This window comes from Physella acuta, unplaced genomic scaffold, assembly GCF_028476545.2.
Source record: "Physella acuta isolate Inbredline_101_S28 unplaced genomic scaffold, ASM2847654v3 ptg000491l, whole genome shotgun sequence".
Classification (NCBI taxonomy): Eukaryota; Metazoa; Mollusca; class Gastropoda; family Physidae; genus Physella; species Physella acuta.
The window spans coordinates 96,179-168,267 of NW_026732010.1; the positions used below are offsets into that span (position 1 = coordinate 96,179).

Consider the following 72,089-nt stretch of genomic DNA (forward strand, 5'->3'; position numbering starts at 1 on the left):
TAATGTAGGACTACAACCCCGTAGTATTGTAATGTAGGACTACAACCCCGTAGTATTGTAATGTAGGACTACAACCCCGTAGTTTTGTAGGACTACAACCCCGTAGTTTTGTAATGTAGGACTACAACCCCGTAGTATTGTAGGACTACAACCCCGTAGTATTGTAATGTAGGACTACAACCCCGTAGTATTGTAATGTAGGACTACAACCCCGTAGTATTGTAGGACTACAACCCCGTAGTATTGTAATGTAGGACTACAACCCCGTAGTTTTGTAGGACTACAACCCCGTAGTATTGTAATGTAGGACTACAACCCCGTAGTATTGTAATGTAGGACTACAACCCCGTAGTTTTGTAGGACTACAACCCCGTAGTATTGTAATGTAGGACTACAACCCCGTAGTATTGTAATGTAGGACTACAACCCCGTAGTATTGTAGGACTACAACCCCGTAGTTTTGTAGGACTACAACCCCGTAGTATTGTAATGTAGGACTACAACCCCGTAGTATTGTAATGTAGGACTACAACCCCGTAGTATTGTAATGTAGGACTACAACCCCGTAGTATTGTAATGTAGGACTACAACCGCGTAGTATTGTAATGTAGGACTACAACCCCGTAGTATTGTAATGTAGGACTACAACCCCGTAGTATTGTAATGTAGGACTACAACCCCGTAGTTTTGTAGGACTACAACCCCGTAGTATTGTAATGTAGGACTACAACCCCGTAGTATTGTAATGTAGGACTACAACCCCGTAGTATTGTAATGTAGGACTACAACCCCGTAGTATTGTAATGTAGGACTACAACCCCGTAGTATTGTAATGTAGGACTACAACCCCGTAGTATTGTAATGTAGGACTACAACCCCGTAGTATTGTAATGTAGGACTACAACCCCGTAGTTTTGTAGGACTACAACCCCGTAGTTTTGTAATGTAGGACTACAACCCCGTAGTTTTGTAATGTAGGACTACAACCCCGTAGTATTGTAGGACTACAACCCCGTAGTTTTGTAATGTAGGACTACAACCCCGTAGTTATGTAGGACTACAACCCCGTAGTTTTGTAATGTAGGACTACAACCCCGTAGTTTTGTAATGTAGGACTACAACCCCGTAGTATTGTAATGTAGGACTACAACCCCGTAGTATTGTAATGTAGGACTACAACCCCGTAGTATTGTAATGTAGGACTACAACCCCGTAGTATTGTAATGTAGGACTACAACCCCGTAGTTTTGTAATGTAGGACTACAACCCCGTAGTTATGTAGGACTACAACCCCGTAGTTTTGTAATGTAGGACTACAACCCCGTAGTATTGTAATGTAGGACTACAACCCCGTAGTTTTGTAATGTAGGACTACAACCCCGTAGTATTGTAATGTAGGACTACAACCCCGTAGTATTGTAATGTAGGACTACAACCCCGTAGTATTGTAATGTAGGACTACAACCCCGTAGTATTGTAATGTAGGACTACAACCCCGTAGTTTTGTAGGACTACAACCCCGTAGTATTGTAATGTAGGACTACAACCCCGTAGTATTGTAATGTAGGACTACAACCCCGTAGTATTGTAGGACTACAACCCCGTAGTTTTGTAATGTAGGACTACAACCCCTTAGTATTGTAGGACTACAACCCCGTAGTTTTGTAATGTAGGACTACAACCCCGTAGTTATGTAGGACTACAACCCCGTAGTTTTGTAATGTAGGACTACAACCCCGTAGTTTTGTAATGTAGGACTACAACCCCGTAGTATTGTAATGTAGGACTACAACCCCGTAGTATTGTAATGTAGGACTACAACCCCGTAGTATTGTAATGTAGGACTACAACCCCGTAGTATTGTAATGTAGGACTACAACCCCGTAGTATTGTAATGTAGGACTACAACCCCGTAGTATTGTAGGACTACAACCCCGTAGTTTTGTAATGTAGGACTACAACCCCGTAGTTTTGTAATGTAGGACTACAACCCCGTAGTTATGTAGGACTACAACCCCGTAGTTTTGTAATGTAGGACTACAACCCCGTAGTATTGTAATGTAGGACTACAACCCCGTAGTATTGTAATGTAGGACTACAACCCCGTAGTTTTGTAATGTAGGACTACAACCCCGTAGTTTTGTAATGTAGGACTACAACCCCGTAGTTTTGTCAAATGTTACAGGCTTACAGCTACCTTTTTTTAAGTAACCAAACACAGTAGCGTCACGAGCTGGGGGGGGGGGGGGGTCCACATTAGGTGACACCATGACAAAACATTGTAAAATTGACTGTCAAAACTGTGTTACATCCAGCTCAAATAATAACAGATTAGTGAGAGAGGGGTGACACCCCACCGAAAATGCTAAATTATTGGGGACGATGGGGCAATGGGGTGACACCTTTAGTTAATGCGTAGAGTAACACCCGATATTGTGACGCCACTGACCTAACACAATTTTTTACAAATTTCTCGAGGTTTATTTAGATTTTTTTCAGGCTTTTAACTTTGCAAAATGATATATACGTTTCTTGATATCCATTTTAGCTGCTCCTGTATGTTCTATACTTATGATGGCCAAGTTACTGACCCAATGGGCATGTCTACAATTTGTTTCATAACAAATTAATAGCATCACAATGAACAAATAATGACATTTAAAATTCCATCCTAGATATAAAAATGTTCTTCCCCATCACCGTGGAATGTTAAAGAATACTAGACTACCCGTCATCCGTTGGATAACTGTGGGTTTCGGGGGTCATCCATAAAAAACATCACGTCTGTCACTCAGAGGCGTAGCGACCCTTCCCGGTGCCCGGGGACAAACTTTTCGATTTGAACCCCGCCTCCCCCCCCCCCCGGCAAGATTTCGATATGCACCCCCTCAAACTTTCGATGTGCACCACCCCCCCCCCCCCCCCTCAAGATTTCGATTTGCACCCACCCCCCCTCAAACTTCGATTTGCACCCCTTTCAACCTTTCAATTTATTTTTCCAACCCATTTTGGCGCCCCCTAAGGTCGGCGCCCGGGGACATATGTACCCACCGCCCCCACCCCCCTCGCTACGCTGATGCAGTGTCACTTATCGTCACAAAAAACAGACCCCCACAATCAAACATGTTTTTTATCTTTTAAAAACACCGAAAACAACGATTTCGGACTATCCCTTCATATACTGACGTCACTTTTTTACTCAACCATACTTCACTTGCCCAGTGTCCCGCCAAGTCTCAGACAACATGTTTTTATCGTTTAAGAAAACGATTCCAGCCGAGCATGTCTCTGACCACACTATCCCTTCATATGCTAAGGACAAACAAACAGGTGAACTCTACTTCACGTGCCCTGTGCCCCGCGAGGTCCTGATAGTCAATCTTATCATTCTTTTTTTTTTTCTTATCATTCACATGTAGGCCTTAGGAAAACTAATTAAAAACGTTGTACAGTAATAAATCTTTTTACTATTACTAAAGTCATTGTTTTAAACATTTATAATAATGTGGTTAATTTACCTATGAATATATCATTAAATTAATTAACGGCTTTAAATTAGTTTGTAATTAACAGTGTTTTTAAGAAGGAACAATATTTACCACCCAAAATACCATTTTACAGCTCTACACATAATGAAGATTCTTCCCAATAACAAATCAGAAAAACAAACAAACAAAAATATGAGTTATCAAACATCACTATTCAGCCAAAGTTAAGCCATTGTTCTAAAACTTTTTTTAAAAAGTGGTTAATCTACCTAGGAATAAATCAATAAATTAATTAACTTCTTTAAATAAATGTGTGATTAGCAGTCTGTCTGCAATAAAAAATTATTCTCTACCTACATACTATTTTACAGCCCCCCCCCCCCTCCCAGATAAAGCAGTTTCTTTACAGTAAGAAATCAGACAAACAAACAAAAAAAAATATTCAAACATGTAAACAAACTTGAGTTTTAGTAGTATATAGATAGATGTTTACTTAACTAGAGTATCCGTCCGCTTTGCTGCTATCTAGTCCCATATACCAGGGTACCGAAACAATTTTTTAAAGGTTTCATTAACGCATTACTAATTGTTGTATTTTTTGTCTTGTTTGTCTTTCCAATCAAATCTTGCGATCGAAATTTCTGGCACTTCCCAGTTAGCTAGCGCGCTGAAATTTTCAGGGAAGCTTTCTTTTGGATGACCATTGAATATTCAATTGTTATTATTACTAAATTGATCAATGGAAACATTTTATTGAGCATTTTAGACCGCTATATAATCTATATATATATAATTCTCCTCTGCTAGCGTTAGAAAAAAAACCAGCGACGCGTACCTCGCGCGCAGTGAAGCGAACGATCACATGTCGCCACAGGCTTAGGGGCAGAGAATTTAGCTTGAACCGAGTTTAAACTTACAGGAGGTAGGCCAGTTTGGGGGAGACGATATGGTCGAGTGGTTGGGCACACGATTGCTATCCCACTCGACACGGGTTCAAATCTATGTGTTCTAGTCAGTAACGTATTCAAACAACGTGTTTTTTACGAGTTGTCTTTTTACGAGTTGTCTTTTTACGAGTTGTCTTCGTTTACCCAAAAAAAGTGAAAAGATAAAATCGATAGCAAGATTTTAATGCAAACAAACAGACAAAGACTAAAAAGTAGAAAATAATAATCATTAAAAAAGTTTTAAAAAACCCACGTTTTCTGATTGAACTAAAAAGTAGAAAATAAATGCTATAGGCCCTACATCACAATAATGCAAGCGATCACTCTACTATAAGCGAGCAAAAACGTGGGGCGCCGTGATTTTCTTACAGTTTCTAATATTGTTGACTCTCTACAAGCTCCCTAATAAAAGTCAATAGTATTATCTAATCAATAGTAATATAACTTTTACTTCGGCGCCCCACGTTTTTGCTCGCTTATAGTACAGTGATCGCTTGCATTATTGTGATGTAGGGCCTATAGCATTTATTTTCTACTTTTTAGTTCAATCAGAAAACGTGGGTTTTTTAAAACTTTTTTAATGATTATTATTAGTCGTGTGACCTTGCTTGCTAAAAATGAGACAGTTAAAATGTAAAAAACAACGCCACTGCTATTTTTTTCGGATCTGTGTTGCTAGATCGCGGGTTTGTACACAATACCGCTCAGACGCCCTTGGGCGTGCTGTATGAAAGCATTGAGTGCATGTTCATCAACCTCCGTAATAGGGAGGTTGAATACCTTTCAGCGACCGCCTACAGACGTCGCAGATGTTACTGGTTACACTACCGTAGGTAGACGGATGCAACCCCTGGTTCGGTTTAAATCATCTAACGTAGTGGCCCGCCGTGTCCTTAGTGTAGGGTGCTCTTGTACTTGGTGTCATCCGTCTAAGGCGCCCCTGTGGCAGTTTCATCGTTGAATAAGTAGCGCCCATACAGGACGCGTAACCAACTGATCCCTTGCACTCAGGTAGCCGCTCACTCAGTGGCGTAGCGAGGTCGGGTGTCACCCCCCCCCCCCCCCCCCCCAGAGGCATAGAGACCCTTCCCAGGGACAAACTTTCAAATTTTCGATTTGCACCCCCCCCCCTCGAGTTTTTCTCTATATATTTTGCTATTTTTTGCCTTGGTGTCACCCCCCTAAATGGTGTCACCCGGTGCGGTCCGCACCCCCCGCCCCCCCCCCCCCCCCCTCGCTACGCCCCTGCGCTCACTATCTCGGGCGCCCAACCTTTACTACTGCTGATGCGCTGGAGGACAACCCTTATTCGATTTAGAAATCGATTTTAGTCCTCCGTATCCCCAGTGAATGCCGCTCATTAAAACGATTATGGGCGCCGTAGTGTTCATGGGGGAGCCCGGGGCGCACCGGGTTACACTACCGCCGGCTGATGCGACTGTGCGCCGGACACCCAATCAACGGAGCCCAGATTCTAAGATGGCCGCCGCCTTACTGTCCCGCCATCCGAAATAAAAATGTAATGCCAGAAACCTTTCCAAATGTGTTTCTTTCAGGTACCTTTCTGGAAAAAATGTCTGGGGAAAAAAACAATGCCATGCAGTTTTCTCAACTACTTCACAAAGTTTCTTGGCGATTGATTGAAAATCAGAAACTTATAGTTTTAGTAGCGCCATATTAATTAAAGATAAATTAGATCAACAAACACCATGTCATTTAAATAAAAATGTGTAGAAAAAAATCGACAAATGTTATTAGCTTGTTGTGAAAACACTGTCCGTGGTTATTTTTAGAAAATGGCTCAGTTGTTATTATAGATGCTTAGTAGGATAGTATATCAGGGAGAGCAGACAGGAGAGAGGTGTAGGCAATTTCCCATTCAGTTGAGGTTTATAGAGGTACATGTACAATCTCACAAAAAAGTTGTGGTTTATTTATAGGCTAATTCTCTCAATGGCTTGCCCGACAACGCTAGTAGTGATATTATTACGGATGGGCCCTATTCGACCCCCCCCCCCCCCCTCCATACTGAATGCAATTGTCTGTACAGTAAGAAAGGACTGGGGGGGGGGGGCTTTTAATTATTTCTAGAGTAGAACAGAATTTGTATTTCCATTTTCTTTTTAAAATCATCTAAATAAGACAAATATTAAATTTCCAATGAAAAAGTTTAAATTTTTTACTGAAGGAAAAGGGCCCCTATGCCTTGCTTACTCTAGCTTTACGATAGCTACGCCACTGGACCCTCCCCACCACCACCCAAACGCCTTCCACAATTGTCTCAAGTTTTAGTTCCACAAGTTCTTTTATTCTTAAGATGAATATATCTTAGTCGCCAAAGAAATTATAAGCTAACTAATTACGCCTGAACGTTTATGGCCTATTTTGATTTTTTTTTTTAAAGAAAAGTTGCGAGTTTACAATAGGGGGTAGAACGCACGACCACCAACTAGTGTGCGCTGGGAGGTGGGTCTAGTGTGAGCTGGGTCTAGTGTGAGCTGGGTCTAATGAGAGCTGGGAGGTGGGTCTAGTGAGAGCTGGGAGGTGGGTCTAGTGTGAGCTGGGTCTAGTGTGAGCTGGGTCTAATGAGAGCTGGGAGGTGGGTCTAGTGAGAGCTGGGAGGTGGGTCTAGTGAGAGCTGGGTCTAGTGAAAGCTGGGAGGTGGGTCTAGTGAGAGCTGGGAGGTGGGTCTAGTGAGAGCTGGGAGGTGTGGGTCTAGTGAGAGCTGGGAGGTGGGTCTAGTGAGAGCTGGGAGGTGGGTCTAGTGAGAGCTGGGTCTAGTGTGAGCTGGGTCTAATGAGAGCTGGGTCTAATGAGAGCTGGGTCTAGTGTGAGCTGGGTCTAATGAGAGCTGGGAGGTGGGTCTAGTGAGAGCTGGGAGGTGGGTCTAGTGAGAGCTGGGTCTAGTGTGAGCTGGGTCTAGTGAGAGCTGGGAGGTGGGTCTAGTGAGAGCTGGGTCTAGTGTGAGCTGGGTCTAGTGAGAGCTGGGAGGTGGGTCTAGTGAGAGCTGGGTCTAGTGTGAGCTGGGTCTAATGAGAGCTGGGAGGTGGGTCTAGTGTGAGCTGGGTCTAGTGAGAGCTGGGTCTAGTGTGAGCTGGGTCTAGTGAGAGCTGGGAGGTGGGTCTAGTGAGAGCTGGGAGGTGGGTCTAGTGAGAGCTGGGTCTAGTGAAAGCTGGGAGGTGGGTCTAGTGAGAGCTGGGAGGTGGGTCTAGTGAGAGCTGGGAGGTGGGTCTAGTGAGAGCTGGGAGGTGGGTCTAGTGAGAGCTGGGTCTAGTGTGAGCTGGGTCTAATGAGAGCTGGGAGGTGGGTCTAGTGTGAGCTGGGTCTAGTGAGAGCTGGGAGGTGGGTCTAGTGAGAGCTGGGAGGTGGGTCTAGTGTGAGCTGGGTCTAGTGTGAGCTGGGTCTAATGAGAGCTGGGAGGTGGGTCTAGTGTGAGCTGGGAGGTGGGTCTAGTGAGAGCTGGGTCTAGTGAGAGCTGGGAGGTGGGTCTAGTGAGAGCTGGGAGGTGGGTCTAGTGAGAGCTGGGAGGTGTGGGTCTAGTGAGAGCTGGGTCTAGTGTGAGCTGGGAGGTGGGTCTAGTGAGAGCTGGGAGGTGTGGGTCTAGTGAGAGCTGGGTCTAGTGTGAGCTGGGAGGTGGGTCTAGTGTGAGCTGGGAGGTGGGTCTAGTGAGAGCTGGGAGGTGGGTCTAGTGAGAGCTGGGTCTAGTGTGAGCTGGGAGGTGGGTCTAGTGAGAGCTGGGTCTAGTGAGAGCTGGGAGCTGGGTCTAGTGTGAGCTGGGTCTAGTGAGAGCTGGGAGGTGGGTCTAGTGAGAGCTGGGTCTAGTGTGAGCTGGGTCTAGTGAGAGCTGGGAGGTGGGTCTAGTGAGAGCTGGGTCTAGTGAGAGCTGGGAGGTGGGTCTAGTGAGAGCTGGGTCTAGTGTGAGCTGGGTCTAGTGAGAACTGGGAGGTGGGTCTAGTGAGAGCTGGGAGGTGGGTCTAGTGTGAGCTGGGAGGTGGGTCTAGTGAGAGCTGGGTCTAGTGTGAGCTGGGAGGTGGATCTAGTGAGAGCTGGGAGGTGGGTCTAGTGAGAGCTGGGTCTAGTGTGAGCTGGGTCTAGTGAGAGCTGGGAGGTGGGTCTAGTGAGAGCTGGGAGGTGGGTCTAGTGTGAGCTGGGAGGTGGGTCTAGTGAGAGCTGGGTCTAGTGTGAGCTGGGAGGTGGATCTAGTGAGAGCTGGGAGGTGGGTCTAGTGTGAGCTGGGAGGTGGGTCTAGTGAGAGCTGGGTCTAGTGTGAGCTGGGTCTAGTGTGAGCTGAATACAGGACTAAAATAAAATACTTAAAAAAAACTTTTTAAAAAACCACGTTTTTCTTGTGGACTAAAAAGTAGAAAATAACTATTTACATACATTTGATGACAAAAAACGTGGGTACGTTCACCATCAAATTTCCCGACCCATCTGCCCGACCCACGTTTTTTGTCATCAAATGTATGTAAATAGTTATTTTCTACTTTTTAGTCCACAAGAAAAACGTGGTTTTTTAAAAAGTTTTTTTTAAGTATTTTATTTTCTCCTTTTTAGTCCGTTGCTACACATGAAAAACGTGGTTTTTAAAAAAGTGTTGATAAATACACGGACTAAAAAAATCTTGAGCGACCAGGATTCGAACCTGGGTTGTCGCGGCCACAACGCGAAGTACTAACCACTATACGATCACGGCCAGCGCGCTCACATCGATTGGGACCGAAGTAACTGTGTCAACAAGCCTCCAGTCTTGTCGGTATCTTTAGAAATCATGTCCTCAATTTTATGGTCCTTTGGGCGTAATTAAATTAAGCTAATTACGGTCTCTAATTGCTAGTTTTTATGATTGCATCTGAAATTGTTAGGCAAAAGTAACCTGCATGCCAAATTTCAGATCTATAGAGCAATCAGAAGTGGGCTAATTTTCGATGTCAATTTTAACAACAAACACACGCGAAGCTGAGTTAATAAAAACGTGTTAACATGGTGGAATCAACAAATGTCAAGACTTGAATTTTATTTTGAAATTTACTGAGGTTACTGGCAATAACATCTTGTGACTGGGTATCAAGTCATCAATGCCCTGTGAGGGTGGATGTGATGTCATCAATGCCCTGTAAGGGTGGATGTGATGTCATCAATGCCCCTTAGAGGGTGGGTGTGATGTCATCAATGCCCCTTAGAGGGTGGATGTGATGTCATCAATGCCCCTTAGAGGGTGGGTGTGATGTCATCAATGCCCCTTAGAGGGTGGATGTGATGTCATTAATGCCCTGTGAGGGTGGATGTGATGTCATCAATGCCCTGTGAGGGTGGATGTGATGTCATCAATGCCCTGTGAGGGTGGATGTGATGTCATCAATGCCCCTTAGAGGGTGGGTGTGATGTCATAAATGCCCGTGCGGGTGGGCATGATGTCCAATGCCCTGTGAGATCGAGTATTAAGGCTGTATATCTTGCAGTATATCTTGTGGTAGTGTTTTGTCTGATGACATGTTGGCATTTGTCTAATGACATGTTGACATTTATCTGATGATATGTTGACATTTGTCTGATGACATGTTGACATTTGTCTAATGACATGTTGACATTTGTCTGATGACATGTTGGCATTTGTCTGATGACATGTTGACATTTGTCTGATGACATGTTGGCATTTGCTCAGCCTCTTCAGATTTTTATTTGGCCAACTGCTCTACTTGAAATGTAAAAGGCTAATTGGAAAATATGGCCTTGACTTATGACCTCAACAGGCCTTGACTTTCCACTACAGTTCACAAGATCATTTTAAAAAGAGTTCAATTCAAACATGTAGACCACTTATTGAAACAGAGGCCAGACAGAAAGGTTGTCGCCCATTGGTTAAAAAGCTGGCCAATCACAAAGACTGTTGGTGTTGCTGTAAGTATTCTGTTAAGAGCAGGGATGGAGGTCGGAACAGTTGGTTCCTGTTTTCAACTTGAGTTCTGCGAGAACCATTTTCATCAAAACCTGCAAAGTGGCAAAAGATAAACAATATCTGGGCCAACTAACAACAACTAAAACTAAATGACATCTGGGCCAATTAACAACAACTAAAACTAAATGACATCTGGGCCAATTAACAACAACTAAAACTAAATGACATCTGGGCCAATTAACAACAACTAAAACTAAATGACATCTGGGCCAATTAACAACAACTAAAACTAAATGACATCTGGGCCAATTAACAACAACTAAAACTAAATGACATCTGGGCCAATTAACAACAACTAAAACTAAATGACATCTGGGCCAACTAACAACAACTAAAACTAAATGACATCTGGGCCAATTAACAACAACTAAAACTAAATGACATCTGGGCCAATTAACAACAACTAAAACTAAATGACATCTGGGCCAATTAACAACAACTAAAACTAAATGACATCTGGGCCAATTAACAACAACTAAAACTAAATGACATCTGGGCCAATTAACAACAACTAAAACTAAATGACATCTGGGCCAATTAACAACAACTAAAACTAAATGACATCTGGGCCAATTAACAACAACTAAAACTAAATGACACCTGGGCCAATTAACAACAACTAAAACTAAATGACATCTGGGCCAACTAACAACAACTAAAACTAAATGACATCTGGGCCAATTAACAACAACTAAAACTAAATGACATCTGGGCCAATTAACCACTAAAATTAACTGACACCTAAGCTGTTGTTACGTATGGGGAGGGTATGTTGTTGTGTTGTGTATGGGGAGGGTATGTTGTTGTGTATGGGGAGGGTATGTTATTGTGTATGGGGAGGGTATGTTGTTGTGTATGGGGAGGGTATGTTGTTGTGTTGTATATGGGGAGGGTATGTTGTTGTGTATGGGGAGGGTATGTTGTTGTGTATGGGGAGGGTATGTTGTTGTGTATGGGGAGGGTATGTTGTTGTGTATGGGGAGGGTATGTTGTTGTGTATGGGGAGGGTATGTTGTTGTGTATGGGGAGGGTATGTTGTTGTGTATGGGGAGGGTATGTTGTTGTGTATGGGGAGGGTATGTTGTTGTGTTGTGTATGGGGAGGGTATGTTGTTGTGTTGTGTATGGGGAGGGTATGTTGTTGTGTATGGGGAGGGTATGTTGTTGTGTATGGGGAGGGTATGTTGTTGTGTATGGGGAGGGTATGTTGTTGTGTATGGGGAGGGTATGTTGTTGTGTTGTATATGGGGAGGGTATGTTGTTGTGTATGGGGAGGGTATGCTGTTGTGTGTGGGGAGGGTATGTTGTTGTGTTGTGTATGGGGAGGGTATGTTGTTGTGTATGGGGAGGGTATGCTGTTGTGTGTGGGGAGGGTATGTTGTTGTGTTGTGTATGGGGAGGGTATGTTGTTGTGTATGGGGAGGGTATGTTGTTGTGTTGTATATGGGGAGGGTATGTTGTTGTGTATGGGGAGGGTATGTTGTTGTGTTGTGTATGGGGAGGGTATGTTGTTGTGTATGGGGAGGGTATGTTGTTGTGTTGTGTATGGGGAGGGTATGTTGTTGTGTATGGGGAGGGTATGTTGTTGTGTTGTGTATGGGGAGGGTATGTTGTTGTGTATGGGGAGGGTATGTTGTTGTGTATGGGGAGGGTATGTTGTTGTGTTGTGTATGGGGAGGGTATGTTGTTGTGTATGGGGAGGGTGTGTTGTTGTGTATGGGGAGGGTATGTTGTTGTGTTGTATATGGGGAGGGTATGTTGTTGTGTTGCGTATGGGGAGGGTATGTTGTTGTGTATGGGGAGGGTATGTTGTTGTGTTGTATATGGGGAGGGTATGTTGTTGTGTTGTGTATGGGGAGGGTATGTTGTTGTGTATGGGGAGGGTATGTTGTTGTGTTGTATATGGGGAGGGTATGTTGTTGTGTTGTGTATGGGGAGGGTATGTTGTTGTGTATGGGGAGGGTATGTTGTTGTGTTGTATATGGGGAGGGTATGTTGTTGTGTATGGGGAGGGTATGTTGTTGTGTTGTGTATGGGGAGGGTATGTTGTTGTGTATGGGGAGGGTATGTTGTTGTGTATGGGGAGGGTATGTTGTTGTGTTGTGTATGGGGAGGGTATGTTGTTGTGTATGGGGAGGGTATGTTGTTGTGTATGGGGAGGGTATGTTGTTGTGTTGTGTATGGGGAGGGTATGTTGTGTTGTGTATGGGGAGGGTATGTTGTTGTGTTGTATATGGGGAGGGTATGTTGTTGTGTTGCGTATGGGGAGGGTATGTTGTTGTGTATGGGGAGGGTATGTTGTTGTGTTGTGTATGGGGAGGGTATGTTGTTGTGTTGTGTATGGGGAGGGTATGTTGTTGTGTTGTATATGGGGAGGGTATGTTGTTGTGTTGTATATGGGGAGGGTATGTTGTTGTGTTGTATATGGGGAGGGTATGTTGTTGTGTTGTATATGGGGAGGGTATGTTGTTGTGTTGCGTATGGGGAGGGTATGTTGTTGTGTTGTATATGGGGAGGGTATGTTGTTGTGTTGTGTATGGGGAGGGTATGTTGTTGTGTTGTATATGGGGAGGGTATGTTGTTGTGTATGGGGAGGGTATGTTGTTGTGTATGGGGAGGGTATGTTGTTGTGTATGGGGAGGGTATGTTGTTGTGTTGTATATGGGGAGGGTATGTTGTTGTGTATGGGGAGGGTATGTTGTTGTGTATGGGGAGGGTATGTTGTTGTGTATGGGGAGGGTATGTTGTTGTGTATGGGGAGGGTATGTTGTTGTGTATGGGGAGGGTATGTTGTTGTGTATGGGGAGGGTATGTTGTTGTGTATGGGGAGGGTATGTTGTTGTGTATGGGGAGGGTATGTTGTTGTGTTGTGTATGGGGAGGGTATGTTGTTGTGTTGTGTATGGGGAGGGTATGTTGTTGTGTATGGGGAGGGTATGTTGTTGTGTATGGGGAGGGTATGTTGTTGTGTATGGGGAGGGTATGTTGTTGTGTATGGGGAGGGTATGTTGTTGTGTTGTATATGGGGAGGGTATGTTGTTGTGTATGGGGAGGGTATGCTGTTGTGTGTGGGGAGGGTATGTTGTTGTGTTGTGTATGGGGAGGGTATGTTGTTGTGTATGGGGAGGGTATGCTGTTGTATGTGGGGAGGGTATGTTGTTGTGTTGTGTATGGGGAGGGTATGTTGTTGTGTATGGGGAGGGTATGTTGTTGTGTTGTATATGGGGAGGGTATGTTGTTGTGTATGGGGAGGGTATGTTGTTGTGTTGTGTATGGGGAGGGTATGTTGTTGTGTATGGGGAGGGTATGTTGTTGTGTTGTGTATGGGGAGGGTATGTTGTTGTGTATGGGGAGGGTATGTTGTTGTGTTGTGTATGGGGAGGGTATGTTGTTGTGTATGGGGAGGGTATGTTGTTGTGTATGGGGAGGGTATGTTGTTGTGTTGTGTATGGGGAGGGTATGTTGTTGTGTATGGGGAGGGTGTGTTGTTGTGTATGGGGAGGGTATGTTGTTGTGTTGTATATGGGGAGGGTATGTTGTTGTGTTGCGTATGGGGAGGGTATGTTGTTGTGTATGGGGAGGGTATGTTGTTGTGTTGTATATGGGGAGGGTATGTTGTTGTGTTGTGTATGGGGAGGGTATGTTGTTGTGTATGGGGAGGGTATGTTGTTGTGTTGTATATGGGGAGGGTATGTTGTTGTGTTGTGTATGGGGAGGGTATGTTGTTGTGTATGGGGAGGGTATGTTGTTGTGTTGTATATGGGGAGGGTATGTTGTTGTGTATGGGGAGGGTATGTTGTTGTGTTGTGTATGGGGAGGGTATGTTGTTGTGTATGGGGAGGGTATGTTGTTGTGTATGGGGAGGGTATGTTGTTGTGTTGTGTATGGGGAGGGTATGTTGTTGTGTATGGGGAGGGTATGTTGTTGTGTATGGGGAGGGTATGTTGTTGTGTTGTGTATGGGGAGGGTATGTTGTGTTGTGTATGGGGAGGGTATGTTGTTGTGTTGTATATGGGGAGGGTATGTTGTTGTGTTGCGTATGGGGAGGGTATGTTGTTGTGTATGGGGAGGGTATGTTGTTGTGTTGTGTATGGGGAGGGTATGTTGTTGTGTTGTGTATGGGGAGGGTATGTTGTTGTGTTGTATATGGGGAGGGTATGTTGTTGTGTTGTATATGGGGAGGGTATGTTGTTGTGTTGTATATGGGGAGGGTATGTTGTTGTGTTGTATATGGGGAGGGTATGTTGTTGTGTTGCGTATGGGGAGGGTATGTTGTTGTGTTGTATATGGGGAGGGTATGTTGTTGTGTTGTGTATGGGGAGGGTATGTTGTTGTGTTGTATATGGGGAGGGTATGTTGTTGTGTATGGGGAGGGTATGTTGTTGTGTTGTATATGGGGAGGGTATGTTGTTGTGTATGGGGAGGGTATGTTGTTGTGTTGTATATGGGGAGGGTATGTTGTTGTGTTGTATATGGGGAGGGTATGTTGTTGTGTTGTGTATGGGGAGGGTATGTTGTTGTGTTGTATATGGGGAGGGTATGTTGTTGTGTTGTGTATGGGGAGGGTATGTTGTTGTGTATGGGGAGGGTATGTTGTTGTGTTGTATATGGGGAGGGTATGTTGTTGTGTATGGGGAGGGTATGTTGTTGTGTTGTATATGGGGAGGGTATGTTGTTGTGTTGCGTATGGGGAGGGTATGTTGTTGTGTTGTGTATGGGGAGGGTATGTTGTTGTGTTGTATATGGGGAGGGTATGTTGTTGTGTTGTGTATGGGGAGGGTATGTTGTTGTGTTGTATATGGGGAGGGTATGTTGTGTTGTATATGGGGAGGGTATGTTGTTGTGTTGTATATGGGGAGGGTATGTTGTTGTGTTGTATATGGGGAGGGTATGTTGTTGTGTATGGGGAGGGTATGTTGTTGTGTTGTATATGGGGAGGGTATGTTGTTGTGTTGTGTATGGGGAGGGTATGTTGTTGTGTTGTATATGGGGAGGGTATGTTGTTGTGTTGTATATGGGGAGGGTATGTTGTTGTGTATGGGGAGGGTATGTTGTTGTGTTGTATATGGGGAGGGTATGTTGTTGTGTTGTATATGGGGAGGGTATGTTGTTGTGTATGGGGAGGGTATGTTGTTGTGTTGCGTATGGGGAGGGTATGTTGTTGTGTATGGGGAGGGTATGTTGTTGTGTTGTATATGGGGAGGGTCTGATAATTAAGGGAGTACAAGTTTGCATCAATTCGTCTTTTGATTAAAGCGCTTTTAAAATGACATAACTAAATCAATGCTGAGTACCAGTGAGTACTATGTGACACTGTAAGCAATGTGTGACGACACATGTGGTGACACTGTCAGCAATATTTAGTGACACTGTCAGCAATGTGTGATGACACATGTGGTGACACTGTCAGCAATGAGTGTAAGGCCACATTACTTTGCGAGTGAAGATCCAAATACTGGCAGAGTGCGTGCAGCAACATCCTCTCGTAACTGCTGGAGATGTGTGAAATAAAGACGGATGTTGGACAGTCATGGAAGAATGTAACCAGCTCCCTCTCCAGGTTGGCCAGCATGCCCTGGTCAAACAGCACACAAATAAAACACAAACAGCACACAAATAAAACACAAACAGCACACAAATAAAACACAAACAGCACACAAATAAAACACAAACAGCACACAAATAAAACACAAACAGCACACAAATAAAACACAAACAGCACACAAATAAAACACAAACAGCACACAAATAAAACACAAACAGCACACAAATAAAACACAAACAGCTCACAAATAAAACACAAACAGCACACAAAACACAGCACACAAATAAAACACAAACAGCACACAAATAAAACACAAACAGCACACAAATAAAACACAAACAGCACACAAATAAAACACAAACAGCTCACAAATAAAACACAAACAGCACACAAAACACAGCACACAAATAAAACACAAACAGCACACAAATAAAACACAAACAGCACACAAATAAAACACAAACAGCACACAAATAAAACACAAACAGCTCACAAATAAAACACAAACAGCACACAAAACACAGCACACAAATAAAACACAAACAGCACACAAATAAAACACAAACAGCACACAAATAAACACAAACAGCACACAAATAAAACACAAACAGCACACAAATAAAACACAAACAGCTCACAAATAAAACACAAACAGCACACAAAACACAGCACACAAATAAAACACAAACAGCACACAAATAAAACACAAACAGCACACAAATAAACACAAACAGCACACAAATAAAACACAAACAGCACACAAATAAAACACAAACAACACAAATAAAACACAAACAGCACACAAAACACAGCACACAAATAAAACACAAACAGCACACAAATAAAACTCAAACAGCACACAAATAAAACTCAAACAGCACACAAATAAAACACAAACAGCACACAAATAAAACACAAACAGCACACAAATAAAACACAAACAGCACACAAATAAAACACAAACAGCTCAAAAATAAAACACAAACAGCACACAAAACACAGCACACAAATAAAACACGAACAGCACACAAATAAAACACAAACAGCACACAAATAAAACACAAACAGCACACAAATAAAACACAAACAGCACACAAATAAAACACAAACAGCACACAAATAAAACACAAACAACACAAATAAAACACAAACAGCACACAAAACACAGCACACAAATAAAACTCAAACAGCACACAAAACACAGCACATAAATAAAACACAAACAGTACACAAATAAAACACAAACAGCACACAAATAAAACACAAACAGCACACAAATAAAACACAAACAGCACACAAATAAAACACTAACCTAACTCAAAACCTAAACTTACTCATATTTCAACTCTAATCTAAACTAACTCTAACTCATATGAAAACTCTAACTCATCTGAAACTAAAATCTCAACTAAACCAAGACTAAGGGCATGGGCAGAGATGAAAACCAAAATAACTAAAATGCTAATTTCTAAACCTTATGCTATAATATTTAGCATATAATTATGACTCAAAGAGGTAAGTCTAAAAAGAACAAAATAGCCAAAAATGTCATGCCGTTGCCATGGTGATGGTGGTCATCTTGGATTTTATTTACGTTTTTAACATCGAATTAATTCAAAGATAGCTTAGGCAAATTCAATGAAAAAAACTTGTAGGATTATAGACATACATGGTAAAAATCTTGATAGATTACTTTTTCAAATTTTTAAATACTTTTGTTATTACAATTTTTTTTCTGAAAATCACTTTAAAAAATCGAAATTTGTGCACAAAATACACCATTTTAACTGTTAAAGAAAAACCATACAAATTTTCAAAAATTTGTTCTATAATTTTGTTTGTATATGTAAACAGAATAACTAGAGAAAATTTTGACCAATTTTAATAAGTCATTTCAATGTTAAAATTGTTTTAAAAATCCAAGATGGCCACCATCACCATGGTAACGACATGAAATTTTCTGCTATTTTGTTCTTTTTAGACTTATCTCTTTGAGTCATAACGATATGCTAAATATTATAGCATTAGAAATAAGCATTTTGGTTATTTTGGTTTTCATCTCTGCCCATGCCCAAATCAATGGACTTCTCTCATGGTTTCTGATTAGCATGGAGGAGGAAAGTGTGACCCACTTTTTAATAGCTCTTTGAAACTTTTGGCAGTTATTTTCATTTGTTTTGGATTTTAAGTGGTCACTTGCGGTCAGTCTTCCCCTCAGGCTAGGCTGTAGCAAGCAACACAAACTCTCTCTTCTATTGTTAGATTTGAAAATAGTTAGGGGATAAATCTTTTCCTGTACTTCCTGTCTACACATTATGGGTGGCTGTCACTGGTAGCTGTCACTGGTGGCTGTCACTGGTGGCTGTCACTGGTAGCTGTCACTGGTGGCTGTCACTGGTAGCTGTCACTGGTGGCTGTCACTGGTAGCTGTCACTGGTGGCTGTCACTGGTGGCTGGGTGGCTGTCACTTGTGGCTGTCACTGGTGGCTGTCACTGGTGGCTGGGTGGCTGTCACTGGTGGCTGTCACTGGTGGCTGTCACTGGTAGCTGGGTGGCTGTCACTGGTAGCTGTCACTGGTAGCTGTCACTGGTAGCTGGGTGGCTGTCACTGGTAGCTGTCACTGGTAGCTGGGTGGCTGTCACTGGTGGCTGTCACTGGTGGCTGTCACTGGTGGCTGGGTGGCTGTCACTGGTGGCTGTCACTGGTGGCTGTCACTGGTGGCTGGGTGGCTGTCACTGGTGGCTGTCACTGGTGGCTGTCACTGGTGGCTGTCACTGGTGGCTGGGTGGCTGTCACTGGTGGCTGTCACTGGTGGCTGTCACTGGTGGCTGTCACTGGTGGCTGTCACTGGTGGCTGTCACTGGTGGCTGTCACTGGTAGCTGTCACTGGTGGCTGTCACTGGTAGCTGTCAGTGGTGGCTGTCACTGGTGGCTGTCAATGGTGGCTGTCACTGGCGGCTGTCACTGGTGGCTGTCACTGGTGGCTGTCACTGGTGGCTGTCACTGGTAGCTGTCAGTGGTGGCTGTCACTGGTGGCTGTCAATGGTGGCTGTCACTGGTGGCTGTCACTGGTGGCTGTCAATGGTGGCTGTCAATGGTGGCTGTCACTGGTGGCTGTCACTGGTGGCTGTCACTGGTGGCTGTCACTGGTGGCTGTCACTGGTGGCTGTCACTGGTGGCTGGGTGGCTGTCACTGGTAGCTGGGTGGCTGTCACTGGTGGCTGTCACTGGTGGCTGGGTGGCTGTCACTGGTGGCTGTCACTGGTAGCTGTCACTGGTGGCTGTCACTGGTGGCTGTCACTGGTGGCTGTCACTGGTGGCTGTCACTGGTAGCTGGGTGGCTGTCACTGGTAGCTGTCACTGGTAGCTGGGTGGCTGTCACTGGTGGCTGTCACTGGTAGCTGTCACTGGTGGCTGTCACTGGTGGCTGTCACTGGTAGCTGGGTGGCTGTCACTGGTAGCTGTCACTGGTAGCTGGGTGGCTGTCACTGGTGGCTGTCACTGGTAGCTGTCACTGGTGGCTGTCACTGGTGGCTGTCACTGGTAGCTGTCACTGGTGGCTGTCAATGGTGGCTGTCACTGGTGGCTGTCACTGGTGGCTGTCACTGGTGGCTGTCATTGGTGGCTGTCACTGGTAGCTGTCAGTGGTGGCTGTCACTGGTGGCTGTCACTGGTGGCTGTCACTGGTAGCTGGGTGGCTGTCACTGGTAGCTGTCAGTGGTAGCTGGGTGGCTGTCACTGGTAGCTGTCACTGGTGGCTGTCACTGGTAGCTGTCACTGGTGGCTGTCACTGGTGGCTGTCACTGGTGGCTGTCACTGGTGGCTGTCACTGGTAGCTGTCAGTGGTAGCTGTCACTGGTGGCTGTCACTGGTGGCTGTCACTGGTGGCTGTCACTGGTAGCTGTCACTGGTGGCTGTCACTGGTGGCTGTCACTGGTGGCTGTCACTGGTGGCTGTCACTGGTGGCTGTCACTGGTGGCTGTCACTGGTAGCTGTCACTGGTAGCTGGGTGGCTGTCACTAGTAGCTGTCACTGGTAGCTGTCACTGGTGGCTGTCACTGGTGGCTGTCACTGGTGGCTGGGTGGCTGTCACTGGTGGCTGTCACTGGTGGCTGTCACTGGTGGCTGTCACTGGTGGCTGTCACTGGTAGCTGTCAGTGGTAGCTGGGTGGCTGTCACTGGTGGCTGTCACTGGTGGCTGTCACTGGTGGCTGTCACTGGTAGCTGGGTAGCTGTCAGTGGTAGCTGGGTGGCTGTCACTGGTAGCTGGGTGGCTGTCAGTGGTAGCTGGGTGGCTGTCACTGGTGGCTGTCACTGGTGGCTGTCACTGGTGGCTGTCACTGGTGGCTGTCACTGGTGGCTGTCACTGGTGGCTGTCACTGGTAGCTGGGTAGCTGTCAGTGGTAGCTGGGTGGCTGTCACTGGTGGCTGTCACTGGTGGCTGTCACTGGTGGCTGTCACTGGTGGCTGTCACTGGTGGCTGTCACTGGTGGCTGTCACTGGTGGCTGTCACTGGTAGCTGGGTGGCTGTCACTGGTAGCTGGGTGGCTGTCACTGGTGGCTGTCACTGGTGGCTGTCACTGGTAGCTGTCACTGGTAGCTGGGTGGCTGTCACTGGTAGCTGTCACTGGTAGCTGTCACTGGTGGCTGTCACTGGTGGCTGTCACTGTTAGCTGGGTGGCTGTCACTGGTGGCTGGGTGGCTGTCACTGGTGGCTGTCACTGGTAGCTGTCACTGGTAGCTGGGTGGCTGTCACTGGTAGCTGTCACTGGTAGCTGTCACTGGTAGCTAGGTGGCTGTCACTGGTAGCTGTCACTGGTAGCTGTCACTGGTGGCTGTCACTGGTGGCTGTCACTGGTGGCTGTCACTGGTAGCTGGGTGGCTGTCACTGGTGGCTGTCACTGGTGGCTGTCACTGGTGGCTGTCACTGGTGGCTGGGTGGCTGTCACTGGTGGCTGTCACTGGTAGCTGTCACTGGTAGCTGGGTGGCTGTCACTGGTAGCTGTCACTGGTAGCTGTCACTGGTGGCTGTCACTGGTGGCTGTCACTGGTGGCTGTCACTGGTGGCTGTCACTGGTAGCTGGGTGGCTGTCACTGGTGGCTGTCACTGGTGGCTGGGTGGCTGTCACTGGTGGCTGGGTGGCTGTCACTGGTGGCTGTCACTGGTGGCTGTCACTGGTGGCTGTCACTGGTAGCTGTCAGTGGTAGCTGGGTGGCTGTCACTGGTGGCTGTCACTGGTGGCTGTCACTGGTGGCTGTCACTGGTGGCTGTCACTGGTAGCTGGGTAGCTGTCAGTGGTAGCTGGGTGGCTGTCACTGGTAGCTGGGTGGCTGTCACTGGTGGCTGTCACTGGTGGCTGTCACTGGTAGCTGGGTGGCTGTCACTGGTGGCTGTCACTGGTGGCTGTCACTGGTGGCTGTCACTGGTAGCTGTCACTGGTAGCTGGGTGGCTGTCACTGGTAGCTGTCACTGGTAGCTGTCACTGGTGGCTGTCACTGGTGGCTGTCACTGGTGGCTGTCACTGGTGGCTGTCACTGGTGGCTGTCACTGGTGGCTGTCACTGGTGGCTGTCACTGGTAGCTGGGTGGCTGTCACTGGTAGCTGGGTGGCTGTCACTGGTGGCTGTCACTGGTGGCTGTCACTGGTGGCTGTCACTGGTAGCTGTCACTGGTAGCTGGGTGGCTGTCACTGGTAGCTGTCACTGGTGGCTGTCACTGGTGGCTGTCACTGGTAGCTGGGTGGCTGTCACTGGTGGCTGTCACTGGTGGCTGTCACTGGTGGCTGGGTGGCTGTCACTGGTGGCTGTCACTGGTGGCTGTCACTGGTGGCTGTCACTGGTGGCTGTCACTGGTAGCTGTCAGTGGTAGCTGGGTGGCTGTCACTGGTGGCTGTCACTGGTGGCTGTCACTGGTGGCTGTCACTGGTGGCTGTCACTGGTAGCTGGGTAGCTGTCAGTGGTAGCTGGGTGGCTGTCACTGGTAGCTGGGTGGCTGTCACTGGTGGCTGTCACTGGTGGCTGTCACTGGTGGCTGTCACTGGTGGCTGTCACTGGTGGCTGTCACTGGTAGCTGGGTGGCTGTCACTGGTAGCTGGGTGGCTGTCACTGGTGGCTGTCACTGGTAGCTGTCACTGGTGGCTGGGTGGCTGTCACTGGTGGCTGTCACTGGTGGCTGTCACTGGTAGCTGTCAGTGGTAGCTGGGTGGCTGTCACTGGTGGCTGTCACTGGTGGCTGTCACTGGTAGCTGTCACTGGTAGCTGTCACTGGTGGCTGTCACTGGTAGCTGTCACTGGTAGCTGTCGCTGGTAGCTGTCACTGGTAGCTGTCACTGGTGGCTGTCACTGGTGGCTGTCACTGGTGGCTGTCACTGGTAGCTGGGTGGCTGTCACTGGTAGCTGTCACTGGTAGCTGGGTGGCTGTCACTGGTAGCTGTCACTGGTGGCTGGGTGGCTGTCACTGGTGGCTGTCACTGGTGGCTGTCACTGGTGGCTGTCACTGGTGGCTGTCACTGGTGGCTGGGTGGCTGTCACTGGTGGCTGGGTGGCTGTCACTGGTAGCTGTCACTGGTGGCTGTCAGTGGTAGCTGTCACTGGTGGCTGTTACTGGTAGCTGTCACTGGTGGCTGGGTGGCTGTCACTGGTGGCTGTCACTGGTGGCTGTCACTGGTAGCTGTCAGTGGTGGCTGTCACTGGTGGCTGTCACTGGTGGCTGTCACTGGTAGCTGGGTGGCTGTCACTGGTAGCTGTCAGTGGTAGCTGGGTGGCTGTCACTGGTAGCTGTCACTGGTGGCTGTCACTGGTAGCTGTCACTGGTGGCTGTCACTGGTGGCTGTCACTGGTAGCTGTCACTGGTGGCTGTCACTGGTGGCTGGGTGGCTGTCACTGGTGGCTGTCACTGGTGGCTGTCACTGGTGGCTGTCACTGGTGGCTGTCACTGGTGGCTGTCACTGGTGGCTGTCACTGGTGGCTGTCACTGGTGGCTGTCACTGGTGGCTGTCACTGGTAGCTGTCAGTGGTAGCTGGGTGGCTGTCACTGGTGGCTGTCACTGGTGGCTGTCACTGGTGGCTGTCACTGGTGGCTGTCACTGGTGGCTGTCACTGGTGGCTGTCACTGGTAGCTGGGTGGCTGTCACTGGTGGCTGTCACTGGTGGCTGTCACTGGTGGCTGTCACTGGTAGCTGGGTGGCTGTCACTGGTGGCTGTCACTGGTGGCTGTCACTGGTGGCTGTCACTGGTGGCTGTCACTGGTGGCTGTCACTGGTGGCTGTCACTGGTAGCTGGGTGGCTGTCACTGGTGGCTGTCACTGGTGGCTGTCACTGGTGGCTGTCACTGGTGGCTGTCACTGGTAGCTGTCAGTGGTAGCTGTCACTGGTGGCTGTCACTGGTGGCTGTCACTGGTAGCTGGGTGGCTGTCACTGGTGGCTGTCACTGGTGGCTGTCACTGGTGGCTGTCACTGGTGGCTGTCACTGGTGGCTGTCACTGGTGGCTGTCACTGGTGGCTGTCACTGGTGGCTGTCACTGGTAGCTGGGTGGCTGTCACTGGTGGCTGTCACTGGTGGCTGTCACTGGTGGCTGTCACTGGTAGCTGTCAGTGGTAGCTGTCACTGGTGGCTGTCACTGGTGGCTGTCACTGGTAGCTGGGTGGCTGTCACTGGTGGCTGTCACTGGTGGCTGTCACTGGTGGCTGTCACTGGTGGCTGTCACTGGTGGCTGTCACTGGTGGCTGTCACTGGTGGCTGTCACTGGTAGCTGGGTGGCTGTCACTGGTGGCTGTCACTGGTGGCTGTCACTGGTGGCTGTCACTGGTGGCTGTCACTGGTAGCTGTCAGTGGTAGCTGGGTGGCTGTCACTGGTAGCTGTCACTGGTGGCTGTCACTGGTGGCTGTCACTGGTGGCTGCCTACTTACCATTGGTAACTGTCTGCGCTTCAACAGAGCCCGCAGGTTTCTGTCCACTCTGTTGTAGCATTGGACTGGACTGTAGGCTGGGTGGTCTGGACAAGAAATCAGGTTATTTTTAGATCAGCTCATTCAAGAAATCAGGTTATTTTTAGATCAGCTCATTCAAGAAATCAGGTTATTTTTAGATCAGCTCATTCAAGAAATCAGGTTATTTTTAGATGAGCTCATTCAAGAAATCAGGTTATTTTTAGATCAGCTCATTCAAGAAATCAGGTTATTTTTAGATCAGCTCATTCAAGAAATCAGGTTATTTTTAGATCAGCTCATTCAAGAAATCAGGTTATTTTTAGATCAGCTCATTCAAGAAATCAGGTTATTTTTAGATCAGCTCATTCAAGAAATCAGGTTATTTTTTTTATTGGTGGGAAGGAGAGCTTTGACTACTGGTCGAGATATTTTTTGAGTTGAATGAATTTGAACCAACTTACCACTTCTGTCATCTAAAATCATGACCCAAGTGTCCTCAGCTGTTGTCATCTCTGTGTCCCATTCATCATCTTCTCTAATGACATGCAGACCACGGTAGTTGAGGATTTTCATTTGATCTTCTTCTGAACTCTCAACAAAGCTGCTCCAGGCCTGGGAGACACAAACAAACAACTAGGTCAGCATCTTAAGTAAGTCAGTGGTAACTTGGTTAACCTGTTGCTGATCCACTTCCTCAAAGTTGTCTGCTGACAAAAATCTTCTCTTTGTTTATTGACAATCTCATCAAAAATAAAATATTCATTAACTTTCCAGATTGTGTAGCTACTGACATTATGCTGGCCATGGGTATCTGGTGTACAAATATTTTAAACATCACAGATATAAACTAAGACAAAAGTGTACAATTTTATCACAGATATAAACTAAGACAAAAGCATACAATTTTATCACATATATAAACTAAGACAAAAGCGTACAATTTTATCACAGATATAAACTAAGACAAAAGCATACAATTTTATCACAGATATAAACTAAGACAAAAGTGTACAATTTTATCATAGATATAAACTAAGACAAAAGTGTACAATTTTATCACAGATATAAACTAAGACAAAAGTGTACAATTTTATCACAGATATAAACTAAGACAAAAGCGTACAATTTTATCACAGATATAAACTAAGACAAAAGCATACAATTTTATCATAGATATAAACTAAGACAAAAGTGTACAATTTTATCACAGATATAAACTAAGACAAAAGTGTACAATTTTATCACAGATATAAACTAAGACAAAAGTGTACAATTTTATCACAGATATAAACTAAGACAAAAGTGTACAATTTTATCACAGATATAAACTAAGACAAAAGTGTACAATTTTATCACAGATATAAACTAAGACAAAAGTGTACAATTTTATCATAGATATAAACTAAGACAAAAGTGTACAATTTTATCATAGATATAAACTAAGACAAAAGTGTACAATTTTATCACAGATATAAACTAAGACAAAAGTGTACAATTTTATCATAGATATAAACTAAGACAAAAGTGTACAATTTTATCACAGATATAAACTAAGACAAAAGCGAACAATTTTATCACAGATATAAACTAAGACAAAAGCATACAATTTTATCAGAGATATAAACTAAGACAAAAGTGTACAATTTTATCACAGATATAAACTAAGACAAAAGTGTACAATTTTATCAGAGATATAAACTAAGACAAAAGTGTACAATTTTATCAGAGATATAAACTAAGACAAAAGTGTACAATTTTATCACAGATATAAACTAAGACAAAAGTGTACAATTTTATCACAGATATAAACTAAGACAAAAGTGTACAATTTTATCACAGATATAAACTAAGACAAAAGTGTACAATTTTATCACAGATATAAACTAAGACAAAAGTGTACAATTTTATCAGAGATATAAACTAAGACAAAAGTGTACAATTTTATCAGAGATATAAACTAAGACAAAAGTGTACAATTTTATCAGAGATATAAACTAAGACAAAAGTGTACAATTTTATCACAGATATAAACTAAGACAAAAGTGTACAATTTTATCACAGATATAAACTAAGACAAAAGTGTACAATTTTATCAGAGATATAAACTAAGACAAAAGTGTACAATTTTAGCAGAGATATAAACTAAGACAAAAGTGTACAATTTTATCAGAGATATAAACTAAGACAAAAGTGTACAATTTTATCAGAGATATAAACTAAGACAAAAGTGTACAATTTTATCACAGATATAAACTAAGACAAAAGTGTACAATTTTATCAGAGATATAAACTAAGACAAAAGTGTACAATTTTATCACAGATATAAACTAAGACAAAAGTGTACAATTTTATCAGAGATATAAACTAAGACAAAAGTGTACAATATTATCAGAGATATAAACTAAGACAAAAGTGTACAATTTTATCAGAGATATAAACTAAGACAAAAGTGTACAATATTATCAGAGATATAAACTAAGACAAAAGTGTACAATTTTATCAGAGATATAAACTAAGACAAAAGTGTACAATTTTATCAGAGATATAAACTAAGACAAAAGTGTACAATTTTATCAGAGATATAAACTAAGTCAAAAGTGTACAATTTTATCACAGATATAAACTAAGACAAAAGTGTACAATTTTATCACAGATATAAACTAAGACAAAAGTGTACAATTTTTTTACACGATGCAGTGACAGTGATGTAAAAGTATTTCGAAGTTCTTTAAGTAAGTAAAGTTCACTTTCAAACCTGTGAGTTGTTTACATAAGATTAAAGACACTTAGATCAAGGCCCTGATAGGTAGTGTAACCACATCATAGTTTGCCTGCATCAATTATTTTTGTTGTAGATCTAGTGGGTTCAGATAGTGTAACCACATCATAGTATGCCTGCATCAATTATTTTTGTTGTAGATCTAGTGGGTTCAGATAGTGTAACCACATCATAGTATGCCTGCATCAATTATTTTTGTTGTAGATCTAGTGGGTTCAGATAGTGTAACCACATCATAGTTTGCCTGCATCAATTATTTTTGTTGTAGATCTAGTGGGTTCAGATAGTGTAACCACATCATAGTTTGCCTGCATCAATTATTTTTGTTGTAGATCTAGTGGGTTCAGATAGTGTAACCACATCATAGTTTGCCTGCATCAATTATTTTTGTTGTAGATCTAGTGGGTTCAGATAGTGTAACCACATCATAGTATGCCTGCATCAATTATTTTTGTTGTAGATCTAGTGGGTTCAGATAGTGTAACCACATCATAGTATGCCTGCATCAATTATTTTTGTTGTAGATCTAGTGGGTTCAGATAGTGTAACCACATCATAGTTTGCCTGCATCAATTATTTTTGTTGTAGATCTAGTGGGTTCAGATAGTGTAACCACATCATAGTATGCCTGCATCAATTATTTTTGTTGTAGATCTAGTGGGTTCAGATAGTGTAACCACATCATAGTTTGCCTGCATCAATTATTTTTGTTGTAGATCTAGTGGGTTCAGATAGTGTAACCACATCATAGTATGCCTGCATCAATTATTTTTGTTGTAGATCTAGTGGGTTCAGATAGTGTAACCACATCATAGTATGCCTGCATCAATTATTTTTGTTGTAGATCTAGTGGGTTCAGATAGTGTAACCACATCATAGTATGCCTGCATCAATTATTTTTGTTGTAGATCTAGTGGGTTCAGATAGTGTAACCACATCATAGTTTGCCTGCATCAATTATTTTTGTTGTAGATCTAGTGGGTTCAGATAGTGTAACCACATCATAGTTTGCCTGCATCAATTATTTTTGTTGTAGATCTAGTGGGTTCAGATAGTGTAACCACATCATAGTTTGCCTGCATCAATTATTTTTGTTGTAGATCTAGTGGGTTCAGATAGTGTAACCACATCATAGTTTGCCTGCATCAATTATTTTTGTTGTAGATCTAGTCGGTTCAGATAGTGTAACCACATCATAGTATGCCTGCATCACTTATTTTTGTTGAAGATCTAGTCGGTTCAGATAGTGTAACCACATCATAGTTTGCCTGCATCACTTATTTTTGTTGTAGATCTAGTGGGTTCAGATAGTGTAACCACATCATAGTTTGCCTGCATCAATTATTTTTGTTGTAGATCTAGTGGGTTCAGATAGTGTAACCACATCATAGTTTGCCTGCATCAATTATTTTTGTTGTAGATCTAGTGGGTTCAGATAGTGTAACCACATCATAGTTTGCCTGCATCAATTATTTTTGTTGTAGATCTAGTGGGTTCAGATAGTGTAACCACATCATAGTTTGCCTGCATCAATTATTTTTGTTGTAGATCTAGTGGGTTCAGATAGTGTAACCACATCATAGTTTGCCTGCATCAATTATTTTTGTTGTAGATCTAGTGGGTTCAGATAGTGTAACCACATCATAGTTTGCCTGCATCAATTATTTTTGTTGTAGATCTAGTGGGTTCAGATAGTGTAACCACATCATAGTTTGCCTGCATCAATTATTTTTGTTGTAGATCTAGTCGGTTCAGATAGTGTAACCACATCATAGTATGCCTGCATCACTTATTTTTGTTGTAGATCTAGTCGGTTCAGATAGTGTAACCACATCATAGTTTGCCTGCATCACTTATTTTTGTTGTAGATCTAGTGGGTTCAGATAGTGTAACCACATCATAGTATGCCTGCATCAATTATTTTTGTTGTAGATCTAGTGGGTTCAGATAGTGTAACCACATCATAGTATGCCTGCATCAATTATTTTTGTTGTAGATCTAGTGGGTTCAGATAGTGTAACCACATCATAGTATGCCTGCATCAATTATTTTTGTTGTAGATCTAGTGGGTTCAGATAGTGTAACCACATCATAGTATGCCTGCATCAATTATTTTTGTTGTAGATCTAGTGGGTTCAGATAGTGTAACCACATCATCGTATGCCTGCATCAATTATTTTTGTTGTAGATCTAGTGGGTTCAGATAGTGTAACCACATCATCGTATGCCTGCATCAATTATTTTTGTTGTAGATCTAGTGGGTTCAGATAGTGTAACCACATCATAGTTTGCCTGCATCAATTATTTTTGTTGTAGATCTAGTGGGTTCAGATAGTGTAACCACATCATAGTTTGCCTGCATCAATTATTTTTGTTGTAGATCTAGTGGGTTCAGATAGTGTAACCACATCATAGTATGCCTGCATCAATTATTTTTGTTGTAGATCTAGTGGGTTCAGATAGTGTAACCACATCATAGTATGCCTGCATCAATTATTTTTGTTGTAGATCTAGTGGGTTCAGATAGTGTAACCACATCATAGTATGCCTGCATCAATTATTTTTGTTGTAGATCTAGTGGGTTCAGATAGTGTAACCACATCATAGTATGCCTGCATCAATTATTTTTGTTGTAGATCTAGTGGGTTCAGATAGTGTAACCACATCATAGTATGCCTGCATCAATTATTTTTGTTGTAGATCTAGTGGGTTCAGATAGTGTAACCACATCATAGTATGCCTGCATCAATTATTTTTGTTGTAGATCTAGTGGGTTCAGATAGTGTAACCACATCATAGTATGCCTGCATCAATTATTTTTGTTGTAGATCTAGTGGGTTCAGATAGTGTAACCACATCATAGTATGCCTGCATCAATTATTTTTGTTGTAGATCTAGTGGGTTCAGATAGTGTAACCACATCATAGTTTGCCTGCATCAATTATTTTTGTTGTAGATCGAGTGGGTTCAGATAGTGTAACCACATCATAGTATGCCTGCATCAATTATTTTTGTTGTAGATCTAGTGGGTTCAGATAGTGTAACCACATCATAGTATGCCTGCATCAATTATTTTTGTTGTAGATCTAGTGGGTTCAGATAGTGTAACCACATCATAGTTTGCCTGCATCAATTATTTTTGTTGTAGATCTAGTGGGTTCAGATAGTGTAACCACATCATAGTATGCCTGCATCAATTATTTTTGTTGTAGATCTAGTGGGTTCAGATAGTGTAACCACATCATAGTATGCCTGCATCAATTATTTTTGTTGTAGATCTAGTGGGTTCAGATAGTGTAACCACATCATAGTATGCCTGCATCAATTATTTTTGTTGTAGATCTAGTGGGTTCAGAGAGTGTAACCACATCAATTATTTTGGGTCAAAGGCTAAGAAAATCTCCACTAGAAATAACACATTGACATGTGGTTCAACCACCTCTCCACTAGAAATAACACATTGACATGTGGTCCAACCACCTCTCCAATAGAAATAACACATTGACATGTGGTTCAACCACCTCTCCAATAGAAATAACACATTGACATGTGGTTCAACCACCTCTCCAATAGAAATAACACATTGACATGTGGTCCAACCACCTCTCCAATAGACATACATTGACATGTGGTTCAACCACCTCTCCAATAGACATACATTGACATGTGGTTCAACCACCTCTCCAATAGAAATAACACATTGACATGTGGTTCAAACACCTCTCCAATAGAAATAACACATTGACATGTGGTTCAAACACCTCTCCAATAGAAATAACACATTGACATGTGGTTCAACCACCTCTCCAATAGAAATAACACATTGACATGTGGTTGTAACTGAGTGCCCAGCACTGCCAACCAGCAAAAAAAATCATAAACCAAGCACTCTTGACTTTTTTAAACCAGATTTCATTCGAAAATTTTCTAAATTTGTGATTTTCCACAAACAATGGGCTCTGCACAGTTTCAAAAATTACGTCTTCCAGGAAATTCGCCTTTTTATTTTAAAATTTTGGCCAAACAAATCAGCTGAAAAGATTTCTGCTGTTTTTAAAAAAAAAAGTCTATGGGCAGAAAAATTTTGATTTTTTTCCTGCGCAAAATTTTTCTGAGGTGGAAAAAGCTGATTTCTGAAAAATACTTTTAAATATTTATTAAAAATTAACAGTTTAACACATTTTTTAAAAATTAAAATAGTTTAGTTTTTTTTTAACGGGTGTATTATTTCTGTAATTCTTTTTCCTAAAAAAAGTAGTTTGTTTGATTTTTAACATTTTTTTAAAGTCAGTTCAGTTCTTCCCATCCAATGGCTGGCACCATACAAACATGGCCCACCATACAACATACAAACATGGCCCACCATACAACATACAAACATGGCCCACCATACAACATACAAACATGGCCCATCATACAACATACAAACATGGCCCACCATACAACAGACAAACATAGCCCACCATACAACATACAAACATGGCCCACCATACAACATACAAACATGGCCCACCATACAACATACAAACATGGCCCACCATACAGCTTTAAACATGGCCCACCATACAACAGACAAACATAGCCCACCATACAACATACAAACATGGCCCACCATACAACATACAAACATGGCCCACCATACAAACATGGCCCACCATACAGCTTTAAACATGGCCCACCATACAACATGGCCCAGCATACAAACATGGCCCACCATACAACATACAAACATGGCCCACCATACAACTGGCCCACCATACAGCTTTAAACATGGCCCACCATACAAACATGGCCCACCATACAGCTTTAAACATGGCCCACCATACAAACATGGCCCACCATACAGCTTTAAACATGGCCCACCATACAAACATGGCCCACCATACAGCTTTAAACATGGCCCACCATACAACATACAAACATGGCCCACCATACAGCTTTAAACATGGCCCACCATACAAACATGGCCCACCATACAGCTTTAAACATGGCCCATCATACAAACATGGCCCAGCATACAAACATGGCCCACCACACAAACATGGCCCACCATACAAACATGGCCCATCATACAAACATGGCCCACCATACAAACATGGCCCACCATACAACATGGCCCAGCATACAAACATGGCCCACCATACAGCTTTAAACATGGCCCACCATACAGCTTTAAACATGGCCCACCATACAAACATGGCCCACCATACAGCTTTAAACATGGCCCACCATACAGCTTTAAACATGGCCCAGCATACAAACATCTGCCCAACATACAAACATGGCCCATCATACAAACATGGCCCAACATACAAACATGGCCCAGCATACAAACATGGCCAACCATACAGCTTTAAACATGGCCCACCATACAAACATGGCCCACCATACAGCTTTAAACATGGCCCACCATACAAACATGGCCCACCATACAGCTTTAAACATGGCCCATCATGCAAACATGGCCCACCATACAAACATGGCCCAACATACAGACATGGCCCAGCATACAAACATGGCCAACCATACAGCTTTAAACATGGCCCACCATACAAACATGGCCCACCATACAGCTTTAAACATGGCCCACCATACAAACATGGCCCATCATGCAAACATGGCCCACCATACAAACATGGCCCAACATACAAACATGGCCCACCATACAAACATGGCCCACCATACAAACATGGCCCAACATACAAACATGGCCCAGCATACAAACATGGCCAACCATACAGCTTTAAACATGGCCCACCATACAAACATGGCCCACCATACAGCTTTAAACATGGCCCACCATACAACATGGCCCAGCATACAAACATGGCCCACCATACAACATACAAACATGGCCCACCATACAACTGGCCCACCATACAGCTTTAAACATGGCCCACCATACAAACATGGCCCACCATACAGCTTTAAACATGGCCCACCATACAAACATGGCCCACCATACAGCTTTAAACATGGCCCACCATACAAACATGGCCCACCATACAGCTTTAAACATGGCCCACCATACAACATACAAACATGGCCCACCATACAGCTTTAAACATGGCCCACCATACAAACATGGCCCACCATACAGCTTTAAACATGGCCCATCATACAAACATGGCCCAGCATACAAACATGGCCCACCATACAACATGGCCCAGCATACAGCTTTAAACATGGCCCACCATACAAACATGGCCCAGCATACAAACATGGCCCACCATACAGCTTTAAACATGGCCCAGCATACAAACATGGCCCACCATACAACATACAAACATGGCCCACCATACAACATACAAACATGGCCCACCATACAGCTTTAAACATGGCCCACCATACAAACATGGCCCACCATACAGCTTTAAACATGGCCCATCATACAAACATGGCCCAGCATACAAACATGGCCCACCACACAAACATGGCCCACCATACAAACATGGCCCATCATACAAACATGGCCCACCATACAAACATGGCCCACCATACAACATGGCCCAGCATACAAACATGGCCCACCATACAGCTTTAAACATGGCCCACCATACAGCTTTAAACATGGCCCACCATACAAACATGGCCCACCATACAGCTTTAAACATGGCCCACCATACAGCTTTAAACATGGCCCAGCATACAAACATCTGCCCAACATACAAACATGGCCCATCATACAAATATGGCCCAACATACAAACATGGCCCAGCATACAAACATGGCCAACCATACAGCTTTAAACATGGCCCACCATACAAACATGGCCCACCATACAGCTTTAAACATGGCCCACCATACAAACATGGCCCACCATACAGCTTTAAACATGGCCCATCATGCAAACATGGCCCACCATACAAACATGGCCCAACATACAGACATGGCCCAGCATACAAACATGGCCAACCATACAGCTTTAAACATGGCCCACCATACAAACATGGCCCACCATACAGCTTTAAACATGGCCCACCATACAAACATGGCCCATCATGCAAACATGGCCCACCATACAAACATGGCCCAACATACAAACATGGCCCACCATACAAACATGGCCCACCATACAAACATGGCCCAACATACAAACATGGCCCAGCATACAAACATGGCCAACCATACAGCTTTAAACATGGCCCACCATACAAACATGGCCCACCATACAGCTTTAAACATGGCCCACCATACAAACATGGCCCACCATACAGCTTTAAACATGGCCCACCATACAAACATGGCCCACCATACAGCTTTAAACATGGCCCACCATACAACATACAAACATGGCCCACCATACAGCTTTAAACATGGCCCACCATACAACATGGCCCAGCATACAAACATGGCCCACCATACAGCTTTAAACATGGCCCACCATACAGCTTTAAACATGGCCCACTATACAGCTTTAAACATGGCCCAGCATACAAACATCTGCCCAACATACAAACATGGCCCATCATGCAAACATGGCCCACCATACAAACATGGCCCAACACACAAACATGGCCCAGCATACAAACATGGCCAACCATACAGCTTTAAACATGGCCCACCATACAAACATGGCCAACCATACAGCTTTAAACATGGCCCACCATACAAACATGGCCCAGCATACAAACATGGCCCAGCATACAAACATGGCCCAGCATACAAACATGGCCCACCATACAAACATGGCCCACCATACAGCTTTAAACATGGCCCACCATACAAACATGGCCCACCATACAAACATGGCCCAGCATACAAACATGGCCCACCATACAAACATGGCCCACCATACAGCTTTAAACATGGACCACAATTCAGCATTAAACATCCAATGCTACCATGCAGAAAAGATAGAGAAAAACCATAAGACACTTACCTCCATTTTCTCTGGGTTTTCAAATAGTACTTCAAACAGAGAAGAACTTGGCTCGAAGCTAGAGACTGAATCATTCATGACAATGTCCTCATCTTTTTCCTCCAGGTTCAGGAGGTATTTCACTAAAAAGTAATCAAATCAGTTACTGGCCTCAAATGCACTCACATTTTTTAAAAATGATTTCTAGAATCTAACTACTAACCCTTACAGCCCCAGTCTAGAATTTAACTATTAACCCTTACAGCCCCAGTCTAGAATTTAACTATTAACCCTTAAAGCCCCAGACTAGAATTTAACTATTAACCCTTACAGCACCCAGTCTAGAATTTAACTATTAACCCTTACAGCCCCAGACTAGAATTTAACTATTAACCCTTAAAGCCCCAGACTAGAATTTAACTATTAACCCTTAAAGCCCCAGTCTAGAATTGAACTATTAACCCTTAAAGCCCCAGACTAGAATTTAACTATTAACCCTTAAAGCCCCAGACTAGAATTTAACTATTAACCCTTAAAGCCCCAGACTAGAATTTAACTATTAACCCTTAAAGCCCCAGACTAGAATTTAACTATTAACCCTTAAAGCCCCAGACTAGAATTTAACTATTAACCCTTAAAGCCCCAGACTAGACATAGGTTTACAAACACAACATCAAGTACTTGACTTATGCAACCTACAGCATGGCTAGGGTTTACAACCACAACATCAAGTACTTGACCTTACACTGCAGTAATGGGCCCAGTGTTAAAAAAGATTGTCAACAAATTTTTCTGTCAGAGTCAAATCCTGGTATTTTTTTTATGGACTAATCAGTTGAGACATGCTGACTTGGACATAAGTTTTAACACAATCTTAAATTAGATTGTATTTAGAAGAGTCTGATAATTATTGAGACATCGAAAAACTGAATAGCACTGAAATTCATAAATTTGTAACTACTAACTATTTTTATAACTCTTTATTACTTGCCCCCTGACATTATGACACTCTAGTACTGGTCCCCTGACATTATGACACTCTAGTACTGGTCCCCTGACATTATGACACTCTAGTACTGGTCCCCTGACATTATGACACTCTAGTACTGGTCCCCTGACATTATGACACTCTAGTACTGGTCCCCTGACATTATGACACTCTAGTACTGGTCCTGACATTATGACACTCTAGTACTGGTCCCCTGACATTATGACACTCTAGTACTGGTCCCCTGACATTATGACACTCTAGTACTGGTCCCCTGACATTATGACACTCTAGTACTGGTCCCCTGACATTATGACACTCTAGTACTGGTCCCCTGACATTATGACACTCTAGTATTGGTCCCCTGACATTATGACACTCTAGTATTGGTCCCCTGACATTATGACACTCTAGTACTGGTCCCCTGACATTATGACACTCTAGTACTGGTCCCCTGACATTATGACACTCTAGTATTGGTCCCCTGACATTATGACACTCTAGTACTGGTCCCCTGACATTATGACACTCTAGTACTGGTCCCCTGACATTATGACACTCTAGTACTGGTCCCCTGACATTATGACACTCTAGTACTGGTCCCCTGACATTATGACACTCTAGTACTGGTCCCCTGACATTATGACACTCTAGTACTGGTCCCCTGACATTATGACACTCTAGTATTGGTCCCCTGACATTATGACACTCTAGTATTGGTCCCCTGACATTATGACCCCAGAGGTCAATCACAGTTCATAACATTTGTACACCAACATCTGTTGTACACCAACATCTGTTGTACACCAACATCTGTTGTACACCAACATCTGTTGTACACCAACATCTGTTGTACACCAACATCTGTTGTACACCAACATCTGTTGTACACCAACATCTGTTGTACACCAACATCTGCATGCCATTATCAATTTTTCAAATGAAATACCAGATTTTTTAACACAATGTTGTTTGTGCACATGGTAAAATATCCTCTGCACAGGAGATAAGGGATCATAAAATAATATGAATGGTTGAGTGAAGAGAAGGTAAAAGTATGTTGGGGCTGTGAGGGTTTAAGTAGGTTGCTATGATTAGCCTGTCGCTGGACCTACTTTTTTTTACCATCGCCATGGTAATGATGGCTGCCGAAAACTACGATACTGTGTTTTAGTTTTTTGAACAATGTTTCGTGGTCATTTCAGAAATATATACTTAAAAATGGTAATTTTTGCAACGATACCAGTCTAGTTTTAATAATGGAAGATTAATGTTTTAAGCAAACTTGCCATTTGTACTTTTTTTTTTCTGATCGCTGAGAATATCGAGTAATAATAATAAAAGTGAGCAAAACATGAATTGCTTTAATATTGTTCTAAACATACTGAAAATATATTCTAAACTATAGAAAAATTATAACTTGCCTTCTATTAAACTAATGTCATTAATGTTTTAATAATCAAGCAGGGTAAAAGCAAAACCTATTAAAAATAACTTGATCGAGACAACAGCTAACTAAGCCTGCCCATTTTGCCCCCCGCGTATTTGAATGGGGAGAAATCTAACAGACGAAACATTTCTGCATTTCACAGCAACACTCCTTAAAAAACTAACCCCCCCCCCCCCCCCGTATCACTGGAAATCAGTCATATCATCGTAGCGATTTAAAATTTTCACAATTTATTTTCTAGGCTATCGATTAAATTTGATAAATAAAATTGGTATCAAATTAAAGGTAAATAAATGTAGTTTTTAAGTGTTTAAGTCATCTTGAACAATAATGAAGTTTAAAATCATAGGCTCATCTTGAACAATAATGAAGTTTAAAATCATAGGCTCCTCTTGAACAATAATGAAGTTTAAAATCATAGGCTCATCTTGAACAATAATGAAGTTTAAAATCATAGGCTCATCTTGAACAATAATGAAGTTTAAAATCATAGGCTCATCTTGAACAATAATGAAGTTTAAAATCATAGGCTCATCTTGAACAATAATGAAGTTTAACATCATAGGCTCATCTTGAACAATAATGAAGTTTAAAATCATAGGCTCATCTTGAACAATAATGAAGTTTAAAATCATAGGCTCATCTTGAACAATAATGAAGTTTAAAATCATAGGCTCATCTTGAACAATAATGAAGTTTAAAATCATAGGCTCATCTTGAACAATAATGAAGTTTAAAATCATAGGCTACACCCGAGCTATGATGACCAATGGATAGTGTAAAGTAGGCTGGCTCTGTCAGGGTTAAAGTAGCTTGCTATATATAGTGTAAAGTAGGCTGGGTCTGTCAAGGTTAAAGTAGCTTGCTATATATAGTGTAAAGACATACAGTTATCAACCATAGCTTGCTATATATAGTGTAAAGACATACAGTTATCAACCCTAGCTTGCTATATATAGTGTAAAGACATACAGTTATCAACCCTAGCTTGCTATATATAGTGTAAAGACATACAGTTATCAACCATAGCTTGCTATATATAGTGTAAAGACATACAGTTATCAACCCTAGCTTGCTATATATAGTGTAAAGACATACAGTTATCAACCATAGCTTGCTATATATAGTGTAAAGACATACAGTTATCAACCCTAGCTTGCTATATATAGTGTAAAGACATACAGTTATCAACCATAGCTTGCTATATATAGTGTAAAGACATACAGTTATCAACCCTAGCTTGCTATATATAGTGTAAAGACATACAGTTATCAACCCTAGCTTGCTATATATAGTGTAAAGACATACAGTTATCAACCCTAGCTTGCTATATATAGGGTAAAGACATAAAGTTATCAACCCTAGCTTGCTATATATAGTGTAAAGACATACAGTTATCAACCCTTCTGGCATGTCTAATTCCTCGTCTACTGCCAAATCTGGAAAGATTTTCCTGAGACACTGAAATGTATTGTTTGGTGCGATGTCGTCGTGGCCGCGATGCTGGCTGACTTGGCAACGACTGTGAGTCAGATTCATCATCAGTGGAGGAAACTAGGCTGTTTTCTGGAGGCCTAAAAAAATGTTGAACAGACCTTGAGGGTGGGTTAGGCCTATTCTTTAGCCATTAACCTAATTAATTAAATTAATTTAATTTAATTGTTATTTAAATATGATCACAGTCACTGGCATGTTAGTTAATTGTAGATCTATTGTTTTGGTATAACTCCATTTTAGCGTATTTTATTCCCCGCCTCATATTCACCTTCGGTTGAGCGTATTTTATTTAAAATAAACTATGGTTTACAGTAGGGCCCTAACGAATGTTACCGAAACTCAACAAATTAAACATTACCAGATAATTTCTGACGCTATATCGTGAGATTAACATAGTCTCTAGTCTAGATCTACTAGATTCTTCTAGATCTAGTTGTTGTTTTTTTTTTGTTATGTTAAGATAAGATTTAGAGATCTAATATTAATAAAAGTTTATAGGCCTAAAAGTAATAATTACTACTAGATCTAGATGGAATATCTGCTGACCTACACTTAATCTAGCCGCAAGCTAGATTACTAGATCTAGTACTAGTAGTATCTCTAGGCCTACTACTATGTAATACTATGTATGGTAAAAATTTAGAGAAAACCCTTGATATTTCATAGTATTCACCGCCAACCAATCAAACGCGCCCTAACCCTAACTAAGTAACTACTAAAAAAGATCTAGATCACTGGTTCCCAACCTGGGGGTCGCGACCCCCCTAGGGGTCGCGAAGGGTTTTCTGGGGGGTCGCCAACTGGTATACTAAACCTTAGTAATTTGAAACAAAACAAATATTTAGAAGAATTTTTGAAATTCGGCTTTACTAACATCACTGAAAGGGAATAGAGAAAAAGCAAAGCGTACTGTACAAAGTTGTTCTCAGTCACGAGTTTATGAAATCTTCAAAACTAAAACGTCTTTTGACACGAGTCATTCGAAACACACCAAAAAAGATATGGAATTCTTTCGTTGGTATGAAGCTAGTTGCAAACGTCAGGGACTTGATCGAACAGGACGTTTTCACCAAGGAAACACAGCATTAGTGCAAGCATCACATAAAGTCGCGACAGAAAATGCCAAGCAAAAAAAAAACACACACAATAGGAGAAAATCTCATCAAACGCTGCATGTTGAAGATGGTGAAGTTAATTCTTACATGTCCGTAGATGTTAAATAACACATTTTTATTGAAATTAAGCTTTCACCATTGTTTACTTTTCAAGTTGATAAATCAACAGACGCGAGTTCGTGTTCGCAGTTGCTGGTCTTTGTCTATATTTATTCAGATGATAGCAAAGAAGATTTGCTCTTTTGTGAAGATAGCATGGAGAAAATAAATACGTTTTTTTATTTACATTGGATGATTAAAATGGGTTAAAACGGCTGTGAGGGTTTGTACGGATGGTGCACCATCTATGTTTAGGTCAAAATCGGGCTTTCAGAAAGCAGAAAAGATTTAGCTCCCTAACCACTGCCCTCACCAATCGCCACCAAGACTCCATTGCTAGTATAAGTCGTAAATTATATAAAATCTGGAGCCTTCAAAGAACTGAGCAAAGACCTGAATAAAGATCACGAGGTTCTGCTCTTCCACACTACAGTGCGCTGGCTGTCAAACGAATTATTGTGAATCGTGTTTTCGAATTGAAATCTGAAATCAAATTGTTCTGGGAAATGCAAAGGAAACAAGACCTTTTGGTATACTTAAAACGACATAGAGTCGGAGAGAGTATCATACCTAGCAGATGTGTTCGAACATCAACATAAGCATAACCTGAAGCTTCGTTGGAAAACGAACGGATATTATCACTTTCCATGATAATCTCGGGGCATTTTTATCAAAGCTGCAAAATCGGCGAAGAAAATAAATCTTGGAAATATTGTAAATTTGAGAAACTCTGCAGTGTGGTAGATGAATCTAATTGTGAGATAATTAAAATTTTGAAAGAAGAAATTTCTGGGCATCTTGAATCTATTGAAAACGAACTGCAGCGCTATTTCTCTGAACTGAAAAAGAAGAATTAGCATTGACGCATTATCCATTCTCTTCTTCCCTTGATGTTGCCAGCATTCCCGATGAATTACAAGATGAATTCTTTGATTTGTAGAATGATTCCGCGTAAGATGAAAAACTTCAGACACAATTTTGGTGTAGTAGTAACCATTTATATCCAAACGTAAAATTAATTGACCTTTCGAGAATATAATTTTATTTTGAACACTATTTTTCGATTAAAAACAAAATTAAAATAATGATAATGACATAGGTTGGCGTTAAAAAAAATACTTAAAAAAAAATTAACCGCGAATGTTTAGTGAATAGTATGCAATTTTACTCATGGTTATCAAGAGTAGTTCATATTGAAAGTCTACTAGAAAATCTTATTTTAGTGCTTATTAATATTTCCATACTAATTTCGGCTTATTAATTCTATGGGGGTCGCGGGTGACTTAATTTTTATAAAAGGGGGTCGCCACTCGAAAAAGGTTGGGAACCACTGATCTAGATCTATCTACTTGTTGATGTTGGTACTAGTAGTACTACTTACTTACTACTACTACTAGATCTAGTACTAACACCAACCAATACCTACCTGTCATTATAATTTTCAATATAAGGGCTGAATGTATTTGACGGATTATTATTGTCATTACCATTGATCAAACCCATTTTTAAAAAAAAACCTCTTTAAAAAAAAGCTAAAAATTCAAGTCACAGATATTGTGATTGGACAATTAACTGATCTAGATCTAGTGTAGTCTACCAGATTTAGATATGTAATCTAGACTAATGGTAGACTAGATTTAGTTAGTTAGATCTAAGCAAGCTAGATCTAGATCTAAATCTAGATCTAGATTCTAGATTTAGATGATTAAGTGGACACTTCCCAAAGTCTAGCCTTATGCCTTATTATCATATTGACTGTCAGTCTATGATGAAATATATGTGACTTTCAAAAAGTGTAATCACAACAGAATCTTAGGAACGGCACAAAATAAATGAATTATAATATAAATAATAATATTGAATAAATCGAGTCTAGGCCTAGCAGCATGCATACTGTTTATTCGCTTCGGATTTTAAAAGAAACTAGTCTAGACAACTTCGGAAACGGTCCGTCGGCTGCACTGCACAACACAAACCAATATGCTAGAAATATGCCATTATGTCGACCCCACACTTTATACTATACTAGCCGTCTCGGCCAGGCCCTGCTCTGGCTTCTGTGAAAAACCTTTCTGTTAAAGACCATTACGTGTGTTTAGTAATCATCATAAACCCGGCATTGCCCACCCAAACCACAACCAACCAAAACCAAAACAACAAAACGCAAACATAACGCTAACACAATTACAAATACAAACGAAAACAAAAACCTAACAAACCCAACCACAACCACAAACACCAATACAAACACAAAGAAAAAACAAACAAAAAATCAAACGAAAACAAAAACCTAACAACAAATCCAACCACAACTACAAACACCAATACCAACACACAAAAAAGCAACGAAAAAGCAAACGAAAACAAACCAAATCCAAACGCAAAACCAACCAAAAACACAAATACAAACCCAAAGAAAAAAAACACAAACAAAAACAAAAAAGAAAGAACAAAAACGAACCAAATCAAAACGCAACCACTAACGCAAACCCACCTAAACACAAAGAAAACACTAACGCGAACATAAACGCCCGGGGCGGAATCACCTGTTTTAGCTTAATGAACGACTATAGTACCCCAACTTATTCATAGTCTTTTGCACTCACTTAAACGAACGCGCCTGTTTCAATTTAATGAACAATTATAATACTCCAAGCTTATCCGTAAAATACCTACAACATTTGCACTTGATCAATCCCCGCTAATTATGTAATTATTTTTTTTCCCAACACCAAAACAAAGTAATAAAAAGTAAATTCTTTTCCACTAATGCAATGGTTTTATAAATTGAAGTAATTGTGTTTTCCTAATTTATCAAAGGGAAGTAAGTGCTATATGACTAAATAAAGACATAATTAGAATTTTTGTAAAAGATGATATTTTTTTTAAACTTGTGTTTAATGAACATGCCGAAAATTATTACTTTCAGTTTGATAAATGAAAATTATTTCCCAAAACTTTCAATATTAATTTTTTAACTCATAAATTTAGACCATAAGGACTTTAATTAGCTAACACTTAAATCCATTGAAGTATGTCAACGACAAACCTATTACATACAGAATTGAGCTTTATATATTAGACTAGTCTTTTAACACCAAAAGAATCTCATTTGAACCGAACACCCGCCCGATTCCTTAGGGTATGACGTCCACAAATCAAGAATAACATTCGCATACTAGAATCTAGATCTACTCTGAAAAAAAAATTCATAAAAAACATTTTAATAAGAAGCTTTTATGTAATAGTGCACTAAAAAGTAGAAAATAAATTATAGACTACTATTTAAATAACTATAAAGAAAAGCGTGGGTCACTTTAGTATATATTGGATACCTTTACTAATATTTGAGAAGAGACCCACGCTTTTCTTTATAGTTATTTAAATAGTGTATAATTTATTTTCTACTTTTTAGTGCATTAGTACATAAAAGCTTGTTATTAAAACGTTTTTTTATGAATTTTTTTTCAGTACTTTACATGTTTTATTTACAATAGAGTTACATGACTAAAAACCATTGCGCGCCTATTGAACGTAATGGCGCAGCTATTGAACGTGATGACGCGTGTGGTGTGGTTGGATAGACATGCCTACTAATTCGGTCCAAATTTTAATTAATTCATAAAAAAATTAATTAGGCATCCAATTAAGTCAAATTTAATTTCAGATTGCATTGTCTTCATGTCTTAACCCACGTGTCAACTGTGAATCGTATCGGTCAAGTAGAAGTGTCCGAATTTTCACTCCGGCGTTTCGATCTAGACCAGGGGTTCCCAACCTTTTTTACTCTAGACCACATTCTAAAATATCGGTAGGGTGGCGGGCACCACCTATTTTAAATCGACAAACTCCTTCCATAACTTGTCATTTTCCCATAATTTCTTTTCTTATTTTCTTGTAGTCATAATGTATTAATAAATAATAAACAAAAAAATTTCAAAATAATAAAATTATTTGGCATTTTTTTTCAAATTGCATACACACAGAGACATATATTTACAAAACGTAAATAGTGCAGTCTGGCTCGCCGCTAGACAAGTTGGGACAAGTATCGAACATATTTAATAAACCTAGGCAGTTAAAAAAAATTAAAAGTGTAATAAATAAATAAAAATAAATCATATTTTAAAATAATGTTTATGAAAAAAATTCTGTCTCTGTCGAATAGTGAGAGGCGGGCACATACGAATCGTTCAGCGGGCGCCATGGCGCCCGCGGGCACAGGGTTTGGAACCCCTGATCTAGACTGACGACAGACTGACGAGGAAGTGAGTTAAATAAAAGCTTGTAAAAATACATATCTGCAGAGGCGGGGCGGGGGGCGCGGACCGCATCGGGTGACACTATTGTGGGGGGGGGGGGGGGGTGACAAGGTAAAAAAACCGCAAAATGTACAGAAGAAAAATGCTTTTTGTCAGTTCCATTAATGATTAATTAAAGTTAAATAGTCTTTTAAGTACAAATCGACAATTATTTCGTGCTACCTGTAGAGAAAACATTTCTACGCCTAACTGTATTATGGGGTCGTCCATAAATGACGTCACACTCGTATGGGGGGAGGGGGTCAGTACTTTTGTGAAGGTGTGTGATGAGGGGGAGGGGGGGGGGCGTTTAGATGGCGCGACGTCACACTTTTGCATTATGAAAAAGCAATGTTAGAAAACGTTATTACACGTTTTAGAAAACTGTTTTAATAAATTGTAATAGGAATTGATTAAAAACTCTATTTTGACAGAGTTCAGACACGATTCTGGAAAAATATCGATGTTTAAAAAAAATTCAACTGCTATTTTGAGGGGGTTTTAGGCTGAGGTGTGACGTCATTTTAGTGTATGGGGGGTCTGGCTTTTTGTGACGATGTGTGACGGAGGGGAGGGGGGGGGAGGTAAAAATCGTCAAAAAAAGCGTGACGTCATTTATGGATGACCCTTATTAACATATATATATATATATATATATATATATATATATATATATATATATATATATATATATATATATATATATATATATATATATATATATATATATATATATATATGCCGTCGCGAAACTCATAAATAAGGTGAAGCTGGCTGTCACCACATGGTTCACTTTCTAATTATAGACACGAACCTTCTCTTGTGAGAACGCGGTCTTAATCTGTAATGTAATATGTGGACGCTCTATAAACACGCACTTTCTCTTGAATGGCTGCGATTAGAAATCCAGTAGCTTAGTACCCGAACTGTTTTTTTTTGGGTTTGGCATCCCATAGATTTAAATGTACAGCTATCCTTTACCTCACCCCACCAACTATCACCCACCCCAGTGTTCCACCCTACTGAGTGTCCGTGATTACATTTGAGAGTCATTTCATTTGGATATCTATAGCCGTAAACAGTGTTCTTCACGATTCGAGCTTATTGAGTTATTCCGAAATCCATCAATGTTTTGCCATTTTCCCCGGCATCCACACACTTTGAATGTCACGTTAACACTCGATAAATAGAGACAATATCGCTACTATCACCCGCCACTGTGGACCGATTTAACGTTGCTTCGCGTTGAGAAGAAGAAAAAAAACGCCTCACTGTACATGTTTTAGACACTAATGGAAAAATATAAGGCCCCGCGCGGATGTTAGCCCTAGGCCCCGTGTTCCCTAAAGCCGGCTTTGGGTATCCAATATATAATATTATAATATAGTGACACACACTTTTCTTTATAGTTACTTAAATAGTTGTGTATTATTATATATTTAAAGAAAATCCATTATTCTTTCCTTTTTAGTGCATTACATAAAAGCTTGTTATCAAAACGTTTTTATGCAATATTTAAATTTTGTTTTCATGCTAGAAACGCTAATAAATATTTTATGCGTTACTTAAGTGCAATGGAGTATTTTAAATACAACCTTCTTTTATTTTCTCCTCAAAATGTACTGTTTACTAATTATTGTTTTAATCAATATATATTTTAGAAGCCGTTCCTAAATGTTCTACATTAATGTTTGCGTTTGTTTTTTCTGTGGTTTTTTTAAATTCGTGTTTTCATTTAAGTCTGTGTTAATGGTCGCAGCTTTGTTTGCGTTTGCACTATTTTTGTGTGTATTTGCTTTTATGTTTCTATCTCCTTTCCTTGGCATAAAACTGCAATGTTTGTACCCCCCCTCCCTCCCCACCCACAACACACAAACGGAGAGGTCTAAATGAATCAGTTCAAGTGAAAATAAGTCCCCACAAGCCGCTAGGGTGTAAGCCCATCTCAGTGAAACATTCGTGTAGTCTTATGCCAAGTGATAGGGGCGTCTGTAGCCACCAATTGAACTACTTGAATTGAATGAAATCAATGCATCAAGTTTGGCTGTAACCCTCCACGAATTAATTCAGTGTGAGGAATATTTTTCTAGTCCTTTCATTCACGTAAAGCTGCGCCTAGATAACGACCATGAATGGGCGTCATAAAAAAGATACAAAAGCCGAATCACTTTTCTATCAATCGATTTCCAGATCTGGCAAACGTCCTACGACTAATCCTCCAGTTTTTTTCTGACGTCACCTGCTAAATGTCGAGTGGCTCCATTTCTTGTCAGTCAGTCAGTAAGTCAGTCAGTCAGTCAGTTGGTTTTATGTGGAGAGGAGCTGGTTCCGTGCAGATTTTATGTTTGGGTTGGATTGAGTCAAGTGATCGCTGGACTCATGAACAAGCCAGTAATGTCGGGTGCTCCGGCCTGTCTAAATACGACTCAAGTGTCGGCTGGCACCAGGCAGGCGATGCTAGAGGGACTAGTGGCGGTGTCACAGAGACCTGCTCGGTTAGAGGAGATTCAATCATTTCACGTTCTTCATTCTCCCAGAATACACGGGTAGGTCTTCTTTATCTAAGATGTAGGTTTGTATCTGTATGGGTAGGTTTTTTTTTATTCGCACGGCCCGATAATGTTTTATTCGATTACTACGGGATTTAGTAATTAAGCACGTTAAATAAAGGCTTTGAAAAAAATGCAGAGAAACGTTTTAATATCAAGCTTCTGGTAATAATGCACTAAAAAGGAGAAAATTAAAGATTTTCTTTAAATAAATAATAAACTACAAAAATAACTAAAATGAAAGTTGTGTCCATTTGAAAATTTAAATACTTGTGTAGGTATATAAATTTTAGCATAACTTAGGAACGATTCAATAAATTAAGTCGACTACTTTATAAACATACAGAGTCTCATCAAAATGGCCCAGTTGACGAGACATCTTGTCTGGAGTCTGTATGACGCCGACGGTTAAAAGTTTTCTCCTTTCTACACGGAAATAAATTGAAGCTGATAAGAGAAAAGATAAAATCAAATCTGTTGAAATTTAGATGAGACCAGTATAACAATCTCATTTGAATTAAATGGCTGCTATGACGAGTAAATTAGAGTCCAGCTGGCTGCTATGACGTGTAAATTAGAGTCCAGCTGGCTGCTATGACGTGTAAATTAGAGTCCAGCTGGCTGCTATGACGTGTAAATTAGAGTCCAGCTGGCTGCTATGACGTGTAAATTAGAGTCCAGCTAGCTGCTATGACGTGTAAATTAGTCCAGCTGGCTGCTATGACGTGTAAATTAGAGTCCAGCTGGCTGCTATGACGTGTAGATTAGAGTCCAGCTGGCTGCTATGGCGTGTAAATTAGAGTCCAGCTGGCTGCTATGACGTGTAAATTAGAGTCCAGCTGGCTGCTATGACGTGTAAATTAGAGTCCAGCTGGCTGCTATGACGTGTAGATTAGTCCAGCTGGCTGCTATGACGTGTAAATTAGTCCAGCTGGCTGCTATGACGTGTAAATTAGAGTCCAGCTGGCTGCTATGACGTGTAAATTAGAGTCCAGCTGGCTGCTATGACGTGTAGATTAGTCCAGCTGGCTGCTATGACGTGTAAATTAGTCCAGCTGGCTGCTATGACGTGTAAATTAGAGTCCAGCTGGCTGCTATGACGTGTAAATTAGAGTCCAGCTAGCTGCTATGACGTGTAAATTAGAGTCCAGCTGGCTGCTATGACGTGTAAATTAGTCCAGCTGGCTGCTATGGCGTGTAAATTAGTCCAGCTGGCTGCTATGACGTGTAAATTAGAGTCCAGCTGGCTGCTATGACGTGTAGATTAGTCCAGCTGGCTGCTATGACGTGTAAATTAGAGTCTAGCTGGCTGCTATGACGTGTAAATTAGAGTCCAGCTGGCTGCTATGACGTGTAAATTAGTCCAGCTGGCTGCTATGACGTGTAAATTAGAGTCCATCTGGCTGCTATGACGTGTAAATTAGAGTCCAGCTAGCTGCTATGACGTGTAAATTAGAGTCCAGCTGGCTGCTATGACGTGTAAATTAGTCCAGCTGGCTGCTATGACGTGTAAATTAGAGTCCAACTGGCTGCTATGACGTGTAAATTAGAGTCCAGCTGGCTGCTATGACGTGTAAATTAGTCCAGCTGGCTGCTATGACGTGTAGATTAGTCCAGCTGGCTGCTATGACGTGTAAATTAGAGTCCAGCTGGCTGCTATGACGTGTAAATTAGTCCAACTAGCTGCTATGACGTGTAAATTAGAGTCCAGCTGGCTGCTATGACGTGTAAATTAGAGTCCAACTGGCTGCTATGACGTGTAAATTAGAGTCCAGCTGGCTGCTATGACGTGTAAATTAGAGTCCAGCTGGCTGCTATGACGTGTAAATTAGTCCAGCTGGCTGCTATGACGTGTAAATTAGAGTCCAGCTGGCTGCTATGACGTGTAGATTAGTCCAGCTGGCTGCTATGATGTGTAAATTAGTCCAGCTGGCTGCTATGACGTGTAAATTAGAGTCCAGCTGGCTGCTATGACGTGTAAATTAGAGTCCAGCTGGCTGCTATGACGTGTAAATTAGTCCAACTAGCTGCTATGACGTGTAAATTAGTCCAACTAGCTGCTATGACGTGTAAATTAGAGTCCAGCTGGCTGCTATGACGTGTAAATTAGAGTCCAACTGGCTGCTATGACGTGTAAATTAGAGTCCAGCTGGCTGCTATGACGTGTAAATTAGAGTCCAGCTGGCTGCTATGACGTGTAAATTAGTCCAGCTGGCTGCTATGACGTGTAAATTAGAGTCCAGCTGGCTGCTATGACGTGTAGATTAGTCCAGCTGGCTGCTATGACGTGTAAATTAGTCCAGCTGGCTGCTATGACGTGTAAATTAGTCCAGCTGGCTGCTATGACGTGTAAATTAGAGTCCAGCTGGCTGCTATGACGTGTAAATTAGAGTCCAGCTGGCTGCTATGACGTGTAAATTAGAGTCCAGCTGGCTGCTATGACGTGTAAATTAGTCCAACTAGCTGCTATGACGTGTAAATTAGAGTCCAGCTGGCTGCTATGACGTGTAAATTAGTCCAACTAGCTGCTATGACGTGTAAATTAGAGTCCAGCTGGCTGCTATGACGTGTAAATTAGTCCAGCTGGCTGCTATGACGTGTAAATTAGTCCAGCTAGCTGCTATGACGTGTAAATTAGAGTCCAGCTGGCTGCTATGACGTGTAGATTAGTCCAGCTGGCTGCTATGACGTGTAAATTAGTCCAGCTGGCTGCTATGACGTGTAAATTAGTCCAGCTGGCTGCTATGACGTGTAAATTAGAGTCCAACTGGCTACTATGACGTGTAAATTAGAGTCCAGCTGGCTGCTATGACGTGTAAATTAGAGTCCAGCTGGCTGCTATGACGTGTAAATTAGTCCAACTGGCTGCTATGACGTGTAAATTCTGCTATGACGTGTAAATTAGAGTCCAGCTGGCTGCTATGACGTGTAAATTAGAGTCCAACTGGCTGCTATGACGTGTAAATTATGCTATGACGTGTAAATTAGAGTCCAGCTGGCTGCTATGACGTGTAAATTAGAGTCCAGCTGGCTGCTATGACGTGTAAATTATGCTATGACGTGTAAATTAGAGTCCAACTGGCTGCTATGACGTGTAAATTAGAGTCCAACTGGCTGCTATGACGTGTAAATTAGAGTCCAACTGGCTGCTATGACGTGTAAATTAGAGTCCAGCTGGCTGCTATGACGTGTAGATTAGTCCAGCTGGCTGCTATGACGTGTAAATTAGTCCAGCTGGCTGCTATGACGTGTAAATTAGTCCAGCTGGCTGCTATGACGTGTAAATTAGAGTCCAGCTGGCTGCTATGACGTGTAAATTAGAGTCCAGCTGGCTGCTATGACGTGTAAATTAGAGTCCAGCTGGCTGCTATGACGTGTAAATTAGTCCAACTAGCTGCTATGACGTGTAAATTAGAGTCCAGCTGGCTGCTATGACGTGTAAATTAGTCCAACTAGCTGCTATGACGTGTAAATTAGAGTCCAGCTGGCTGCTATGACGTGTAAATTAGTCCAGCTGGCTGCTATGACGTGTAAATTAGTCCAGCTAGCTGCTATGACGTGTAAATTAGAGTCCAGCTGGCTGCTATGACGTGTAGATTAGTCCAGCTGGCTGCTATGACGTGTAAATTAGTCCAGCTGGCTGCTATGACGTGTAAATTAGTCCAGCTGGCTGCTATGACGTGTAAATTAGAGTCCAACTGGCTACTATGACGTGTAAATTAGAGTCCAGCTGGCTGCTATGACGTGTAAATTAGAGTCCAGCTGGCTGCTATGACGTGTAAATTAGTCCAACTGGCTGCTATGACGTGTAAATTCTGCTATGACGTGTAAATTAGAGTCCAGCTGGCTGCTATGACGTGTAAATTAGAGTCCAACTGGCTGCTATGACGTGTAAATTATGCTATGACGTGTAAATTAGAGTCCAGCTGGCTGCTATGACGTGTAAATTAGAGTCCAGCTGGCTGCTATGACGTGTAAATTATGCTATGACGTGTAAATTAGAGTCCAACTGGCTGCTATGACGTGTAAATTAGAGTCCAACTGGCTACTATGACGTGTAAATTAGAGTCCAGCTGGCTGCTATGACGTGTAAATTAGAGTCCAGCTGGCTGCTATGACGTGTAAATTAGTCCAACTGGCTGCTATGACGTGTAAATTCTGCTATGACGTGTAAATTAGAGTCCAGCTGGCTGCTATGACGTGTAAATTAGAGTCCAACTGGCTGCTATGACGTGTAAATTATGCTATGACGTGTAAATTAGAGTCCAGCTGGCTGCTATGACGTGTAAATTAGAGTCCAGCTGGCTGCTATGACGTGTAAATTATGCTATGACGTGTAAATTAGAGTCCAACTGGCTGCTATGACGTGTAAATTAGAGTCCAACTGGCTGCTATGACGTGTAAATTAGAGTCCAGCTGGCTGCTATGACGTGTAAATTAGAGTCCAGCTAGCTGCTATGACGTGTAAATTAGAGTCCAGCTGGCTGCTATGACGTGTAAATTAGAGTCCAGCTGGCTGCTATGACGTGTAAATTAGAGTCCAGCTGGCTGCTATGACGTGTAAATTAGAGTCCAGCTGGCTGCTATGACGTGTAAATTAGAGTCCAGTTGGCTGCTATGACGTGTAAATTAGAGTCCAGTTGGCTGCTATGACGTGTAAATTAGAGTCCAGTTGGCTGCTATGACGTGTAAATTAGAGTCCAACTGGCTGCTATGACGTGTAAATTAGTCCAGCTGGCTGCTATGACGCGTTACTCTTCTCTGGTCCACAGAAGTGCCGCTCTACTGCTGCAGTACGACCACGTGTGCCGCAGACAGAACCAGTACCTGCACGAGCTCAAAGAACTGAGACAGCAGTTCTTGGACTGTTCTCCAGTGGACAAGCACGGACCACGTGACAAGAGACAGCACCCGAAAGATTGGATCTGGCGACCTGTCGGGCTGGCAGATACTGACACAGATACTAAGTTTCCCCATAGGGCTTGCATTCTCCATCCCAGAATTCCCAGTACCGGAAGCAGACATTGTGTTCAGCCACGCCCACAATTAAGTGTCGCCAAGGTTAGTAAAGCTGGCTCGACAAGTCAACCAATCAAAAGTCAGCCAATCAAAAGTCAGCCAATCAAAAGTCAGTCAACCGAAGACTTGCCAATCAAAACAATTGCTTGCTCTTCCAATGACGGCGTAAAGTGCAGCCAACCGATCAAGGTGCCCACAATAGACCTTGATCGCAATCAGACGGATTATGAGCCAATTGAATTCATCGCTAAACGTCATAATTTAAACCTGAACAAATATCTCCAGCAAGAAACAACAGAAAATAATGTTATGATATAATAGTATCTAAGGTGAAGCAGTGGCGTAGGCAGGGGGGGTTAGGGGGGGGGTCATAACCCCCCCCCCCATAGACCCCTCGGTATATATATAAAAAGTATGAAGGGGTGCAAATCGAAAGTTTGAGGGGGGGGGTGCAAATCGACAGTTTGTCCCCGGGTAAAAATTGGACCCCCCCCCCTTGAGACGATCCTGGCTACGCCACTGAGCAGTGCTTTCATTTCACGATGGAGTACGAGTTTAGGAAAAGAATATCGTACTACTCAGCCAAACAAGATCTTATCATAAATACAGCGAGTGATCTCCCCTAAACTATCAAAATTTAAAATAAAGGGTGTATCGGGCTGTAGAAATGGTTTTACAAGCTTTAATGTAACTTGCCACCTGGTCTATACTTATCGGGCTAATGGTTTTACAAGCTTTAATGTAACTTGCCACCTGGTCTATACTTATCGGCTAATGGTTTTACAAGCTTTAATGTAACTTGCCACCTGGTCTGTATTTTTTACTCTTGTCTTATGGGACCGATCGCTTTCAAACTTGGCACGTAGGCAGTAGCGTAGCGAGGGGGGGGGGGGAAGACATATGTCCCCGGGCGCCGACCTTAGGGGGCACCAAAATGGGTTGGAAAAATAAATTGAAAGGTTGAGGGGGTGCAAATCGAAAGTTTGAGGGGGGGGGGGGGTGCAAATCGAAAAGTAAGTTTGTCCCCAGACGCTGGGAAGGGTCGCTACTCCTCTGCACGTGGGTCAAGACAATGGGACAGCTAATTTCGCTAATTGTATGCAATGATCAGAGGCGTAGCGGGGGGAAAGGTGTTGACCGCATCGGGTGACACCATTTAGGGGGGTGACACCAAGGCAAAAAATAGCAAAATATATCGAGAAAAAATTGAGGGGGGGGGGGGTGGTGCAAATCGAAAACTTGAGGGGGGGGGGGGTGGAAATCGAAAATTGGAAAGTTTGTCGCTACACCTCTGGGGGGTGACACCATTAAGTGCCGCACCGGGTGGTGACACCCGACCTCGCTACGCCACTGGCAATGATTAGTAAGTTTCCTATATAAAGCAATAATTTTATCGCCCAATTATTAAACGCATATTATTCGCGTTTAATTAATGAGAAATTATCTTCAATCAACCCAGTGATCGATAGTATTTAATCTTAGTATCTCCCCTTTTATTATTAAAATAGTATTTTTTATATTAAACTTTTATGACAAGTATAATGTCTAATGAGATAATCTTGCATTGTCATCAAAGACTAATGTTTATGGAAATTAAAAATTTAATACAATGGGATCTTAACTCATGTTTGATGGTCGCATGCATCAACTCGAGCTTTCCTAGAGTCTGATGAAACCTGCCATACCAGGTACAATAATACAGTGGCCATCCAAATACCAGGTACATGCTATACAGTGGCCATCCAAATACCAGGTACATGCTATACAGTGGCCATCCAAATACCAGGTACATGCTATACAGTTGCCATCCAAATACCAGGTACATGCTATACAGTGGCCATCCAAATACCAGGTACATGCTATACAGTGGCCATCCAAATACCAGGTACATGCTATACAGTTGCCATCCAAATACCAGGTACATGCCATACAGTGGCCATCCAAATACCAGGTACATGCCATACAGTGGCCATCCAAATACCAGCCATACAGTGGCCATCCAAATACCAAGTACATGCCATACAGTGGCCATCCAAATACCAGGTACATGCTATACAGTGGCCATCCAAATACCAGGTACAAGCCATACAGTGGCCATCCAAATACCAGGTACATGCTATACAGTGGCCATCCAAATACCAGGTACAAGCCATACAGTGGCCATCCAAATACCAGGTACATGCTATACAGTGGCCATCCAACTACCAGGTACAAGCCATACAGTGGCCATCCAAATACCAGGTACATGCCATACAGTGGCCATCCAAATACCAGCCATACAGTGGCCATCCAAATACCAGGTACAAGCCATACAGTGGCCGCCCAAATACCAGGTACATGCTATACAGTGGCCATCCAAATACCAGGTACATGCTATACAGTGGCCATCCAAATACCAGGTACATGCTATACAGTGGCCATCCAAATACCAGGTACATGCCATACAGTGGCCATCCAAATACCAGGTACATGCCATACAGTGGCCATCCAAATACCAGCCATACAGTGGCCATCCAAATACCAGGTACAAGCCATACAGTAGCCATCCAAATACCAGGTACATGCCATACAGTGGCCATCCAAATACCAGGTACATGCCATACAGTGGCCATCAAAATACCAGGTACAAGCTATACAGTGGCCATCCAAATACCAGGTACAAGCCATACAGTGGCCATCCAAATACCAGCCATACAGTGGCCATCCAAATACCAGGTACATGCCATACAGTGGCCGCCCAAATACCAGGTACATGCCATACAGTGGCCATCCAAATACCAGGTACATGCCATACAGTGGCCATCCAAATACCAGCCATACAGTGGCCACCCAAATACCAGGTACATGCCATACAGTGGCCATCCAAATACCAGCCATACAGTGGCCATCAAAATACCAGGTACAAGCCATACAGTGGCCATCCAAATACCAGCCATACAGTGGCCATCCAAATACCAGGTACATGCCATACAGTGGCCATCCAAATACCAGGTACATGCCATACAGTGGCCGCCCAAATACCAGGTACATGCCATACAGTGGCCATCAAAATACCAGGTACATGCCATACAGTGGCCATCGAAATACCAGGTACAAGCCATACAGTAGCCATCCAAATACCTGGTATATGCCATACAGTGGCCATCCAAATAGCAGGTACATGCCATACAGTGGCCATCCAAATACCAGGTACATGCCATACAGTGGCCATCCAAATACCAGGTACAAGCTATACAGTTGCCATCCAAATACCAGGTACATGCTATACAGTGGCCATCCAAATACCGGGTACAAGCCATACAGTGGCCATCCAAATACCAGCTATACAGTGGCCATCCAAATACCAGGTACATGCTATACAGTGGCCATCCAAATACCAGGTACTTGCCATACAGTATACAGTGGCCATCCAAATACCAGGTACTTGCCATACAGTATACAGTGGCCATCCAAATACCAGGTACATGCCATACAGTGGCCATCCAAATACCAGGAACAAGCTATACAGTTGCCATCCAAATACCAGGTACATGCTATACAGTGGCCATCCAAATACCAGGTACAAGCCATACAGTGGCCATCCAAATACCAGCTATACAGTGGCCATCCAAATACCAGGTACATGCTATACAGTGGCCATCCAAATACCAGGTACTTGCCATACAGTATACAGTGGCCATCCAAATACCAGGTACTTGCCATACAGTATACAGTGGCCAACCAAATACCAGGTACATGCCATATAGTGGCCATCCAAATACCAGGTACATGCTATACAGTGGCCATCCAAATACCAGGTACAAGCCATACAGTGGCCATCCAAATACCAGCTATACAGTGGCCATCCAAATAGCAGGTACGCGATATACAGTGGCCATCCAAATACCAGGTACTTGCCATACAGTATACAGTGGCCATCCAAAAACCAGGTACTTGCCATACAGAATACAGTGGCCATCCAAATACCAGGTACATGCCATACAGTGGCCATTCAAATACCAGGTACAAGCCATACAGTGGCCATCCAAATACCAGCCATACAGTGGCCATCCAAATACCAGGTACAAGTCATACAGTGGCCATCCAAATACCAGGTACAAGCCATACAGTGGCCATCCAAATACCAGGTGCAAGCCATACAGTGGCCATCCAAATACCAGCCATACAGTGGCCATCCAAATATCAGGTACAAGCCATACAGTGGCCATCCAAATACCAGGTACATGCCATACAGTGGCCATCCAAATACCAGGTACTTGCCATACAGTAGCCATCCAAATACCAGGTACATGCCATACAGTGGCCATCCAAATACCAGGTACATGCCATACAGTGGCCATCCAAATACCAGGTACATGCCATACAGTGGCCATCCAAATACCAGGTACATGCCATACAGTGGCCATCCAAATACCAGCCATACAATGGCCATCCAAATACCAGGTACATGCCATACAGTGGCCATCCAAATACCAGCCATACAGTGGCCATCCAAACACCAGGTACATGACATACAGTGGCCATCCAAATACCAGGTACATGCCATACAGTGGCCATCCAAATACCAGGTACATGACATACAGTGGCCATCCAAATACCAGGTACATGCCATACAGTGGCCATCCAAATTCCAGGTACAAGCTATACAGTTGCCATCCAAATACCAGGTACATGCCATACAGTGGCCATCCAAATACCAGGTACAAGCCATACAGTAGCCATTCAAATACCAGCCATACAGTGGCCATCCAAATACCAGGTACATGCCATACAGTGGCCATCCAAATACCAGGTACATGCCATACAGTGGCCATCCAAATTCCAGGTACAAGCTATACAGTGGCCATCCAAATACCAGGTACATGCCATACAGTGGCCATCCAATTACCAGGTACAAGCCATACAGTGGCCATCCAAATACCAGGTACATGCTATACAGTGGCCATCCAAATACCAGCCATACAGTGGCCATCCAAATACCAGGTACAAGTCATACAGTGGCCATCTAAATACCAGGTACAAGCCATACAGTGGCCATCCAAATACCTGGTATATGCCATACAGTGGCCATCCAAATAGCAGGTACATGCCATACAGTGGCCATCCAAATACCAGGTACATGCCATACAGTGGCCATCCAAATACCAGGTACAAGCCATACAGTGGCCATCCAAATACCAGGTACATGCCATACAGTGGCCATCCAAATACCAGCCATACAGTGGCCATCCAAATACCAGGTACATGCCATACAGAATACAGTGGCCATCCAAATACCAGGTACATGCCATACAGTGGCCATCCAAATACCAGGTACAAGCCATATTGTAGCCATCCAAATACCAGGTACATGCCATACAGTGGCCATCCAAATACCAGGTACAAGCCATACAGTGGCCATCCAAATACCAGGTACATGCCATACAGTGGCCATCCAAATACCAGGTACAATCCATACAGTGGCCATCCAAATACCAGGTACATGCCATACAGTGGCCATCCAAATACCAGGTACAAGCCATATTGTAGCCATCCAAATACCAGGTACATGCCATACAGTGGCCATCCAAATACCAGGTACAAGCAATATTGTAGCCATCCAAATACCAGGTACATGCCATACTGTGGCCATCCAAATACCAGGTACAAGCCATACAGTGGCCATCCAAATACCAGCCGTACAGTGGCCATCCAAATACCAGGTACATGCCATACAGTGGCCATCCAAATACCAGCCATACAGTGGCCATCCAAATACCAGGTATATGACATACAGTGGCCATCCAAATACCAGGTACATGCCATACAGTGGCCATCCAAATACCAGGTACATGCCATACAGTGGCCATCCAAATACCAGGTACATGCCATACAGTGGCCATCCAAATTCCAGGTACAAGCTATACAGTGGCCATCCAAATACCAGCCATACAGTGGCCATCAAAATACCAGGTACATGCCATACAGTGGCCATCCAAATACCAGGTACATGCCATACAGTGGCCATCCAAATACCAGGTACAAGCTATACAGTGGCCATCCAAATACCAGGTACATGCCATACAGTGGCCATCCAATTACCAGGTACAAGCCATACAGTGGCCATCCAAATACCAGGTACATGCTATACAGTGGCCATCCAAATACCAGCCATACAGTGGCCATCCAAATACCAGGTACAAGTCATACAGTGGCCATCTAAATACCAGGTACAAGCCATACAGTGGCCATCCAAATACCTGGTATATGCCATACAGTGGCCATCCAAATAGCAGGTACATGCCATACAGTGGCCATCCAAATACCAGGTACATGCCATACAGTGGCCATCCAAATACCAGGTACAAGCCATACAGTGGCCATCCAAATACCAGGTACATGCCATACAGTGGCCATCCAAATACCAGCCATACAGTGGCCATCCAAATACCAGGTACATGCCATACAGAATACAGTGGCCATCCAAATACCAGGTACATGCCATACAGTGGCCATCCAAATACCAGGTACAAGCCATATTGTAGCCATCCAAATACCAGGTACATGCCATACAGTGGCCATCCAAATACCAGGTACAAGCCATACAGTGGCCATCCAAATACCAGGTACATGCCATACAGTGGCCATCCAAATACCAGGTACAATCCATACAGTGGCCATCCAAATACCAGGTACATGCCATACAGTGGCCATCCAAATACCAGGTACAAGCCATATTGTAGCCATCCAAATACCAGGTACATGCCATACAGTGGCCATCCAAATACCAGGTACAAGCCATACAGTGGCCATCCAAATACCAGGTGCAAGCCATATTGTAGCCATCCAAATACCAGGTACATGCCATACAGTGGCCATCCAAATACCAGGTACAAGCCATACAGTGGCCATCCAAATACCAGGTACATGCCATACAGTGGCCATCCAAATACCAGGTACATGCCATACAGTGGCCATCCAAATACCAGCCATACAGTGGCCATCCAAATACCAGGTACAAGCCATACAGTGGCCATCCAAATACCAGGTACATGCCACACAGTGGCTATCGAAATACCAGGTACAAGCCATACAGTAGCCATCCAAATACCTGGTATATGCCATACAGTGGCCATCCAAATAGCAGGTACATGCCATACAGTGGCCATCCAAATACCAGGTACATGCCATACAGTGGCCATCGAAATACCAGGTACAAGCCATACAGTAGCCATCCAAATACCTGGTATATGCCATACAGTGGCCATCCAAATAGCAGGTACATGCCATACAGTGGCCATCCAAATACCAGGTACATGCCATACAGTGGCCATCCAAATACCAGGTACAAGCTATACAGTTGCCATCCAAATACCAGGTACATGCTATACAGTGGCCATCCAAATACCAGGTACATGCTATACAGTTGCCATCCAAATACCAGGTACAAGCCATACAGTGGCCATCCAAATACCAGGTACATGCCATACAGTGGCCATCCAAATACCAGCCATACAGTGGCCATCCAAATACCAGATACATTCCATACAGTGGCCGCCCAAATACCAGGTACATGCCATACAGTGGCCATCAAAATACCAGGTACATGCCATACAGTGGCCATCGAAATACCAGGTACATGCCATACAGTGGCCATCCAAATACCAGGTACATGCCATACAGTGGCCATCCAAATACCAGGTACAAGCTATACAGTTGCCATCCAAATACCAGGTACATGCTATACAGTGGCCATCCAAATACCAGGTACAAGCCATACAGTGGCCATCCAAATACCAGCTATACAGTGGCCATCCAAATACCAGGTACATGCTATACAGTGGCCATCCAAATACCAGGTACTTGCCATACAGTATACAGTGGCCATCCAAATACCAGGTACTTGCCATACAGTATACAGTGGCCAACCAAATACCACGTACATGCCATATAGTGGCCATCCAAATACCAGGTACATGCTATACAGTGGCCATCCAAATACCAGGTACAAGCCATACAGTGGCCATCCAAATACCAGCTATACAGTGGCCATCCAAATAGCAGGTACATGATATACAGTGGCCATCCAAATACCAGGTACTTGCCATACAGTATACAGTGGCCATCCAAATACCAGGTACTTGCCATACAGTATACAGTGGCCATCCAAATACCAGGTACATGCCATACAGTGGCCATTCAAATACCAGGTACAAGCCATACAGTGGCCATCCAAATACCAGGTACAAGTCATACAGTGGCCATCCAAATACCAGGTACAAGCCATACAGTGGCCATCCAAATACCAGGTGCAAGCCATACAGTGGCCATCCAAATACCAGCCATACAGTGGCCATCCAAATACCAGGTACAAGCCATACAGTGGCCATCCAAATACCAGGTACATGCCATACAGTGGCCATCCAAATACCAGGTACATGCCATACAGTGGCCATCCAAATACCAGCCATACAGTGGCCATCCAAATACCAGGTACATGCCATACAGTGGCCATCCAAATACCAGCCATACAGTGGCCATCCAAACACCAGGTACAAGCTATACAGTGGCCATCCAAATACCAGGTACATGCCATACAGTGGCCATCCAAATTCCAGGTACAAGCTATACAGTGGTCATCAAAATACCAGCCATACAGTGGCCATCCAAATACCAGCCATACAGTGGCCATCCAAATACCAGGTACATGCCATACAGTGGCCATCCAAATACCAGCCATACAGTGGCCATCCAAACACCAGGTACATGCCATACAGTGGCCATCCAAATACCAGCCATACAGTGGCCATCCAAATACCAGGTACATGCCATACAGTGGCCATCCAAATTCCAGGTACAAGCTATACAGTGGTCATCAAAATACCAGCCATACAGTGGCCATCCAAATACCAGCCATACAGTGGCCATCCAAATACCAGGTACATGCCATACAGTGGCCATCCAAATACCAGCCATACAGTGGCCATCCAAACACCAGGTACATGACATACAGTGGCCATCCAAATACCAGGTACATGCCATACAGTGGCCATCCTAATACCAGGTACAAGCTATACAGTTGCCATCCAAATACCAGGTACATGCTATACAGTGGCCATCCAAATACCAGGTACAAGCCATACAGTGGCCATCCAAATACCAGGTACATGCCATACAGTGGCCATCCAAATACCAGGTACATGCCATACAGTGGCCATCCAAATACCAGGTACAAGCCATACAGTAGCCATTCAAATACCAGCCATACAGTGGCCATCCAAATACCAGGTACATGCCATATAGAATACAGTGGCCATCCAAATACCAGGTACATGCCATACAGTGGCCATCCAAATACCAGGTACATGCCATACAGTGGCCATCCAAATACCAGGTACAAGCTATACAGTGGCCATCCAAATACCAGGTACAATCCATACAGTGGCCATCCAAATACCAGGTACATGCCATACAGTGGCCATCCAAATACCAGGTACAAGCCATATTGTAGCCATCCAAATACCGGGTACATGCCATACTGTGGCCATCCAAATACCAGGTACAAGCCATACAGTGGCCATCCAAATACCAGCCGTACAGTGGCCATCCAAATACCAGGTGCAAGCCATACAGTGGCCATCCAAATACCAGCCATACCGTGGCCATCCAAATACCAGGTACAAGCTGTACAGTGGCCATCCAAATACCAGGTACAAGCCATATTGTAGCCATCCAAATACCAGGTACATGCCATACTGTGGCCATCCAAATACCAGGTACAAGCCATACAGTGGCCATCCAAATACCAGCCGTACAGTGGCCATCCAAATACCAGGTACATGCCATACAGTGGCCATCCAAATACCAGCCATACAGTGGCCATCCAAATACCAGGTACATGACATACAGTGGCCATCCAGATACCAGGTACATGCCATACAGTGGCCATCCAAATACCAGGTACATGCCATACAGTGGCCATCCAAATACCAGGTACATGCCATACAGTGGCCATCCAAATTCCAGGTACAAGCTATACAGTGGCCATCCAAATACCAGCCATACAGTGGCCATCAAAATACCAGGTACATGCCATACAGTGGCCATCCAAATACCAGGTACATGCCATACAGTGGCCATCTAAATACCAGGTACAAGCTATACAGTGGCCATCCAATTACCAGGTACAAGCCATACAGTGGCCATCCAAATACCAGGTACTTGCCATACAGTATACAGTGGCCATCCAAATACCAGGTACATGCCATACAGTGGCCATCCAAATACCAGGTACATGCTATACAGTGGCCATCCAAATACCAGCCATACAGTGGCCATCCAAATACCAGGTACAAGTCATACAGTGGCCATCTAAATACCAGGTACAAGCCATACAGTGGCCATCCAAATACCAGGTGCAAGCCATACAGTGGCCATCCAAATACCAGCCATACCGTGGCCATCCAAATACCAGGTACAAGCTATACAGTGGCCATCCAAATACCAGGTACATGCCATACAGAATACAGTGGCCATCCAAATACCAGGTACATGCCATACAGTGGCCATCCAAATACCAGGTACAAGCTATACAGTGGCCATCCAAATACCAGGTACAATCCATACAGTGGCCATCCAAATACCAGGTACATGCCATAGAGTGGCCATCCAAATACCAGGTACATGCCATACTGTGGCCATCCAAATACCAGGTACATGCCATACAGTGGCCATCCAAATACCAGGTACATGCCATACAGTGGCCATCCAAATACCAGGTACAAGCCATACAGTGGCCATCCAAATACCAGGTACATGCCATACAGTGGCCATCCAAATACCAGGTACATGCCATACAGTGGCCATCCAAATACCAGGTACAAGCCATATTGTAGCCATCCAAATACCAGGTACATGCCATACAGTGGCCATCCAAATACCAGGTACAAGCCATACAGTGGCCATCCAAATACCAGGTACATGCCATACAGTGGCCATCCAAATACCAGCCATACAGTGGCCATCCAAATACCAGTTACACCAATGTAGAATTCTAACATTCGATAAACTGTCAGCTCCCTCCTGATATTCTACTTGATCGCTCTAGAACTAGAAAGGAATACTCACCAACCTACATTGTTCGTGTTCAGGAAACTCTTTGCCCCCCCCCCCTCCTAACGAAATACAATACATATAAATGAATACTTTGAGTCTGATCAGTCAGTGTTGTCTCCACCCCCCCCCCCCTCCCCCGTAAAAGAGAGAGAATCAAATTTTGTTATGTCAAATGTATTTGTACAAAGGGGAGTAAGACAATAGAAGTGGTAAAATACATGCTGAGATTCTAGTATGAGATGCACTACGGCAGTGTATACAGTACACAAGTTAAATTTGACAGCTAGATAGCTTTACGGGTTTACTTAACTGTTTTCTACGTCGTGTGACACCAACATTAAAACTGACGGCTCAGTGACAGGCTAATTTTGACCATGCTAAAAAATTATAAAATGTTTTCACAGAAAAAAGAACCACCTTTCTGAATATGCTTATAAAAAAGTTATACGATAATAGAATCAGATGGTAATTTTCAAATTTCTTAGTTCTTTTTAACATTTAAAATATTTAGTCTATTATGCATTTTTTGTTTGTTTAGTAACCCATTAAAGGCTATTCAATTTTGCACATTTTACAGGTATTTGTAAAGAAATACGTTGAACGGTCCAAAAAGGCCCGCGAGTTAAATGAGAGAGGGGCCAAAATCCGTTACTCGACTGCCATTGAAAAAAATCACGGTGATAGTTTTGGTAACAGATAAATTGTTTAATATCAACAACTATAAAAATTACACATAATTAGAGGGCTTAAAAATCTACTTAATGGTACCAAGCTTATTACTATACGAGCCCTTTTTATTATCGAAACTGAAGTGAAAAGCTGCTATATTTGGGCGACGCGGGCAATAACGGCGTTATTTTACAGCAGTACGACATACCTACTTTTAAATATAAGTCTACGCAGCTAATATACACAGCACAGGTCGACACAGTTAAGACAGACAGCAATTGAGAGGTTTGCAAATGTTTAATCAGCATACATAATTATTAATTATTTGGACATCCAATGTTGAATACATTCAAAAGCTGCATCCCTCAGTTTTAAAAATTGCAACAAGGCCAAAGCAACAGCATTAACTAGTGGTTTGACCATTTCTACTTCCATTAACCCTGCCAGGTACAGTATTTGTTATGGTAGGATGAGCCAATATATGGAGAATCATGAGGCAACAGTACAACATGGGGATCATTCAATTAAAAATTTGTAAAATAAATATTGCTCAAGCATTCAAAACTCGTGTGTATCTTTCAGTCCATCACTAGCCCAACACCTGTGTATCTTTCAGTCCATCACTAGCCCAACACCTGTGTATCTTTCAGTCCATCACTAGCCCTACTCGTGTGTATCTTTCAGTCCATCACTAGCCCAACAGCTGTGGGCCAGCCTCTACCTCCTGCTGGTGCCACCAAATCCTGAAGCTGTTCTTGTACCAGACGAGGATGGTGCTCCTCCAGAAAATGATGTGGAACCACCGGACGAGTAGAAGCCACCTCTTGGTGCGGCCCATCCACTGTTATAGCCTGGGTTATTTCCCCTGTTCCCCAAGAAGTAGCCCAGCAGTCCACCTGTGGCGGCCCCTGTCCAGAACCCACCACCAGATGGCTCTGTGCTGTAGCCAGGCTTGGGGTAGGAGGCTCCAGAATTGTAGCCAGGGTAAGCTGTACTGCTGTAAGGTGGGGGTGCTGCAGAATCTGAAGGGTAAAGTACTCATTAGTTCTTGGCACTCAGACAAAGGGATACACAACAGACACACGACCAAAGACATGTACCCAGACACACAACATGTAGCCAGACACACAACATGTAGCCAGACACACAACATGTACCCAGACACACAACATGTACCCAGACACACAACATGTAGCCAGACACACAACATGTACCCAGACACACGACATGTAGCCAGACACACGACATGTACCCAGACACACGACATGTAGCCAGACACACGACATGTAGCCAGACACACGACATGTACCCAGACACACGACATGTACCCAGACACACAACATGTAGCCAGACACACGACATGTAGCCAGACACACGACATGTAGCCAGACACACGACATGTAGCCAGACACACGACATGTAGCCAGACACAAAACATGTAGCCAGACACACAACATGTAGCCAGACACACAACATGTACCCAGACACACAACATGTACCCAGACACACGACATGTAGCCAGACACACGACATGTAGCCAGACACACAACATGTAGCAAGACACACAACATGTAGCCAGACACACAACATGTAGCCAGACACACAACATGTAGCCAGACACACAACATGTACCCAGACACACGACATGTACCCAGACACACAACATGTAGCCAGACACACAACATGTAGCCAGACACACGACATGTACCCAGACACACGACATGTAGCCAGACACACGACATGTACCCAGACACACAACATGTAGCCAGACACACAACATGTAGCCAGACACACACCATGTAGCCAGACACACAACATGTAGCCAGACACACAACATGTAGCCAGACACACAACATGTAGCCAGAGACACAACATGTACCCAGACACACGACATGTAGCCAGACACACGACATGTACCCAGACACACAACATGTACCCAGACACACAACATGTAGCCAGACACACAACATGTAGCCATACACATGACTAAGACATGTAGCCAGACACACAACATGTACCCAGACACACAACATGTACCCAGACACACAACATGTAGCCAGACACACAACATGTACCCAGACACACAACATGTACCCAGACACACAACATGTAGCCAGACACACAACATGTAGCCAGACACACAACATGTACCCAGACACACAACATGTAGCCAGACACACAACATGTACCCAGACACACAACATGTACCCAGACAAACAACATGTACCCAGACACACAACATGTACCCAGACACACAACATGTAGCCAGACACACAACATGTAGCCAGACACACAACATGTAGCCATACACATGACTAAGACATGTAGCCAGACACACAACATGTACCCAGACACACAACATGTAGCCAGACACACAACATGTACCCAGACACACAACATGTACCCAGACACACAACATGTACCCAGACACACAACATGTACCCAGACACACAACATGTAGCCAGACACACAACATGTAGCCAGACACACAACATGTACCCAGACACACAACATGTACCCAGACACACGACATGTAGCCAGACACACGACCACAACATGTAGCCAGACACACGACATGTAGCCAGACACACAACATGTAGCCAGACACACGACATGTAGCCAGACACACGACCACAACATGTACCCAGACACACAACATGTAGCCAGACACACAACATGTAGCCAGACACACGACCAAGACATGTACCCAGACACACGACATGTAGCCAGACACACGACCACAACATGTAGCCAGACACACGACATGTAGCCAGACACACAACATGTAGCCAGACACACGACATGTAGCCAGACACACGACCACAACATGTAGCCAGACACACGACATGTAGCCAGACACACAACATGTAGCCAGACACACGACATGTAGCCAGACACACGACCACAACATGTACCCAGACACACAACATGTAGCCAGACACACAACATGTACCCAGACACATGACCAAGACATGTAGCCAGACACATGACCACAACATGTACCCAGACACATGACCAAGACATGTAGCCAGACACACAACATGTAGCCAGACACACAACATGTAGCCAGACACATGACCACAACATGTACCCAGACACATGACCAAGACATGTAGCCAGACACACAACATGTAGCCAGACACACGACCACAACATGTACCCAGACACATGACCAAGACATGTAGCCAGACACACAACATGTACCCAGACACATGACCAAGACATGTAGCCAGACACACAACATGTAGCCAGACACACAACATGTAGCCAGACACACAACATGTAGCCAGACACACGACATGTAGCCAGACACACAACATGTACCCAGACACACAACATGTACCCAGACACACAACATGTAGCCAGACACACAACATGTACCCAGACACACGACATGTAGCCAGACACACGACCACAACATGTACCCAGACACATGACCAAGACATGTAGCCAGACACATGACCACAACATGTACCCAGACACATGACCAAGACATGTAGCCAGACACACAACATGTAGCCAGACACACGACCACAACATGTACCCAGACACATGACCAAGACATGTAGCCAGACACATGACCACAACATGTACCCAGACACATGACCAAGACATGTACCCAGACACATGACTGCAGTACTGAGGGTGGAAAAACAACTGACCTTGACCTGGCATATATTCTGGTCTAAAGCCATAGGGTGGGGGCTGTTGTGGTGGCAGCTCAGGCTGAACACTAGGCACTAGACAAAGCTTGTAGATGACATACATCAGTACAAGTATCAGGCCAAATACAAAGAGGCCATTCGGCCCCCCTTCAGACTTGTACTGGTAGCTGGAGAAACAATTGAAACCATCAGGGGGCATTCAAAATATAGAAGGTAGATGGTGGGGTGGAGAGCTTTGACTACTGGTAGATGGTGAGGTGGAGAGCTTTGACTACTGGTAGATGGTGGGGTGGAGAGCTTTGACTACTGGTAGATGGTGGGATGGAGGGCTTTGACTACTGGTAGATGGTGGGATGGAGAGCTTTGACTACTGGTAGATGGTGGGGTGGAGAGCTTTGACTACTGGTAGATGGTGGGATGGAGGGCTTTGACTACTGGTAGATGGTGGGATGGAGAGCTTTGACTACTGGTAGATGGTGGGGTGGAGAGCTTTGACTACTGGTAGATGGTGGGATGGAGGGCTTTGACTACTGGTAGATGGTGGGATGGAGAGCTTTGACTACTGGTAGATGGTGGGGTGGAGAGCTTTGACTACTGGTAGATGGTGGGGTGGAGAGCTTTGACTACTGGTAGCTGTAGAAACAATTGAAACCATCAGAGGGCATTCAAAATATAGCAGGAGTCATCTCCCCTAAACTTTCTAAAATATACTTTTTTAAGACTACGGCGGATGGCAACTCAGGATATAGACATGATTTTTATTCCTGTTTTTTTACTTAATCTTTATAAAATAGAATAGAATAGAATATGGTAGAAAAAAGAATTGCCCATCAAGTGAACAGCAAACAATGAGTGTATAATAGTGCGGAATATTCGTACTTTATAATTTCATATGCATTTTTTGAGAAATTGGAAATAGCACAAAGTACTTCTTCCGGTCCATGGAAATTACTCAAAATGAGTCAGATGGCAGAGAATTAGATCTTTGACTTCTATGTAAAATTCTGTCTATCAATCAAGTTACCGGAAATCACTGAAAAGTTGATACAGAACGACGCATTTGATATAATACTTAAATATGAAAGTTCATCAACATAGCTGTAACATTACTCAAGTAATCGAGTTCACAGACACACATATATATACAAAAGTGCAAAACAACGTCTTTCCGACTTAGGGAGGTGTAAAACATCAAGATTTGTTAAAAATCTTGATTTTTTTATTTTTGCACAATACTTCCTCTATACTTTGTATATGAGAAAGTAAAAACTTGCTAAGAAAAAATTCTCAGCAAATTTGACTTACTTGTAGCTGTAGGATTTAAACTGTCTGCCTTCCTCAGTCAGCTCAATTGTAAATTCCAGCTAGAGAAAAAGTCAAACAGGCATCAATAAGCTATACTATGGTTTGTCCACCCATGCAGAAATAAATATCAATAAGCTATACTATGGTTTGTCCACCTATACAGCAATGAATATCAATAAGCTATACTATGGTTTGTCCACCTATACAGCAATAAATATCAAAAAACTATACTATGGTTTGTCCACCCATCCAGCTATAAATATCAATAAGCTATACTATGGTTTGTCCACCTATACAGCAATGAATATCAATAAGCTATACTTTGGTTTGCCCACCCATATATTAATATTAAACAGGAAAAGGGTCAAACTGCTTTCATGCCACTTTTATTTTTTAAACACTTCCAGATCAGGTTTCAATCTCAGCTTTCAATAAAAGAAGGAAACAAATGATGTCACATCAATGTTCTCAATGAAAGAAGCACAGAAACAAATGATGTCACATCAATGTTCAATAGCTAACAGTTTGTGAAGAGAAATGTAAAGGGGAACAGATTCTGTACCATTAACAAATATGAAAGTCAGAAAGTGGGAGAAGGGACAAAAAGATTTATGAGCCTTCAGAAAAAGGCTTTCTAGATGATCTAAAAACTGATGGTTGGGGTGGCTGTCCAACTCAGTGGTTGGGGTGGGTGGTTGGGGTGGGTGGTTGGGGTGGCTGTCCAACTCAGTGGTTGGGGTGGCTGTCCAACTCAGTGGTTGGGGTGGCTGTCCAACTCAGTGGTTGGGGTGGCTGTCCAACTCAGTGGTTGGGGTGGCTGTCCAACTCAGTGGTTGGGGTGGGTGGTTGGGGTGGGTGGTTGGGGTGGCTGTCCAACTCAGTGGTTGGGGTGGCTGTCCAACTCAGTGGTTGGGGTGGCTGTCCAACTCAGTGGTTGGGGTGGGTGGTTGGGGTGGGTGGTTGGGGTGGGTGTCCAACTGAGTGGTTGGGGTGGCTGTCCAACTCAGTGGTTGGGGTGGGTGGCTGGGGTGGGTGGTTGGGGTGGCTGTCCAACTCAGTGGTTGGGGTGGCTGTCCAACTCAGTGGTTGGGGTGGCTGTCCAACTCAGTGGTTGGGGTGGCTGTCCAACTCAGTGGTTGGGGTGGCTGTCCAACTCAGTGGTTGGGGTGGCTGTCCAACTCAGTGGTTGGGGTGGGTGTCCAACTCAGTGGTTGGGGTGGGTGGTTGGGGTGGGTGGTTGGGGTGGCTGTCCAACTCAGTGGTTGGGGTGGCTGTCCAACTCAGTGGTTGGGGTGGGTGTCCAACTCAGGAGTTGGGGTGGGTGGTTGGGGTGGGTGTCCAACTCAGTGGTTGGGGTGGGTGGCTGGGGTGGGTGGTTGGGGTGGGTGGTTGGGGTGGGTGGTTGGGGTGGGTGGTTGGGGTGGGTGGTTGGGGTGGCTGTCCAACTCAGTGGTTGGGGTGGCTGTCCAACTCAGTGGTTGGGGTGGCTGTCCAACTCAGTGGTTGGGGTGGGTGGTTGGGGTGGGTGGTTGGGGTGGGTGGTTGGGGTGGCTGTCCAACTCAGTGGTTGGGGTGGGTAGTTGGGGTGGGTGGTTGGGGTGGGTGGTTGGGGTGGGTGGTTGGGGTGGGTGGTTGGGGTGGCTGTCCAACTCAGTGGTTGGGGTGGCTGTCCAACTCAGTGGTTGGGGTGGGTGGTTGGGGTGGCTGTCCAACTCAGTGGTTGGGGTGGGTGGTTGGGGTGGGTGGTTGGGGTGGCTGTCCAACTCAGTGGTTGGGGTGGGTAGTTGGGGTGGGTAGTTGGGGTGGCTGTCCAACTCAGTGGTTGGGGTGGCTGTCCAACTCAGTGGTTGGGGTGGCTGTCCAACTCAGTGGTTGGGGTGGGTGGTTGGGGTGGGTGGTTGGGGTGGCTGTCCAACTCAGTGGTTGGGGTGGCTGTCCAACTCAGTGGTTGGGGTGGCTGTCCAACTCAGTGGTTGGGGTGGGTGTCCAACTCAGGAGTTGGGGTGGGTGGTTGGGGTGGGTGTCCAACTCAGTGGTTGGGGTGGGTGGTTGGGGTGGCTGTCCAACTCAGTGGTTGGGGTGGCTGTCCAACTCAGTGGTTGGGGTGGGTGGTTGGGGTGGGTGGTTGGGGTGGCTGTCCAACTCAGTGGTTGGGGTGGATGTCCAACTCAGTGGTTGGGGTGGATGTCCAACAGTGGTTGGGGTGGGTGGTTGGGGTGGCTGTCCAACTCAGTGGTTGGGGTGGATGTCCAACTCAGTGGTTGGGGTGGGTGGTTGGGGTGGCTGTCCAACTCAGTGGTTGGGGTGGGTTGTTGGGGTGGCTGTCCAACTCAGTGGTTGGGGTGGATGTCCAACTCAGTGGTTGGGGTGGGTGGTTGGGGTGGCTGTCCAACTCAGTGGTTGGGGTGGGTGGTTGGGGTGGGTGGTTGGGGTGGGTGGTTGGGGTGGGTGGTTGGGGTGGGTGTCCAACTGAGTGGTTGGGGTGGGTGTCCAACTGAGTGGTTGGGGTGGGTGGTTGGGGTGGATGTCCAACTCAGTGGTTGGGGTGGGTGGTTGGGGTGGCTGTCCAACTCAGTGGTTGGGGTGGGTGGTTGGGGTGGCTGTCCAACTCAGTGGTTGGGGTGGGTGGTTGGGGTGGGTGGTTGGGGTGGGTGGTTGGGGTGGCTGTCCATCTCAGTGGTTGGGGTGGGTGGTTGGGGTGGCTGTCCAACTCAGTGGTTCGGGTAGGTGGTTGGGGTGGCTGTCCAACTCAGTGGTTGGGGTGGGTGGTTGGGGTGGCTGTCCAACTCAGTGGTTGGGGTGGATGTCCAACTCAGTGGTTGGGGTGGGTGGTTGGGGTGGCTGTCCATCTCAGTGGTTGGGGTGGATGTCCAACTCAGTGGTTGGGGTGGGTGGTTGGGGTGGCTGTCCAACTCAGTGGTTGGGGTGGGTGGTTGGGGTGGCTGTCCAACTCAGTGGTTGGGGTGGGTGGTTGGGGTGGCTGTCCAACTCAGTGGTTGGGGTGGGTGGTTGGGGTGGCTGTCCATCTCAGTGGTTGGGGTGGGTGGTTGGGGTGGCTGTCCAACTCAGTGGTTCGGGTAGGTGGTTGGGGTGGCTGTCCAACTCAGTGGTTGGGGTGGGTGGTTGGGGTGGCTGTCCAACTCAGTGGTTGGGGTGGATGTCCAACTCAGTGGTTGGGGTGGGTGGTTGGGGTGGCTGTCCATCTCAGTGGTTGGGGTGGATGTCCAACTCAGTGGTTGGGGTGGGTGGTTGGGGTGGCTGTCCAACTCAGTGGTTGGGGTGGGTGGTTGGGGTGGCTGTCCAACTCAGTGGTTGGGGTGGGTGTCCAACTCAGTGGTTGGTGTGGGTGGTTGGGGTGGCTGTCCAACTCAGTGGTTGGGGTGGGTGGTTGGGGTGGCTGTGCAACTCAGTGGTTGGGGTGGGTGTCCAACTCAGTGGTTGGGGTGGGTGGTTGGGGTGGGTGGTTGGGGTGGCTGTCCAGCTCAGTGGTTGGGGTGGGTGGTTGGGGTGGGTGGTTGGGGTGGCTGTCCAGCTCTGTGGTTGGGGTGGGTGGTTGGGGTGGGTGGTTGGTTGGGGTGGGTGGTTGGGGTGGCTGTCCAACTCAGTGGTTGGGGTGGTTGGTTGGGGTGGGTGGTTGGGGTGGCTGTCCAACTCAGTGGGGGGGGTGGGTGGTTCGGGTAGGTGGTTGGGGTGGCTGTCGAACTCAGTGGTTGGGGTGGCTGTCCAACTCTGTGGTTGGGGTGGGTGGTTTGGTGGGGTGGGTGGTTGGGGTGGGTGGTTGGGGTGGCTGTCCAGCTCAGTGGTTGGGGTGGGTGGTTGGGGTGGCTGTCC

General features: G+C 43.8%; 3 protein-coding genes across 5 annotated transcripts in view; 1 reads left to right on the forward strand and 2 right to left on the reverse strand.

Moving 5' to 3' along the window:
• Window positions 1–9,427: 9,427 nt before the first annotated feature.
• On the reverse strand, window positions 9,428–41,437 carry LOC131944413 (R3H domain-containing protein 4). Its single transcript, XM_059305006.1, has 7 exons — window positions 41,083–41,437; window positions 38,338–38,519; window positions 34,529–34,650; window positions 24,329–24,479; window positions 23,847–23,932; window positions 15,826–15,967; window positions 9,428–10,426 (listed from the first exon to the last, which is right to left on the reverse strand). The coding sequence occupies exons 1-7, from the start codon at window positions 41,157–41,159 to the stop codon at window positions 10,314–10,316; spliced, it is 873 nt and encodes a 290-aa protein (XP_059160989.1). The 5' UTR covers window positions 41,160–41,437; the 3' UTR covers window positions 9,428–10,313.
• A 4,790-nt stretch (window positions 41,438–46,227) lies between these two features.
• LOC131944421 (uncharacterized) lies at window positions 46,228–51,890 on the forward strand. The gene is made up of 2 exons (XM_059305020.1): window positions 46,228–46,503; window positions 51,279–51,890. Exons 1-2 carry the CDS (start codon window positions 46,337–46,339, stop codon window positions 51,841–51,843), a joined length of 732 nt encoding a protein of 243 aa, XP_059161003.1. The 5' UTR covers window positions 46,228–46,336; the 3' UTR covers window positions 51,844–51,890.
• Window positions 51,891–63,566: 11,676 nt separating this feature from the next.
• Window positions 63,567–72,089, reverse strand: part of LOC131944416 (store-operated calcium entry-associated regulatory factor) — a 23,263-nt gene continuing 14,740 nt past the window's right edge. For 2 of the 3 annotated variants that reach the window (XM_059305012.1, XM_059305010.1), the window contains 3 exons: window positions 68,259–68,317; window positions 66,951–67,120; window positions 63,567–64,310 (listed from right to left, as the gene is read on the reverse strand). In XM_059305012.1, coding sequence (XP_059160995.1) covers window positions 64,006–64,310; window positions 66,951–67,120; window positions 68,259–68,317 — 534 coding nt within the window. In that variant the 3' untranslated portion in view covers window positions 63,567–64,005. The remainder of the gene's footprint in view (window positions 64,311–66,950; window positions 67,121–68,258; window positions 68,318–72,089) is intronic. The other variant, XM_059305011.1, reaches the window with a different exon arrangement.

Bases quoted from the DNA above. Each gene is read 5' to 3' on its own strand.
- LOC131944413 (XM_059305006.1), bottom strand. From the start codon at position 41,159: ATGGGTTTGATCAATGGTAATGACAATAATAATCCGTCAAATACATTC. The intron at 24,480-34,528 runs GTAAGTGTCTTA...TGTGTCTCCCAG, and splicing joins AAAACCCAGAGAAAATGGAG to GCCTGGAGCAGCTTTGTTGA. The intron at 10,427-15,825 runs GTAATGTGGCCT...GCCACTTTGCAG, and splicing joins TTTGGATCTTCACTCGCAAA to GTTTTGATGAAAATGGTTCT.
- LOC131944421 (XM_059305020.1), top strand. From the start codon at position 46,337: ATGAACAAGCCAGTAATGTCGGGTGCTCCGGCCTGTCTAAATACGACT. The intron at 46,504-51,278 runs GTAGGTCTTCTT...TCTGGTCCACAG, and splicing joins CATTCTCCCAGAATACACGG to AAGTGCCGCTCTACTGCTGC.